This window comes from Coregonus lavaretus (genome assembly GCF_964263955.1).
Source record: "Coregonus lavaretus genome assembly, contig: HAP1_SCAFFOLD_47, whole genome shotgun sequence".
Taxonomy (NCBI): domain Eukaryota; kingdom Metazoa; phylum Chordata; class Actinopteri; order Salmoniformes; family Salmonidae; genus Coregonus; species Coregonus lavaretus.
The window spans coordinates 3,115,486-3,176,433 of record NW_028161510.1 but is presented as its reverse complement, the minus strand read 5'-3'; the positions used below and the strand labels follow the sequence as shown (position 1 = coordinate 3,176,433).

General features: G+C 42.3%; 3 protein-coding genes across 3 annotated transcripts in view; all 3 read right to left on the bottom strand.

Moving 5' to 3' along the window:
• Window positions 1-699: 699 nt before the first annotated feature.
• On the bottom strand, window positions 700-4,468 carry LOC311120567 (uncharacterized protein). The gene is made up of 2 exons (XM_084195157.1): window positions 3,914-4,468; window positions 700-1,812 (listed from the first exon to the last, which is right to left on the bottom strand). The coding sequence occupies exons 1-2, from the start codon at window positions 4,299-4,301 to the stop codon at window positions 1,187-1,189; spliced, it is 1,014 nt and encodes a 337-aa protein (XP_084051283.1). The 5' UTR covers window positions 4,302-4,468; the 3' UTR covers window positions 700-1,186.
• A 21,079-nt stretch (window positions 4,469-25,547) lies between these two features.
• LOC311120554 (uncharacterized protein) lies at window positions 25,548-35,140 on the bottom strand. Its single transcript, XM_084195141.1, has 2 exons — window positions 34,467-35,140; window positions 25,548-27,560 (listed from the first exon to the last, which is right to left on the bottom strand). Exons 1-2 carry the CDS (start codon window positions 34,906-34,908, stop codon window positions 26,599-26,601), a joined length of 1,404 nt encoding a protein of 467 aa, XP_084051267.1. The 5' UTR covers window positions 34,909-35,140; the 3' UTR covers window positions 25,548-26,598.
• Window positions 35,141-56,425: 21,285 nt separating this feature from the next.
• Window positions 56,426-60,948, bottom strand: part of LOC311120527 (uncharacterized protein) — a gene marked incomplete at its 3' end in the record, with an annotated part of 9,375 nt that continues 4,852 nt past the window's right edge. The window contains exon 2 of the mRNA XM_084195111.1: window positions 56,426-57,051. Within this exon, the coding sequence (XP_084051237.1) occupies window positions 56,426-57,051 (626 nt within the window). The remainder of the gene's footprint in view (window positions 57,052-60,948) is intronic.

The following is a 60,948-nucleotide window of genomic DNA, read 5'->3' as shown; positions in this document are numbered from 1 at the left end:
ACCAGCAAAATAAAGTTCTGAACCGGTTCAAACCCAAATAAGGTACCGGTACATATCGTTCCTTTCTTAACCTGTGAAAGCTACTCTTTAAAAAAAACATTTAGCTAATTAAATGACTTCACCAATCAGTGCGGATAGAGCAGCTTGCTATGGAGCGGGCAAGCTAGTTGTTTACATGCTTGATGGACAGACAACAAGTGTAAGGGCGCGAGACGCGACTGAAATGTCTCTTCCCATCTTCTGAAATCAAGCTTGTAAGTCAGTACTGTAGCCTTGCCTTCGATGGGGGGGGGGGGGGGGGGGGGCAGTTCGCAAAGATTTTCAGCTCGTAGGCGGACACTGGAAGATGTTTCTGAGTGAGAGCTTTGCATAGGCGCTTCGTTGGCATTTCTGTGAGACTGTAAGAAAATGCCTGGAACTTAAAAGTAACTGCCCAGTGTTTCTAGATTTCTATTAATTGTGACCTATAATTACTTACAATATGAGTGAAATTGGTTTTCCTTCCAAAAAATGGTCATTTAGGTATGTTAAAAAGCAGCTTTTCTGTGTTGGAATGGTGTGGGCGTATACCGGTCATGAAAAATATTAACGAGAGTAGACCGCTGATTGGCCAGCGCATCCTCCTCTATACCGCTGATTGGCCAGCTCATCCTCCTCTAGACCGCTGATTGGCCAGCTCATCCTCCTCTAGACCGCTGATTGGCCAGCTCATCCTCCTCTATGAGGAAATAGGAAGCATTTTTGAAACAGTCTGTTTTAGATACAAGTTTGAGATTGGGTTTTATTAAGTGTTTTTTCTCCAATTGATGCTTTGGCCACATACGAGTATAGGATGAGTCAATAACATTATTTGGGTATGAGTTAACAGAATATTAACATTTTAAAATGAGATTTTCACTAGGCAATTACTTTTAAAATAACATAATTAACCAGTTCCCAAGCTTTTAAAATAAAGGTTCTGTTCCAGACCAGTAGAGATCACTTTCGTTACTGGTTCTGTTTCTGTTCCTCAAATGTTTTGTTATTTTCCGGTTTTAGGTCCGGTTCCACACTGGGCGCACTGGAAAGAGTGTGTGTGTTCTCTCATGCCTTTTCAGGTTCCCTAACTGGGTAAAACTCTTTACACACTGGGAACATTAGAAAGGTTTCTCTCCTGTGTGTATTATTTTATGTTCTTTCAGGTTCCCTAACCGTGTAAAACTATTTCCACACTAGGAGCATTGGAAGGTTTCTCTCCTCTTTGTGTTCTCTCATGCCTTTTCAGGTTCCCTAACAGTGCAAAACCCTTTCCACAATGCGAGCATTGGAAAGGCTTCTCTCCCGTGTGTGTTCTCTCATGCCTTTTCAGGGTCCCTAACTGGGTAAAACTCTTTCCACACTGGGAGCATTGGAAAGGCTTCTCTCCTGTGTGTATTATTTTATGTTCTTTCAGGTTCCCTAACCGTGTAAAACTATTTCCACACTGGGAGCATTGGAAGGGGTTCTCTCCTGTGTGTGTTCTCTCATGCCTTTTCAGGTTCCCTAACAGTGTAAAACCCTTTCCGCAATGCGAGCATTGGAAAGGTTTCTCTCCCATGTGTGTTCTCTCATGCCTTTTCAGGGTCCCTAACTGGGTAAAACTATTTCCACACTGGGAGCATTGGAAAGGCTTCTCTCCTGTGTGTGTTCTCTCATGCTTTTTCAGGTTCCATAACAGGGTGAAACTCTTATTACACTGGGAGCAGGAGTGTGGTCTCGCTGGTTTGGGCGTCTCTGGGTCTCGTTCCCCTGAAGGACCTTTTCCACTGTTAGAGTGAGAGTCTGGTCTCTCTCCTGCCAAAGACAAACAGAGTATTTAGTTAAACAGAGAGACCTAAATGAAATCTCCATATGATAAAACAGTCTTCCTATGAGGTTTAATCCAGACTTGCTGGAACCAACTGCAAAATACACAGGGCAATTCAAATATTGATAGGGAAACTAGTTGCTGAGGAAGTGGCTGTTGTTCTGGATGGTGATAGATTGTGCTGGTATTGTAGTCTGTTTTTGAATTGATTTGGTCTTGTCAATGTTATGTGCAGGGCTCCCTTGTGTGGTCTCAATGGTGACTTCCTGTTTCAATAAAAGTACAACAACAATAAGGATCCCTCATTAGAAAACTGTTCCTTTGGATTCTGGATGCTGATTGGTTGATAGCCGTTAGTTATTCACAATAGTCAACGGGTAATGCATATGTTAACCGTCCCAACACTCCTTCCATCTTCTTTGTAAGTCTTGGTTCCAGCGGTTGTCAGTCGGATCCCTGCAAGGTTTTGTATATATGACCTATTATAGGAATATCCTTGTCTGACTCAAATAGGATTACCTCAAGACTTTTCCGATGTCCAAAAGATTTAAAATCGACATTTTCCTGATATGAAACCTTTAAGTTGCATGTATTAAAAAAATATCTACATTGGTCAGTTCAAAGTTGCTTTTTAATTCTGTCATGGTCCTCTGTAGCTCAGCTGGTAGAGCACGGCGCTTGTAACGCCAAGGTAGTGGGTTCGATCCCCGGGACCACCCATACACAAAAATGTATGCACGCATGACTGTAAGTCGCTTTGGATAAAAGCGTCTGCTAAATGGCATATTATTATTATTATTAAATGCATTTCCTGTTACCAAGTCATTTACGGTTTTCTATGCCTTTAGTTTTCCATGTGTGGACCAATTTATCAGTGAATTCTGAAAAGCTCTCCAAGGATTGTTCCATAAGGTTGTGTTTCTTTAGAGTCATATTGGTTCTTGTAGAATACGTTTCATTGTCTTCCATATTGTTATAGTGTTCTTAACTATGAAGTTGCTAATGTTCTTAGCTTTATGAATATATACAAGCAGTTTAGTTTATTAGCAGAAATAGAAAGACAGTTTGTAACAGTAAAAAAAAAACTACAACAGTATGTGCAGGAGGGGGAAAAAAAGCCCCGAAGGGCTGGTCTAGTTTACAGTGGGGAAAAAAGCCCTGAAGGGCTGGTCTAGTTTATTTATTTCAATTGACTGATTTCCTTATTTACATTTACATTTTAGTCATTTAGCAGACGCTCTTATCCAGAGCGACTTACAGGAGCATTTAGGGTTAAGTGCCTTGCTTAAGGGCACATCGACAGATTTTTTCACCTTATATTAACTGTAACTCAGTAAAATTGTTGAATTTATCTTTTCGTTCAGTGTATTATTTATTCTCCTGACTCAGATTTTTTTTTTTAAACCTGTTTTTGCTTTGTCATTATGGGGGTATTGTCATTATGGGGGTATTGTCATTATGGGGGTACTGTCATTATGGGGTATTGTGTGTAGATTGATGAGGGGGAGAAAAAAAAAACGATTTAATCCATTTTAGAATAAGGCTGTAACGTCACAAAATGTGGAACAAGTGAAGGGGTCTGAATACTTTCCGAATGCACTGGTCACTTTAATAATGGAACACTGGTCACTTTAATAATGGAACACTGGTCACTTTAATAATGGAACACTGGTCACTTTAGTCATGTTTACATACTGTTTTACTCATTTCATTTCATATGTATATACTGTATTCTACTGTATTCTAGTCAATGCCACTCCGACAATGCTCGTCCTAATATTTATATATTTCTTAACTCCATTATTTTACTTTTTAGATGCATGTGTATTGTTGTGAATTGTTAGATACTACTATATCTATACTATACTAATACTCTGCACTGTTGGAGCTAGGAACACATGCATTTCACTACACCCGCAATAGCATCTGCTAAATATATGTATGCGACCAATAAAATGTTATTTGATTTGAGCATGCAGGTCTCTGCAGATGTAGTAATTGCATGCAGGTCAGAAACATATTCAAGTGTAGAATATTCACAATAGTTCAACAACAGAGTTTGTGCCCGTTTTTTAAGATAGTGCTTACTGTGTGTACTGTTGTTAATCAGATCTCCAGGCTTCTCTTCTCCTTCTTTCAATGTGACCGTAACCTTCCCCTCCTCCACTCCAAAAACTCCATCCTCTTCTTTCACTGTAACATCCTCCTCCTCTTTCACTCTGAACGCGTCTTCCTCTTCTTTCACTGTAACATCTTCCTCCTCTTTCACTCTGAACGCGTCTTCCTCTTCTTTCACTGTAACGTCTTTCTCTTCTTCTTTCACGGTAACAGCCTCACCCTCTACTTGTTTTTGTATTGTAATATCCTCCTCTTCCTCCTCCTCTTTCACTAGAGCTTCTTTCTCCGTCCAGCAGACCTCCTCTTCTTTAGTAGGAGGAGAGTAGCTTAGTGACCTCATGGTCGGGGATGTTAGCATTAACGACTAGACTTGAGCTACTTAACCAGCCAGCTAACTGACTAACGTCAATATGAAATTAAATGGGTTAACTGGTTGTTTCCACAGAAGTGTGTTTAAAACATAGTCGCAAATAAACAACGAAATTGTCTAAAGAGCTTGAACGTTTCGACTATGTTGGCTAGCAAGCTACCGAGGAGGCTGCAGTTGTTGAAGAAGTGTTCCGTCCACTAGATTATACGTCACATTAGCAGCGTCGCCTGAAAGACGCACATCGCCATCTGCTGACTGGAGTGGGTGAACGAAGTTTGGAGAAAAGCATAAATTCAGTGAGAATTTAAAAACAAACTTAACATCTATTACACATCTGTATTTCTGATTAATTCAGTCAAATAAACAGTTATTTTCAAAACAAGCACCGACAGTTATTGACACCCTTGATAAAGATGAGCAAAAAATACTAAAAAAAATCATTAAAATACTGAACTTTATTGTATGTTTTAAAAAAAGGGAATATTTTATACATTAAGAGAAATATATAAAATAGAGCTCTTTGGCTTCTGGTTTAGAGTCGGAATGAGAATGCATGAGCAGAAAAGAACCCCATACCTACTGTACAATATGGTGCTGGATCTTTGATGTTATGGGGCTGTTTTGATTCCAATGGTCCTGGGGCCCTTGTAAAGGTCAACGGCATTTTATCCAGTACCAGGATATTTTTTTTGGGCCAAAACCTGGTTGCCTCTGCCAGTGGTTCTTCCAGCAAGACAATCATTTTTTTGCAATGGCCATCTCAGTGTCTGGACTTGGACCCCCATTGAAAACATGTGGTTTGAATTGAAGAGGGCAGTCCATCAGCGCAGACGAAGGATATCAAGGATCTGGAAAGATTCTGTATGGAGGAATGGTCTAAGATCCCTCCCAATGTGTTCTCCAATCTCATAAAACATTTTGACCTCTACCTTTTTGAGAATTACTTGTGGAACAACATTTCTTTCTCTGAACAATTGTGTTAGTATAAAATCATATAATTTCACTTTTTTTGTTGTTGTTGCAGAGAATATAGCTCATTATTTGAATTATTTATTTTATACAGTCATTTTTGCTAATCTTTATCAAGGGTGTCAATCATTTCAGAGCCCACTACAGCTCTATACTGCTCTGGATTTTTTTTTGTTATTCTGTATATATACCCATGTGACCTACAGTGAGGGGAAACAAGTATTTGATCCCCTGCTGATTTTGTACGTTTGCCCACTGACAAAGACATGATCAGTCTATCATTTAATGGTAGGTTTATTTGAACAGAGAGACAGAATAATAACAAAAAAATCCAGAAAAATGCATGTCAAAAATGTTATAAATTGATTTGCATTTTAATGAGGGAAATAAGTATTTGACCTCTCTGCTAAACATGACTTAGTACTTGGTGGCAAAACCCTTGTTGGCAATCACAGAAGTCAGACATTTCTTGTAGTTGGCCACCAGGTTTGCACACATCTCAGGAGGGATTTTGTCCCACTCCTCTTTGCAGATCATCTCCAAGTCATTAAAGTTTCGAGGCTGACGTTTGGCAACTCGAACCTTCAGCTCCCTCCACAGATTTTCTATGGGATTAAGGTCTGGAGACTGGCTAGGCCACTCCAGGACCTTAATGTGCTTCTTCTTGAGCCACTCCTTTGTTGCCTTGGCCGTGTGTTTTGGGTCATTGTCATGCTGGAATACCCATCCACGACCCATTTTCAATGCCCTGGCTGAGGGAAGGAGGTTCTCACCCAAGATTTGATGGTACATGGCCCCGTCCATCGTCCCTTTGATGCGGTGAAGTTGTCCTGTCCCCTTAGCAGAAAAACACCCCCAAAGCATAATGTTTCCACCTCCATGTTTGACGGTGGGAATGTTGTTCTTGGTGTCATAGGCAGCATTCTTCCTCCTTCAAACACGGCGAGTTGAGTTGATGCGAAATACCTTGATTTTGGTCTCATCTGACCACAACACTTTCACCCAGTTCTCCTCTGAATCATTCAGATGTTCATTGGCAAACTTCAGACGGGCCTGTATATGTGCTTTCTTGAGCAGGGGGACCTTGCGGGCGCTGCAGGATTTCAGTCCTTCACGGCGTAGTGTGTTACCAATTGTTTTCTTGGTGACTATGGTCCCAGCTGCCTTGAGATCATTGACAAGATCCTCCCATGTAGTTCTGGGCTGATTCCTCACCGTTCTCATGATCATTGCAACTCCACGAGGTGAGATCTTGCATGGAGCCCCAGGCTGAGGGAGATTGACAGTTATTTTGTGTTTCTTCCATTTGCGAATAATCGCACCAACTGTTGTCACCTTCTCACAAAGCTGCTTGGCAATGGTCTTGTAGCCCATTCCAGCCTTGTGTAGGTCTACAATCTTGTCCCTGACATCCTTGGAGAGCACTTTTGTCTTGGCCATGGTGGAGAGTTTGGAATCTGATTGATTGATTGCTTCTGTAGACAGGTGTCTTTTATACAGGTAACAAACTGAGATTAGGATCACTCCCTTTAAGATTGTGCTCCTAATCTCAGCTCGTTACCTGTATAAAAGACACCTGGGAGCCAGAAATCTTTCTGATTGAGAGGGGGTCAAATACTTATTTCCCTCATTAAAATGCAAATCAATTTATAACATTTTTGACATGTGTTTTCTGGATTTTGTTGTTGTTATTATGTCTCTCACTGTTCAAATAAACCTACAATTAAAATTATAGACTGATCATTTCTTTGTCAGTGGGCAAACGTACAAAATCAGCAGGGGATCAAATACTTTTTTCCCTCACTGTATATAATAAACAGACTAGCTCTATACTGCTCCTACAAGGTGTAACAAAGTACGTTCATCTCTAGGTGACAGAACTCGTCTCCTTTCTGAGCGGTATGACAGCTGCGTGGTATCATGGTGTTTATACTTGCGTACTATTGTTTGCAGGGGCGGCCTGTTCAATAGGGCGATATGGGCGACGCACTGCCAAACGGGAAAAGGAAGGAATTTTTTTTCTAATCAATTATATCACGGCAACAGTAGTTATCAGTGTTGTAATCTATACGTCTGATCTGCCACAGTGCCACACTGCCACTAAATGTCGAATCAGGCTAAAGTCGTGCTTCAAATGGCTCCCCCCCCTTTTGGGGCGATTTCAGTCAGGTTGAAAATCGCCCAGAAGTCTGTCATAGACTCCCATGTAAAATCTATTTTTTTCAAATATCAGACCTTTCAATACAATCTCTATGGGTGTCTGAGGGCTTGCACTTCATACGTAACGTAACCATGAACGTAACTAAGAAAAGAGCGGATTGTGTCTTTGAAATAAGTTCCTTTTTGTCCGCGAACAAATGAAGATAAATTGGCAACGAAACAATTAGGACCTCCCAGACCAAATTTAATAATTCAACAGGTTTCTACTAAAGGCGGAAAGTCCTACACCCGAGGATTTTCCAAAAATTGGTACCAACGAAAAAATAACATTGCCACTCAACTGGATGAGGGATACAGGCTAGCTGTCCGCCGCCACAACGATGAGGTTAGTGTTGATAATCACAAGTTTACTGGAGAACTGAGACCAAGTAGAGACTTTGGACAGGGTGGATATGGTATAATAAAGGCAGTTTATTCAGAGGTAAAGATATCTGGAATCGCGTGCACGGACCCGTTCGTCAAACTCTTAGGGAGCTATACATTAAGCCCCATTACTTACCATATCAGATAAGAGAAATTGCTGCAGCTACATATATTTTACATCCTGGCCCTACATAGTTCACTATTTGCATCACTTACCAAAATATTACATGTGGTCATATATGCTTGGAAAGTGGAGATGCCATAGAACGTCAAAAAAGTAAACATTGCTGGAGACACATTGCCGTTTTGGAGAAGACATCGCGTTTGCTAGCGAAGAGATTTGTTGTGGCAAATGAACTTGGGCTGGGAATTGCCAGGGACCTCACGATAAGATATATGCAAATTTGCGAGTCTCATGATTCTATACGTATTGCGATTCGATACTGTGATTTTATTGCGCACCATATGTCTGTTGCAGAGGGATCAGAAAGCCATGAGAACGAGTTTTGATCAGTCATGGAAATAAAAGTGCTGAAAACAAATTGGCTCCCAATGTGAAAAGATTGAGAACAAGCTATGAAGGAACAATAATGGTGTTTTGGTGCAGGTACAGCCAACTAGCGCTAAAATATTGCGATATTGTCAATACAGTATATCGTAAAGTATCACTATGTAACTCGATTTCTTTCACCCCAATCCCTCAAATTAACGGTAAATAACTGAATTGTTTGCCCCACATTTAGCTAAGATGATTAGCTAGCCAGCTAAAATGTTTTATTTAGTTAGCAGTCGCATCTACAATAGTTTACTGTCAATAACATGTCTCCAAAAATGACGTGGTGTCTCCAATTGTGTTGACATTTTACAATTGCGATGCGCATCTATGAGTATCCACTTTCTGTAGCTCAGCTGGTAGAGCACTGCGCTTGTAACGCCAAGGTAGTGGGTTCGATCCCCGGGACCACCCATACACAAAAATGTATGCACGCATGACTGTAAGTCGCTTTGGATAAAAGCGTCTGCTAAATGGCATATTATTATTATTATTATTATTATTATTATTATTATCTGAAGAGAGCCCCGAAACATTGTGTGCAGACATTTTATGCAATAAATGAAGTAGGTTGAATCTAGTAGTTCTGATCTTCTGATTGGTCCTGATGAGTTGGGCGAGGTCCCCTCCAGGCTACTGTCACTGTTGCATTGGCTCTGAGTCGGGTTCTCTGTCTTCAAATGTTCAGCCTAAGAGAGGGGATTTTTGTGTGTGTGTGTGTGTGTGTGTGTTTAACAGTGATGATGTGTGTGTGTGTGTGTGTGTGTGTGTGTGTGTGTGTGTTTAACAGTGATGATGTGTGTGTGTGTGTGTTTGTGTGTGTGTGTGTGTCCTCAGAGCAAGAACTCGTGAGTTGGAAGAACTGAGAGGCCTATGGCGTGGGTGTTGTCCTTGGCCACCTGCTGACAAGGCTGACAAGATAGGACCCTTTTGTCCATTGTTATTGGATAGGAACAGAACTTATAACCAGCTCCTGACCTAAATAGATCTTAGCACAACATTTTACTCAACATATCATATTCCATATTCACTATAACAAATATATTTACTACGACATTAGCAAGAACCGCCACATCCTCAGCCGGCTAATCCAGTGTGTGAAGTTTTGCGGAGTGTTTGAGTTAGCTTTGCGAGGCAAAGATGAAACTGAGGGCTCCACCAACCCTGGTAAGCCAACACTTTTGAGATCAGTCAATAAATGCTTCTGGTATTGACTTATATGCTGCCCCTGTCTTCATGTTGTTGCTGGACATATCTTTTTTAAAATGTGTGTAGGTCACCTAAATCATCAGAAAAATTGCCCCCCCTGAGAATTTTTTCAGGAGCCGCCACTGATTGTTTGTACAGATGAACGTGGTACCTTCAGGCATTTGGAAATTGCTCCCAAGGATGAACCAGACTTGTGGAGGTCTACAATTATTTTTCTGAGGTCTTGGCTGATTTCTTTTGATTTTCCTATGATGTCAAGCAAAGACGCACTGAGTTTGAAGGTAGGCCTTGAAATACATCCACAGGTACACCTCCAATTGACTCAAAGGATGTCAATTAGCCTATTAGAAGCTTCTAAAGCCATGATATCATTTTCTGGAATTTTCCAAGCTGTTTAAAGGCACAGTCAACTTAGTGTATGTCAACTTCTGACCCACTGGAATTGTGATACAGTGAATTATAAATGAAATAATCTGTCTGTAAACAATTGTTGGACAAATTACTTGTGTCATGCAGAAAGTAGATGTCCTAACCGACTTGCCAAACTATAGTTTGTTCCCAAGAAATTTGTGGAGTGGTTGAAAAACAAGTTTTAATGACTCCAACCTAAGTGTATGTAAACTTCCGACTTCAACTGTACATTATCAATCATTTCACACATGTTATCCAGATACTGACTGTTAGCACTTGGTGGTCTATAGCAGCTTACCACCATAATGGGCTTTAGGTGAGGCAGATGAACCTGTAGCCACATTACTTCAACAGTATTTAACATGAGATCCTGGTGTGTGGTTCTGAATATAAACGGCAACACCTCCACCTTTGGCATTTCTGTCTTTTCTGTAGATGTTATAACCTTGTATTGCTACCACTGTATCATCAAAAGTATTATCTAAGTGAGTTTCAGAGATTGTCAGAATATGAATGCCATCTGTTTCAGCGCAAATTATTGACTTCATGGACCTTGTTTCTTAAGCTACATATGTTAACGTGGGCTATTTTTTAAACACTTTTCTGGGATGCTTGATTGTTTTCATTGCTTTACTGGGAAGCTTAGCAGAAGTAGACATGCCCGTGTTATTTATGTTAGTGAGCTGCACACAGTGGACTTCCTACTAGGGCACACCGCCTCTGTGCTAACAGTATTACTCTGGTTCATAGGCACATGATTACTGCATATATATATAGCTGTAGGCTCAGCAGAGGCGTTCAGGGCAGTTGGAGGGACATATAGTAGGTTATTTACATTGTGTCTTCTAAAGCCTGTGGGATAATGTACATTTGCTGAAGCATTATGATGATTTAGCGACACAAGGGTAGGGATTAACTGAACTGGGGTCATTGATAAGTAATTGTCTCAACGCAGCCTTATAATGCTGTGAAAGGATCAGGCTGTTGATTGTGGCCTGTGGAATGTTGTCCCACTGCTCTTCAATGGCTGTGCGAAGTGCTGGATATTGGCGGGAACTGGGATACGCTGTCATACACATCTATCCAGAGCATCCCAAACATGCTCAACGAGTAACTTGTCTGGTGAGTATGCAGGCCGTGGAAGAACTGGGACATTTTTCAGCTTCCAGGAATTGTGTACAGATCCTTGCGACATGGGGGCCGTGCCATTATCATGCTGAAACATGAGGTGATGGCGGCAGATGAATGGCACGACAATGGGCCTCAGGATCTCGTCACGGTGTTCAAATTGCTATCGATAAAATGCAATTGTCTTCGTAGCTTATGCCTGCCCATAACATAACCCCAACGACACCATGGGGAACTCTGTTGACAACGTTGACATCAACAGACTGCTCGCCCACACAACGCCATACACGTGGTCTGCGGTGTGAGGCCAGTTAGACGTACTGCAAAATTCTCTAAAATGACGTTGGAGGTGGCTTATGGTAGAGAAATTAACATTCCATTTTCTGACAACAGCTCTGGTGGGTATTCCTGCAGTCAGCATGCCAATTGCACGCTCCCTCAAAACTTAAGTCATCTGTGGCATTGTGTTGTGTGACAAAACAGCACATTTTATAGTGGCCTTTTATTGTCCCCAGCACAAGGTACACCTGTGTAATGATCATGCTGTTTAATCAGCTTCTTGGTATGCCATACCTGTTAAGTGGATGGATTACCTTGGCAAAGGAGAAATGCTCACTAACAGGGATGTAAACAAATTTGCGCACAAAATCTGAGAGAAATAAGCTTTTTTGTGCATATGGAAAATTTCTGGGATCTTTTATTTCAGCTCATGAAACGTTTATATTTTTGTTCAGTATAATATGACTAAATGTGTTTCTTTTTCTAGATCTGAACCTAATGCAGCTTGATCGGATGACAGAAGTCACATTTAAGTGCCGGGTGTAACTGAGGCCGTAGATGCTCCATATCCATTACTTTGAGGGTTGTATATAATATGACTAAATGTGTTTCTTTCTGTGTTGGAGGGGCAGTCAAGAAATGGAACGGTAAGGCCACAGAACATGACATATGCAGAGCTGTGGGAGACCACCTCAAGCATGCCCCTGGTAGAGCCGGGGGTGGTGTTTACCACGGCCACAGAACATGACATATGCAGAGCTGTGGGAGACCACCTCAAGCATGCCCCTGGTAGAGCCGGGGGTGGTGTTTACCAAGGCCTCAGAACATGACATATGCAGAGCTGTGGGAGATCACCTCAAGCATGCCCCTGGTAGAGCCGGGGGTGGTGTTTACCACGGCCACAGAACATGACATATGCAGAGCTGTGGGAGACCACCTCAAGCATGCCCCTGGTAGAGCCGGGGGTGGTGTTTACCACGGCCACAGAACATGACATATGCAGAGCTGTGGGAGACCACCTCAAGCATGCCCCTGGTAGAGCCGGGGGTGGTGTTTACCACGGCCACAGAACATGACATATGCAGAGCTGTGGGAGACCACCTCAAGCATGCCCCTGGTAGAGCCGGGGGTGGTGTTTACCAAGGCCTCAGAACATGACATATGCAGAGCTGTGGGAGATCACCTCAAGCATGCCCCTGGTAGAGCCGGGGGTGGTGTTTACCACGGCCACAGAACATGACATATGCAGAGCTGTGGGAGACCACCTCAAGCATGCCCCTGGTAGAGCCGGGGGTGGTGTTTACCACGGCCACAGAACATGACATATGCAGAGCTGTGGGAGACCACCTCAAGCATGCCCCTGGTAGAGCCGGGGGTGGTGTTTACCACGGCCACAGAACATGACATATGCAGAGCTGTGGGAGACCACCTCAAGCATGCCCCTGGTAGAGCCGGGGGTGGTGTTTACCAGGCCACAGAACATGACATATGCAGAGCTGTGGGAGACCACCTCAAGCATGCCCCTGGTAGAGTGTTTACCACGCCAGCAGGCTTGAAAAGATTGATCTGTTTGATCCATTTGTTTGTTTCAGTTTTCAGTAGTTGAATCCTTTGACGTATTGTTGACGTATTGTTGATTTGAACATTTTTCATTTTCAACAAAAATGTACTTGATTGGTTGAAAAGAGATACCAAACTTACATACCATGCACAATTTTGACACAGTGGAAGATATACTGAATTTATGCTGTTTTTTCATACTAAGATGGACCAAGATATGTGTTGCTTTTGCACTTATTTGTTCATTGGTTTTGCAAGTCTGATTGGTCAGTCATTGGGTTAATTTGTTTTGCAATATGTTCAAATCAAATCAAGCTTTATTTATATAGCACATTTCAGACATGGATGCAATGCAGCTTCAAAGGAAAAAACTAATAATACATAATACTAACTAATACAAATAAAGAACAATAAAATTACTACACATTACATTTACATTTACATTACACATCAATCAAATGAGCATTCTATGGAAATTAGCTGGTATTGATTAAAATAGTAAGAATATGATGTAATATTGATGTAATATAGATTACTAAATGTTACATGAATTGTAAATATGATGAAATATCAAAACAGATTGGAAACCCCTTTGTTAATATGTATTGGCAATAATTCACTTAATGGTGAGGCATGGAATAATTAAAAATGTCTCTTTTGTCAGGCTGGATGTTTGAAATATGAGTCGGTGATTTGAGTCGTGCTTCTTCAGTAGTGGAATAAAGACAATTAGCACTTGAATGTTGTCAAGAAATACTGTGTGTAAATACTGGAATAACGTATGATTGTTAATGAATAAAAAAATAATAGACCAATTATTGATACTGGCTTCAAGTGTATAGGATGCAAGTATGTTGAAATTAAGTTGTTTAAAAAAAATACGTATTTTCAACTTTCACCCAAAACCGAACGTAGATTGGACAAAACAAAATTTACATTGGACGTCGGCATAGTCATCTTTTCAGTGACATTTTGCTAGGTGGGATACAATGTCAAAACACAGTTTTAACGTGTCCAAATCAATAACCACTATGCAGAAACTGTTTGTGATCAATTAAAAACATAAAATGTACTATCGACACAAACATGTTCCACAATAGTAATCAAATTGCTTGAATTTTTTTTACGAGCACCTTATTAACTGCACAAGCACCAAAAACACTGTTGTTTTGACAAGTGGCAATAAATCACTGATATCAATTAGGGGGGAAATCAGGTTGTATGTGATGTTGAAACTAACACAACTAAAAAAACACAATAAAATGGAAGATATCTTTTACCTCACTGGTTAGAGGACAACCTGCAGAAGACAGTCAGCTACATTTTGGGTCCCCAAAACGAAGAGAAACGCAACACTTATTTGTCATCACTCATATCGATATCATGTTGAAATCAATTGCAGGAGAGGGGGGAGATGAGGTTGCACGTCCTGTTAAAACTAACAGCTCAATAACCACACGGAATCTGGGAATAATATGTACATCACTGGTCAGAGGACAATTAGTAGAAAACAGCTAGCTACATTTTGAAGTGTTGCATTTTGACTCATTTACATTTACGTCATTTAGCAGACGCTCTTATCCAGAGCGACTTACAGTTAGTACATACATTATTCTTTTTTTATTTTCATACTGGCCCCCCCTGGGAATCGAACCCACAACCCTGGCGTTGCAAACACCATGCTCTACCAACTGAGCTACCTCCCTGCCGGCCATTCCCTCCCCTACCCTGGACGACGCTGGGCCAATTGTGCGCCGCCCCATTGGTCTCCCGGTTGCGGCCGGCTACAGCAGAGCCTGGATTCGAACCAGGATCTCTAGTGGCACAGCTAGCACTGCGATGCAGTGCCTTAGACCACTGCGCCACTCGGGAGACATGTGGGTCGTCAACGAGGTAAGTGTAACGCAACACTTTATTTCTCAATCACTTTTTGTTGATCACATCAATAGTACTCTTTCAATTCAGAGCCTGGATTTTCCCCGATGAGGCTAATATCCATATCACGCTGAAATCAATAGAACAGGGGGAAAACGTTTAGGGTTCTACATTGTGAATAATTAAAATACTCCTTCTACAATGTTAAAACATTATACATTGTGACATTATTTCATTGATATCAAGAAACAACTCCTTCATGTATGAATTTTCTGATGTTTAATCAGTGATCTTTTACCAGAGTATCTCTTGTCACATTGACTACAGCTATAAGGTTTCGCTCCTGTGTGTGTTCTCAGGTGTATAGTCAGCTGGCTAGATGTAACAAAACTATTCCCACATTGATTACAGCTATAAGGTTTCTCTCCTGTGTGTGTTCTCTGGTGTATAGTCAGCTGGCTAGATGTAGTAAAACTCTTCACACATTGATCACAGCTATAAGATTTATCTCCTGTGTGTGTTCTCTGGTGTGATTTTAAATGTCTTGATGAAACAAAACTCTTTCCACAGTCAGAGCAGTGGTAAGGTTTCTCTCCGGTATGCATTCTCTGATGTATTTTAAGATCTGCTGAAAACATGAATCTCTTCCCACAGTCAGAGCAGCAATGAGGTTTCTCTCCAGTGTGTATTCTCACGTGTGCTATCAGGTTGCCTGAGTGAGAAAAACTCTTCTCACATTGATCACAGCTATAAGGCTTCTCTCCTGTGTGCGTTCTCTTGTGTGTAGTCAGCTGGCTAGGTGAAGTAAAACTATTCCCACATTGATCACAGCTATAAACTTTCTCTGCAGTGTGTATTCTCTGGTGTACTTTTAGTGAATCTGATCTTGAGTAACTCTTCCCACAGTCAGGGCAGCAGTGAGATGTCTCTCCTGTGTGAATTCTCTGGTGTACTTTTAGTGAATCTGATCTTGAGTAACTTTTCCCACAGTCAGAGCAGCGGTGAGATTTCTTCCCTGTGGGTTTCCGCTGGTGTTTCTTGAGGGGTTCTGATCTGGAGGGACTCTTCTCTGACTCGTCAGCTTCATGATGTTGTTGAGGCTCCCCAGAGGATCCACAATAGTCACGTCTCTCTCCTGTGTGAACAACAAAGTCAGACAGATGGTTAAAGGCCCACAACAGCAGAAATCCACTGTTTCTTTTAGCTAAAAGGTGATGCCCATGATCTTGTACAATAATTTATTTATGACAGTCAGTGATCAACAACAGTCATATTTAATCTTATTTTTTTCACATTAGTAGTAAAATTGATGATTCTAGGCTAGAAATAAGTTATTAAAGTTGAAGGAACCTTAGGCAATGCACCAGACCACTTTTGGTCACCAATTATAGGCCCCTTTCTGTGTTTGCTAAAATTGCCGCACGAGGGCGATGCACACGCAATTTGGCTGCAGAAACTCCTCCATGCTAATAACCGCTAGTTATGGATGTAGTATATCTGAACTCCTCCCTGCTAATACAGAAACCGCTAGTTATGGATGTAGTATATCTGAACTCCTCCCTGCTAATACAGAAACTGCTAGTTATGGATGTAGTACATCTGAACTCCTCCCTGCTAATAACCTCTAGTTATGGATGTGGTATATCTGAACTCCTCCATGCTAATAACCTCTAGTTATGGATGTAGTATATCTGAACTCCTCCCTGCTAATAACCTCTAGTTATGGATGTAGTATATCTGAACTCCTCCATGCTAATAACCTCTATTTATGGATGTAGTATATCTGAACTCCTCCATGCTAATAACCTCTAGTTATGGATGTAGTACATCTGAACTCCTCCATGCTAATAACCTCTAGTTAGGGATGTAGTATATCTGAACTCCTCCATGCTAATAACCTCTAGTTATGGATGTATGGATGGAGAATTAGTCCTCTGTGTCACGTCATATTTATACCCCAGGGAAACAGGAAGTCATGAATTACATATTAAAAGTTCATAGATACCCTGACCAACTTTAGCAACTACAGAAAAATATATTTTTAAAAAAATCAATTAAACATTTCAGCTGAATTGTTAGGGGTGCCAATAATTGTGGGACACATGATTTCAAGTTATTCTTTTTCTAAATGTGTGATTTTTTTTTACCACCAAAGTAATGTACTTAAATAAAAGGTTGGATTTTTCTCTTTTTTTGCATTTGGGTTCTATGTTGTTAAAAAAAAAATGAGAATTTTTGGAAGTCCTCGACCACATCTTAAACAGGGGTGCAAATAATAGTGGAGGGCACTGTATATAACCTGGTAAATATATATATATTTAATATATATAACCTGGTAAATATATATATTTAATATGTAAAATATATATAACCTGGTAAATATACAGTGGGGAAAAAAAGTATTTAGTCAGCCACCAATTGTGCAAGTTCTCCCACTTAAAAAGATGAGAGAGCCCGGTAATTTTCATCATAGGTACAAGTCAACTAGGACAGACAAAATGAGGAAAAAAAATCCAGAAAATCACATTGTAGGATTTTTTATGAATTTATTTGCAAATTATGGTGAAAAATAAGTATTTGGTCAATAACAAAAGTGTCTCAATAGTTTGTTATATACCCTTTGTTGGCAATGACACAGGTCAAATGTTTTCTGTAAGTCTTCACAAGGTTGTCACACACTGTTGCTGGTATTTTGGCCCATTCCTCCATGCAGATCTCCTCTAGAGCAGTGCTGTTTTGGGGCTGTCGCTGGGCAACACAGACTTTCAACTCCCTCCAAAGATTTTCTATGGGGTTGAGATCTGGAGACTGGCTAGGCCACTCCAGGACCTTGAAATGATTCGTACGAAGCCACTCCTTCGTTGCCCGGGCGGTGTGTTTGGGATCATTGTCATGCTGAAAGAACCAGCCACGTTTCATCTTCAATGCCCTTGCTGACGGAAGGAGGTTTTCACTCAAAATCTCACGATACATGGCCCCATTCATTCTTTCCTTTACACGGATCAGTCGTCCTGGTCCCTTTGCAGAAAAACAGCCCCAAAGCATGATGTTTCCACCCCCATGCTTCACAGTAGGTATGGTGTTCTTTGGATGCAACTCAGCATTCTTTGTCCTCCAAACACGACGAGTTGAGTTTTTACCAAAAAGTTCTATTTTGGTTTCATATGACATTCTCCCAATCCTCTTCTGGATCATCCAAATGCACTCTAGCAAACTTCAGACGGGCCTGGACATGTACTGGCTTAAGCAGGGGGACACGTCTTGCACTGCAGGATTTGAGGCCCTGGCAGCGTAGTGTGTTACTGATGGTAGGCTTTGTTACTTTGGTCCCAGCTCTCTGCAGGTCATTCACTAGGTCCCCCCGTGTGGTTCTGGGATTTTTGCTCACCGTTCTTGTGATCATTTTGACCCCACGGGGTGAGATCTTGCTTGGAGCCCCAGATCGAGGGAGATTATCAGTGGTCTTGTATGTCTTCGATTTCCTAATAATTGCTCCCACTGTTGATTTCTTCAAACAAAGCTGCTTACCTATTGCAGATTCAGTCTTCCCAGCCTGGTGCAGGTCTACAATTTTGTTTCTGGTGTCCTTTGACAGCTCTTTGGTCTTCGCCATAGTGGAGTTTGGAGTGTGACTGTTTGAGGTTGTGAACAGGTGTCTTTTATACTGATAACAAGTTCAAACAGGTGCCATTAATACAGGTAACAAGTGGAGGACAGAGGAGCCTCTTAAAGAAGAAGTTACAGGTCTGTGAGAGCCAGAAATCTTGCTTGTTTGTAGGTGACCAAATACTTATTTTCCACCATAATTTGCAAATAAATTCATAAAAAATCCTACAATGTGATTTTCTGGATTTTTTTTCTCAATTTGTCTGTCATAGTTGACGTGTACCTATGATGAAAATTACAGGCCTCTCTCATCTTTTTAAGTGGGAGAACTTGCACAATTGGTGGCTGACTAAATACTTTTTTTCCCCACTGTATATATTTAATATGCAAAATATATATAACCTGGTAAATATATATATTTAATATATAAAATATATATAACCTGGTAAATATATACAGTGGGGAGAATAAGTATTTGATACACTGCCGATTTTGCAGGTTTTCCTACTTACAAAGCATGTAGAGGTCTGTAATTTTGATCATAGGTACACTTCAACTGTGAGAGAAGGAATCTAAAACAAAAATCCAGAAAATCACATTGTATGATTTTTAAGTAATTAATTAGCATTTTATTGCATGACATAAGTATTTGATCACCTACCAACCAGTAAGAATTCCGGCTCTCACAGACCTGTTAGTTTTTCTTTAAGAAGCCCTCCTGTTCTCCACTCATTACCTGTATTAACTGCACCTGTTTGAACTCGTTACCTGTATAAAAGACACCTGTCCACACACTCAATCAAACAGACTCCAACCTCTCCACAATGACCAAGACCAGAGAGCTGTGTAAGGACATCAGGGATAAAATTGTAGACCTGCACAAGGCTTGGATGGGCTACAGGACAATAGGCAAGCAGCTTGGTGAGAAGGCAACAACTGTTGGCGCAATTATTAGAAAATGGAGGAAGTTCAAGATGACGGTCAATTACCCTCGGTCTGGGGCTCCATGCAAGATCTCACCTCGTGGGGCATCAATGATCATGAGGAAGGTGAGGGATCAGCCCAGAACTACACGGCAGGACCTGATCAATGACCTGAAGAGAGCTGGGACCACAGTCTCAAAGAAAACCATTAGTAACACACTACGCCGTCATGGATTAAAATCCTGCAGCGCATGCAAGGTCCCCCTGCTCAAGCCAGGCCCATCTGAAGTTTGCCAATGACCATCTGGATGATCCAGAGGAGGAATGGGAGAAGGTCATGTGGTCTGATGAGACAAAAATAGAGCTTTTTGGTCTGAACTCCACTCGCCGTGTTTGGAGGAAGAAGAAGGACGAGTACAACCCCAAGAACACCATCCCAACCGTGAAGCATGGAGGTGGAAACATCATTCTTTGGGGATGCTTTTCTGCAAAGGGGACAGGACGACTGCACCGTATTGAGGGGAGGATGGATGGGGCCATGTATCGCGAGATCTTGGCCAACAACCTCCTTCCCTCAGTAAGAGCATTGAAGATGGGTCGTGGCTGGGTCTTCCAGCATGACAACGACCCAAAACACACAGCCAGGGCAACTAAGGAGTGGCTCCGTAAGAAGCATCTCAAGATCCTGGAGTGGCCTAGCTTTGGAGGGAGCTGAAAGTCTGTATTGCCTGGTAAATATATATATATATATATTTAATACATATAACCTGGTAAATATATATATATATATTTAATATGTAAAATATATATACAGTGGGGAAAAAAAGTATTTAGTCAGCCACCAATTGTGCAAGTTCTCCCACTTAAAAAGATGAGAGAGGCCTGTAATTTTCATCATAGGTACACGGCAACTACGACAGACAAATTGAGGGAAAAAAATCCAGAAAATCACAATGTAGGATTTTTAATGAATTTATTAGAAAATTATGGTGGAAAATAAGTATTTGGTCACCTACAAACAAGCAAGATTTCTGGCTCTCACAGACCTGTAACTTCTTCTTTAAGAGGCTCCTCTGTCCTCCACTCGTTACCTGTATTATTGACACCTGTTTGAACTTGTTATCAGTATAAAAGACACCTGTCCACAACCTCAAACAGTCACACTCCAAACTCCACTATGGCCAAGACCAAAGAGCTGTCAAAGGACACCAGAAACCATATTGTAGACCTGCACCAGGCTGGGAAGACTGAATCTGCAATAAGTAAGCAACTTGGTTTGAAGAAATCAACTGTGGGAGCAATTATTAGGAAATGGAAGACATACAAGACCACTGATAATCTCCCTCGATCTGGGGCTCCACGCAAGATCTCACCCCGTGGGGTCAAAATGATCACAAGAACGGTGAGCAAAAATCCCAGAACCACATGGGGGGACCTAGTAAATGACCTGCAGAGAGCTGGGACCAAAGTAACAAAGCCTACCATCAGTAACACACTATGCCGCCAGGGACTCAAATCCTGCAGTGCCAGACGTGTCCCCCTGCTTAAGCCAGTACATGTCCAGGCCCGTCTGACACAAAATATAACTTTTTGGTAAAAACTCAACTCGTCGTGTTTGGAGGACAAAGAATGCTGAGTTGCATCCAAAGAACACCATACCTACTGTGAAGCATGGGGGTGGAAACATCATGCTTTGGGGCTGTTTTTCTGCAAAGGGACCAGGACGACTGATCCGTGTAAAGGAAAGAATTAATGGGGCCATGTATCGTGAGATTTTGAGTGAAAACCTCCTTCCACCAGCAAGGGCATTGAAGATGAAACGTGGCTGGGTCTTTCAGCATGACAATGATCCCAAACACACCGCCCGGGCAACGAAGGAGTGGCTTCGTAAGAAGCATTTCAAGGTCCTGGAGTGGCCTAGCCAGTCTCCAGATCTCAACCCCATAGAAAATCTTTGGAGGGAGTTGAAAGTCTGTGTTGCCCAGCGACAGCCCCAAAACATCACTGCTCTAGAGGAGATCTGCATGGAGGAATGGGCCAAAATACAGTGTGTGAAAACCTTGTGAAGACTTACAGAAAACGTTTGACCTGTGTCATTGCCAACAAAGGGTATATAACAAAGTATTGAGAAACTTTTGTTATTGACCAAATACTTATTTTCCACCATAATTTGCAGATAAATTCATAAAAAATCCTACAATGTGATTTTCTGGATTTTATTTTCTCATTTTGTCTGTCATAGTTGACGTGTACCTAGGATGAAAATTACAGGCCTCTCTCATCTTTTTAAGTGGGAGAACTTGCACAATTGGTGGCTGACTAAATAATATTTTTCCCCACTGTAGTAGTGATGTATTAACTAGGCTCTGTGTCCCTGTCAGAAGACATGGTATAGTAGTGATGTATTAACTAAGCTCTGTGTCCCTGTCAGAAGACATGGTATAGTAGTGATGTATTAACTAGGCTCTGTGTCCCTGTCAGAAGACATGGTACAGTAGTGATGTATTAACTAGGCTCTGTGTCCCTGTCAGAAGACATGGTATAGTAGTGATGTATTAACTAGGCTCTGTGTCCCTGTCAAAAGACATGGTATAGTAGTAGTGATGTATTAACTAGGCTCTGTGTCCCTGTCAAAAGACATGGTATAGTAGTGATGTATTAACTAGGCTCTGTCTCCCTGTCAGAAGACATGGTATATTAGTGATGTTTTATTAACTAGGCTCTGTGTCCCTGTCAGAAGACATGGTATAGTAGTGATGTATTAACTAGGCTCTGTGTCCCTGTCAGAAGACATGGTATAGTAGTGATGTATTAACTAGGCTCTGTGTCCCTGTCAGAAGACATGGTATAGTAGTGGTGTTTTATTAACTAGGCTCTGTGTCCCTGTCAGAAGACATGGTATAGTAGTAGTGATGTATTAACTAGGCTCTGTGTCCCTGTCAGAAGACATGGTATAGTAGTGATGTATTAACTAGGCTATGTGTCCCTGTCAGAAGACATGGTATAGTAGTGATGTATTAACTAGGCTCTGTGTCCCTGTCAGAAGACATGGTATAGTAGTAGTGATGTATTAACTAGGCTCTGTGTCCCTGTCAGAAGACATGGTATAGTAGTGATGTATTAACTAGGCTCTGTGTCCCTGTCAGAAGACATGGTATAGTAGTGATGTATTAACTAGGCTCTGTGTCCCTGTCAGAAGACATGGTACAGTAGTGATGTATTAACTAGGCTCTGTGTCCCTGTCAGAAGACATGGTACAGTAGTGATGTATTAACTAGGCTCTGTGTCCCTGTCAGAAGACATGGTATAGTAGTAGTGATGTATTAACTAGGCTCTGTGTCCCTGTCAGAAGACATGGTACAGTAGTGATGTATTAACTAGGCTCTGTGTCCCTGTCAGAAGACATGGTATAGTAGTAGTGATGTATTAACTAGGCTCTGTGTCCCTGTCAGAAGACATGGTATAGTAGTGATGTATTAACTAGGCTCTGTGTCCCTGTCAGAAGACATGGTATAGTAGTGATGTATTAACTAGGCTCTGTGTCCCTGTCAGAAGACATGGTATAGTAGTGGTGTTTTATTAACTAGGCTCTGTGTCCCTGTCAGAAGACATGGTATAGTAGTGATGTATTAACTAGGCTCTGTGTCCCTGTCAGAAGACATGGTATAGTAGTAGTGATGTATTAACTAGGCTCTGTGTCCCTGTCAGAAGACATGGTATAATAGTGATGTATTAACTAAGCTCTGTGTCCCTGTCAGAAGACATGGTATAGTAGTAGTGATGTATTAACTAGGCTCTGTGTCCCTGTCAGAAGACATGGTATAATAGTGATGTATTAACTAGGCTCTGTGTCCCTGTCAGAAGACATGGTACAGTAGTGATGTATTAACTAGGCTCTGTGTCCCTGTCAGAAGACATGGTACAGTAGTGATGTATTAACTAGGCTCTGTGTCCCTGTCAGAAGACATGGTATAGTAGTAGTGATGTATTAACTAGGCTCTGTGTCCCTGTCAAAAGACATGGTATAGTAGTGATGTATTAACTAGGCTCTGTGTCCCTGTCAGAAGACATGGTATAATAGTGATGTATTAACTAGGCTCTGTGTCCCTGTCAGAAGACATGGTACAGTAGTGATGTATTAACTAGGCTCTGTGTCCCTGTCAGAAGACATGGTACAGTAGTGATGTATTAACTAGGCTCTGTGTCCCTGTCAGAAGACATGGTATAGTAGTGGTGTTTTATTAACTAGGCTCTGTGTCCCATGGTACAAACATTATTTTTCACAGACAACAGCACAAAAGGCAAGAAGGTAGAGACAACAATACATCACGCGAAGCAGCCACAACAGTCAGTAAGAGTGTCCATGATTGAGTCTTTGAATGAAGAGATGGAGATAAAACTGTCCAGTTTGAGTGTTTTTTTGCAGCTCGTTCCAGTCGCTAGCTGCAGCGAACTGAAAAGAGGAGCGACCCAGGGATGTGTGTGCTTTGGGGACCTTTAACAGAATGTGACTGGCAGATCGGGTGTTGTATGTGGAGGATGAGGGCTGCAGTAGGTATCTCAGATAGGGGGGAGGAGTGAGGGCTAAGAGGGTTTTGTAAATAAGCATCAATCACTGGGTCAAACAGACATGTCAGCTGACCAGGAGACGAGCCACACCACCTCACCACCTCCAAGACTGTCTGGATGGTTAGATACAGGCAGGGTTGGGGAGCCACACCACCTCACCACCTCCAAGACTGTCTGGATGGTTAGATACAGGCAGGGTTGGGGAGCCACACCACCTCACCACCTCCAAGACTGTCTGGATGGTTAGATACAGGCAGGGTTGGGGAGCCACACCACCTCACCACCTCCAAGACTGTCTGGATGGTTAGATACAGGCAGGGTTGGGGAGCCACACCACCTCACCACCTCCAAGACTGTCTGGATGGTTAGATACAGGCAGGGTTGGGGAGGCTACGACATGTAATACGTTACACCGTTTTATTTCCGACTAAGAAACGTTTTGGAACAGAATCGGCATATGAATATGCCCCAGTGGAATATAAACTATTGCAACAGCTTGTCACGGAATCAGCGTTCGTCGTCCCCGGAGTACTAGCTGCCACCGATCTATGTTTCGGTGTTTGACTTGTTTTCAGCTGCCCAATTCCAGCCCAAAAGTCTGAGTTCCTCCAATCTCCCATGGGCAGCTGTTGCAATAGTTTATTTTTCCCTGCAATCAACATTTGAGTTATTTAAGATTAGAGTTAGCATTTGGGTTAGCAGTGTGGTTAAAGTTAAATCTGATTTTATGACTGTGGTACTAACCTGTGCCTCTTGTAATCTAAAAGTAATCTGTAATCAGATTGATCCATTCATCCTTCCATCCCTCCTCAGCCTTCCTCTCCTCTGAAGACCCAGTGAGTGTGGAGCTCAGTCAGAGAGCTGTTGAGGGACTGGTTAGGAAGAACACTTCTACAGCCAGAGAGGTGTTGAGGGACTGGTTAGGAAGAACACTTCTACAGCCAGAGAGGTGTTGAGAGACTGGTTAGGAAGAACACTTCTACAGCCAGAGAGGTGTTGAGGGACTGGTTAGGAAGAACACTTCTACAGCCAGAGAGGTGTTGAGGGACTGGTTAGGAAGAACACTTATACAGCCAGAGAGGTGTTGAGGGACTGGTTAGGAAGAACACTTCTACAGCCAGAGAGGTGTTGAGGGACTGGTTAGGAAGAACACTTCTACAACCAGAGAGGTGTTGAGGGACTGGTTAGGAAGAACACCTCTACAGCCAGAGAGGTGTTGAGGGACTGGTTAGGAAGAACACTTCTACAGCCAGAGAGCTGTTGAGGGACTGGTTAGGAAGAACACTTCTACAGCCAGAGAGCTGTTGAGGGACCGGTTAGGAAGAGAGAGCAATGGTAAGGTTTCTCTCCTGCGGGTCTTATCTGGGTCAGAGCAGTGGTAAGGTTTCTCTCCTGTGGGTCTTATCTGGTGTCCTGTGTGATTTTACGTATAAACCCTCTAATTCGGTTCTCTCTCTCTCTCTGTCTGTCTCTCTCTCTCTCTCTCTTTGACTTATTGTTGATTTCAACATTTTTCATTTTCAACAAAAAATGTACCGGACTGTTTGAAAAGAGATAATAAACGTACATACCGTGCACAATTTTTATTTGTTCATTGGTTTTGCAAGAGTCTATTGATTGGTCCGTTCATTGGATTAATTTGTTTTACAATATGTTCAAATCAAATCAAGCTTTATTTATAAAGCACATTTCAGACATGGATGCAACACAATGTGCTTCACAGAAGAAGAAAAACTAATAAAAACTATGAAAATAAACACTGAAATATTTACTAGACAACAAACAGAAGAGGATAAAAAAACTAAAGAATATCAATAAAAGCTGAAAGACTAAAGAGCATCTAAGGAAATAACATTGGTTAAAATAGTAAGAATATGATGTAATATCCAGCCCAAAATATAAGCTAGTTTTACTACACTGTTTATAAACAATATAATTGTACAGAAATGGTAAGTTAGTTGCATAAATAATTATGATGACTAAATGTTACATTACATTTAAGTATTATGAAATATGAAATATCAAAATCGAATGTACACCCCTTTGTTAATATGTATTGGCAATAATTCACTTAATGGTGAGGCATTGAATAATTAAAAATGTATATTTTGTCAGGCTGGATGTTTGAAATATGAGTAGGTGATTTGAGTCATGCTTCTTCAGTAGTGGAATAAAGACAAGTAGCACTTGAATGTTGTAAAGAAATACTGGAGTGATGTAAGATTGTTAATAAAACTGATTATAGACCAATTTATTATACTGGGTCCATGTTTATAGACTGCAAGTACGTTGACATTAAGTTGTTGTCAAGTCGTTGAAACCACAACAATTTGTAAAAAACAGCTAGCTACATTTTGAAGTGTTGCATTTGATTCAAGTGTAACGCAACAAATTGTTTTGTTATTCACATTTTGTTGATCACATAAATAGTACATTTTCAATTCAGAGCCTGGATTTTTCCCCTGATGAGGCTAATATCCATATCACGCTGAAATCAACAGAACAGGGCAAACGTTTAGGGTTCTACATTGTGACATTATTAATTAAAATACTCCTACTAAAAATGTTAAAAACATTCTACATTGTGACATTATTTCATTGATATCATGAAACAACTCCTTCATGTATGTATTTTCTGATGTTTAATCAGAGATCTTTTACCAGAGTATCTCTTCCCACATTGATCACAGCTACAAGGCTTCTCTCCTGTGTGTGTTCTCTGGTGTATAGTCAGCTGGCTAGAAGTAACAAAACTCCTCCCACATTGATCACAGCTGTAAGGTTTCTCTCCTGTGTGTATTCTCTGGTGTGATTGTAATGTATAAAATTTTGAAAAGGTCTTCCCACAGTCAGAGCAGCTATAAGGTTTCTCTCCAGTGTGAATTCTCTGGTGTGATTGCAATGTAGATGATTTTGAAAAGGTCTTCCCACAGTCAGAGCAGCTATAAGGTTTCTCTCCAGTGTGAATTCTCTGGTGTGTTTTCAGGCTGCTTGTATCATTAAAACTCTTCCCACACTGATTACAGTCATAAGGTTTTTCTCCAGTGTGAATTCTCTGATGTCTTTTCAGGCTACTTGTATCATTAAAACTCTTCCCACACTGATCACAGCTATAAGGTTTCTCTCCAGTGTGAATTCTCTGGTGTATTTTTAGTGAATCTGATCTTGAGTAACTCTTGCCACAGTCAAAGCAGTGGTGAGGTTTCTCTCCTGTGTGTGTTCTCTGGTGTATAGTCAGATCGCTAGATTTAGAAAAACTCTTCCCACATTGATCACAGCTATAAGGTTTCTCTCCTGTATGGATTCTCATATGTTTTTTAAGTTCTGCTGAAGAGGTGAATCTCTTCCCACAGTTAGAGCAGCAGTGAGAATTCTCTCCTGTGTGTATTCTTAGGTGTAGTTGTAGTGAATCTGATCTTGAATAACTCTTCCCACAGTCAGAGCAGCAGTGAGATTTCTTCCCTGTGGGTCTCCGCTCTGGTTTCTTGAGGTGTTCTGATGTGGAGAGACTCTTCTCTGCCTCGTCAGCTTCATGATGTTGTTGAGGCTCCCCAGAGGATCCACAATAGTCACGTCTCTCTCCTGTGTGAACAACAAAGTCAGACAGATGGTTAAAGGCCCACAACAGCAGAAATCCACTTTTTATTTAAGCTAAAAAGGTAATGCCCATTATGTTGTACAACAATTTACGTCTGTAATGAATGTTTTAATACTTTTAAAAACGTATTTGACACTTGTCTTACTATGACAGTCAGTGATAAACAACAGTGATATTTAGTATTATTTTTTAACAGCAGAGTTGATGATTCTGGGCTATAAATAAGTTATTACAGTTGCTGAAACCCTAAGCAGTGGCCAGATGACTTTTGGTCACCAGTATACGACCCTTTCTCTTTGCTGGATATTGGTTGTGAACTGGAACACTATGTCGTATACGATCCAGAGCATCCCAAACATGCTCAATGGGTGACATGTCTGGTGAGTATGCAGGCCATGGAAGAACTGGGACAAATAATTGTTTTAATGTTGTAGGCGGTTTATGGTAGAGAAATTAACATTACATTCTCTGGCAACAGCTCTGGTGGACATTCCTGTAGTCAGCATGCCAATTGCACGCTCCCTCAAAACTTGAGACAATCTGTGGCATTGTGTTGTGTGACAAAACTGCACATTTTAGAGTGGCCATTTATTGTCCCAAGTACAAAGTGCACCTGTGTAATGATCATGGTGTTTAATCAGCTTCTTGATATGCCACAACTGTCAGGTGGATGGATTATCTTGGCAAAGGAGAAATGCTCACTAACAGGGATGTAAACAAATTTGGGCACAACATTTTAGAGAAATAAGGTTTATGTGCATATGGAACATTTCTTAGATATTTTATTTCAGCTCCTGAAACATGGGACCAACACTTTACATGTTGTGTTTATATTTTAGTTCAGTATATTTGTCCAGCCTTTGCTGATCTGCCAGCAGATGTGCATAATATGTTGCGATCCTAATCAAAAAGTTTATATTTTTGTTCATGCAATTTGGCTGCAGAAACTCCTTCATGCTAATAACCTCTACTTATGGATGTAGTACATGTGCATGGAGCAACAATGGTGAGGGAAGATTTTAGTTTTTCACAACATATTCTCAGGGAAAACTCAGGGGAGTTCTCAGAGGCTGCCAGCAAAAATAGCCTCCATTTACAGGTTGGTTTATGACTGCATTTCCCACTACTTTTGGATTATAATTGTAAGGCTCATTTGAATGTCCTGCTTAATATAATGTTTGTGCCATCGTCTCAAATCAACTGCTTTATACCTTAAAAAACATTTAAACTTCAACCGTTAAAATGCTCTTTGGCTAGCTTTGCTACCAGCTTGTCAATGAGCGTTAGCATTCAAGCTAACAAGAGCTGCATCCAAAATAGGTATTTTGCAACTATCACAACCAAATATCTTATCAAGCAATAATCAAAACAACAATTGTAAGCCTATGAGAACCCCAAAAGTGTTTTTGTTTAGAAGTAAAAACCTGGTAAATCTAGACTGTTGAATTACATTTAACATTTTAGTCATTTAGCAGACACTCTTATCCAGTGCGACTTACAGTTAATGAGTACATACATTTTTTCATACTGGTCCCCCGTGGGAATCAAACCCACAACCCTGGCGTTGCAAGTGCCATGCTCTACCAACTGAGCTACACAGGACTATGAGATGGTGTACATCAGTTGTTTCCCCCCACGGTGGCCGTTGTACTTGTTTAAGACGTGACTCTGAGTCATCAGGTTGCCATGCGCTGCATGGGGTGTTTTAGTTTCACTCTGGGTTGAGTAGACAAACAGAGAGGGGACAGAGTCTCTCCTATTTCAGTGGCTGATAATACAGGGGGCGATCCAGGATTGGTCCATCCATTTTAGTTCTAAACTAATGAAATATACTGAAAAAGAAAAGAAAAAGTCCTGGTGTTTTCTGGGTACTATTTAATGAAGCTGCCAGTTGAGGACCTGTGAGGCGCCTGTTTCTCAAACTAGACACTAATGTATTTGTCCTCTTGCTCAGTTGTGCACCGGGGCCTCCCACTCCTCTTTCTATTCTGGTTAGAGCCAGTTTGCGCTGTTCTGTGAAGGGAGTAGTACACAGCGTTGTACGAGATCTTCAGTTTCTTGGCAATTTCTCGCATGGAATAGCCTTCATTTCTCAGAACAAGAATAGACTGACGAGTTTCAGAAGAAAGTTCTTCGTTTCTGGCCATTTTGAGCCTGTAATCGAACCCACAATTGCTGATGCTCCAGATACTCAACTAGTCTCAAGAAGGCCAGTTTTATTGCTTCTTTAATCAGCACAACAGTTTTCAGCTGTGCTAACATATTTGCAAAAGTGTTTTCTAATGATCAATTAGCCTTTTAAAATGATAAACTTGGATTAGCAAATACAACGTGCCATTGGAACACAGGACTGTGTCATGCCCTGGCCGTGAGAGGCCTGTTGTCTTTAGTTGGTTTGGTCAGGGCGTGAGTTTCTATGTTATATATTCTATGTTTACGTTCTAGTTTGTCTATTTCTATGTTTCAGTTCTAGGTTGTGTGTCTATGTTTGGCCGGGTGTGATTCCCAATCAGAGGCAGCTGTCGCTCGTTGTCTCTGATTGGGGATCATCCTTAAGTAGCCTGGTTGCCTACCTTAGTTGTGGGATCTTGTTCCTGTTAGTCTGGTATGTGTATAGCCTTTTGGACTTCACGTTACGTTGTTTCTTGTTTTGTTGAACGTTTATTTAGTTAATAAACATGTACGCTTTTCACGCTGCACCTTGGTCCGACCCGTCTCTCAACGATCGTGACAGAAGATCTCACCACAAAAGGACCAAGCAGCGTGCCCAGAAGGAGCAAACGCCTGGTACTCAACGGGAGGCTACGTTAGTAGATGTCCTCCTCGGTTGGGGGAGAATCACCGAGGAGGAGGCCGTCCGTTACGGTAAGGCAATGAAGGAGGAAGCCCGGGTAGGAGAGGATCAACGGCGACATCAACGAAGCCGGCCGAAGAGGAAGCCCAAGAAGCAGCCCCAAGAAAATGTTGAGGGGGGGCTCACGGGGTGGACGACGAGGCAGCAGAGGCCGGGAAAGTGCTGACTAGTGAGGAGGAGGCCGCTATTCTAGAGGTCCTCCAAGACCTGCGGATCGAGAGAGCGGAGCCCAGACCACTGCACACGGTGAAGTTCCAGTTGGAGTCGCTATGACCATGGGAACAGGAATGGGAACAGTTTTACACTGAGGAGTCGGAGGATGATGACGACGATGAGTTTCTGTTCCCTAACTCGTGGGGGATCCGCCGGAGGAGTCCTCACAGGAGGAGGATTGGATGCGAAGAGAGAGGGACTGGAACAGTCGTACATATTCAACGCCAGTTCCCAGCCCGGTATGTCCTGTGCCTGCTTCTCGCACCAAACCAGTAGTGCGTGTTCCCAGTCTGGCACGGCCCGTTCCAGGACAGGAACACGCACCTAAAATGGAGTCAGCAGGTACAACCGGTCCGTCCGGATCTTGGGAGGAACGTATCCAACGGCGGGCGAGCAGGATCCAGGCACTCGGCAACCAGTGGTGCGTGTCGCCAGCCCGGTACGCTCCGTACCTGCTCCCCACACCAAACCAGTGGTGCGCGTATCCAGTCCGGCCCGGATCGTTCCTGCTCCTCGCACCAGACCTGTGGTGCTTGTCCCCAGTCCGGCCCGGCCCGTTCCTGCTCCTCGCACCAGACCTGTGGTGCGTGTCCCCAGTCCGGCCCGGCCTGTTCCACCGGTGCCTGCAACGGTCAGCGGCTCCACTCCGGAGTCAGAGCAGTCCGCTCCACCAGGGTCCAGACAGGGCTTGGTGCATCGTGGGGGGATTGCCGATCCAGGCCCAGATGTCAGCCCCTCTCCAGGTTCGGGGTCTCCCACACCAGGGTCCAGACAGGGCTTGGTGCATCGTGGGAGGAAGGAGAGGGGAAGCATCGCGCCGAGGTCCAGACCAGACCAGGGGCGCAATGGGGAGGCAGAGAGGTGGAGGGCGTCACGCCCGGAGCCGGATACGCTTCCGAGGCTGAAAGCCCACCCGGACCCTCCCCTAATGAGTCAGTGAGAGGCCTGTTGTCTTTAGTTGGTTTGGTCAGGGCGTGAGTTTCTATGTTATATATTCTATGTTTACGTTCTAGTTAGTCTAGTTCTATGTTTCAGTTCTAGGTTGTGTGTCTATGTTTGGCCGGGTGTGATTCCCAATCAGAGGCAGCTGTCGCTCGTTGTCTCTGATTGGGGATCATCCTTAAGTAGCCTGGTTGCCTACCTTAGCTGTGGGATCTTGTTCCTGTTAGTCTGGTATGTGTATAGCCCTTTGGACTTCACGTTACGTTGTTTCTTGTTTTGTTGAACTTTTATTTAGTTAATAAACATGTACGCTTTTCATGCTGCACCTTGGTCCGACCCGTCTCTCAACGATCGTGACAGACTGATGGTTGCTGATAATGGGCCTCTGTACGCCTATGTAGATATTCCATTTTTTAAAAATCAGCCGTTTCCAGCTACAATAGCCATTTCCAACATTAACAATGTCTACACTGTATTTCTGATCAATTTGATGTTATTTTAATGGAAAAAAAAAAAGGCTTTTCTTTCGAAAACAAGGACATTTCTAAGTGACCCCAAACTTTTGAACGGTGGTGTATATATACATATCTAGCTGGTTTTTCTATTCATCAGCGGGAAACAGAACGGCAGAGTATATATACACATCTAGCTGGTTTTTCTATTCATCGGCGGGAAACAGAACGGCAGAGTATATATACACATCTAGCTGGTTTTTCTATTCATCGGCGGGAAACAGAACGGCAGAGTATATATACACATCTAGCTGGTTTTTCTATTCATCGGCGGGAAACAGAACGGCAGAGTATATATACACACCTAGCTGGTTTTTCTATTCATCGGCGGGAAACAGAACGGCAGAGTATATATACACATCTAGCTGGTTTTTCTATTCATCGGCGGGAAACAGAACGGCAGAGTATATATACACATCTAGCTGGTTTTTCTATTCATCGGCGGGAAACAGAACGGCAGAGTATATATACACATCTAGCTGGTTTTTCTATTCATCGGCGGGAAACAGAACGGCAGAGTATATACACACATCTAGCTGGTTTTTCTATTCAGAGTCCGATAAGATCAGGGGGGACTAGAGGGGATCTAGATCACTTTTACTAAAACACACAAACTCATTCTGGCACTAAAGATCTATTGGCGAATCACTGGAGAATAAACCGGACGAGGTCCGTTTGAGACTATTCTATCAACGGGACATTAAGAACTTTAATATACTATGCTTCTGGGAGTCATGGCTGAACAGGGACAAGGATAATATACATCTAGCTGGTTTTTCTATGCTTCGGCAGTCCGGTAAGATTGGGGGGGGGGGGGCACTAAAACCGCCCTCAACCAGCTGTATAAGGCCATAAGCAAACAAACAAATGCTCATCCAGAGGCGGCGCTACTAGCGGTGATTTTAACGCAGGAAAACTGGAATCAATTTGAAGTCATTTCTCCCTGTGCAACTAGAGGGGAATAAAACTCTAGATCACCTTTACTCCACACACAGAGACACATACAAAGCTCTCCCTCACCCTCCATTTGGCAAATCTGACCATACCTCTTTCCTCCTGACTCCTGCTTACAAGTAAAAACTCAAACAGGAAAGTACCAGGTCAATACGGAAGAGGTCGGATAAAGTGGATGCTAAGCTACCGGACTGTTTCTCTAGCAACAGACTGGAATATGTTCCGGGATTCATCTGATGACATTGAGGATGCTAAGCTACAGGACTGTTTCTCTAGCAACAGACTGGAATATGTTCAGGGATTCATCTGATGACATTGAGGATGCTAAGCTACAGGACTGTTTCTCTAGCAACAGACTGGAATATGTTCAGGGATTCATCCGATGGCATTGAGGAGTTTACCTCATCAGTCAACGGCTTCATTAATAAGTGCATCGACGACATCCTCGCCACAGTGACCGTACGTACATATGTATATATTTCCAACTGTTCGACCCAAAATAATCTTGGTCTAACAACAGCCTATCGACCAAACAATCGACAGCCATTGATTCTTGAAGAATCGAACTTATAAATGCCTCATATGTTTCAACTGTCTTACCCCATCAGAAACCAAAACATGAGCTCATACAAACACTGTTTAGTCTCAATCTGGTTAAAACTGTGATTTTGACCTTATGGATGGCCAGTCCTTGTATTCATAGTGTAGTGAATTCCAGGGGTAGCCCTGAGCTGGACTCAAACCTGGGTCCATAGACTGTCAAGCCAACACCTTATAACTGTTATACCAAGACGTCTGAACTTCTTGATGAGGTCGCTAGGTTTTGGGTTAAGGTTGCTACAATAGCTTTCTCTATGAATTTGAGAGTGGTTACATTTATCCAGCCCCCATCCCTCAGCTGTTTACCAAACCAAGTCTAAGGGCAGCCATTTTGTTTATGTTTAAATCCAAGGCTGTCCCTTTAAAAAAGCCACACATCAATCAATCCACCAATCTGCAGTTCAAACAATAACAAAGCTGTCATTCTGCCACTGTTTTGGTAATAAGATGATGGATGGGACTGGAGAAATGTAACTACTCTCAAATAAATAGACAGACAGACCTATGGATGCAAGGAATGACCATCCATGACATCAATATTATAGTTTTAACCATGTTGAGGCGATACAGTGTTGGTTTACATTTACATTGTTTCTAAACATTGGAGTAGAAAAAGCTTATTTTGGGATCTGATGGGGTACGACAGTTGAACTAAGCTCATGAGGCATGTGTTATATTCTTCAAGAATCAATGGCTATATATAAATAATTTAAAAGTCCAAATATGGATGTAGCAACTACAGATTTCACCTTTAACACCACACATCAGTTCAACAACTGCAGAGTTTGTGTCTCTGTTTTTAAGAAAGTACTTACTAGTGTTAATCAGGGCCCGGTTTCTCAAAAGCGTCTTTCTGCTAAGTTCATCATTAGAACCATTGGATGCCTTAAGATGCCTTTGGGAAACCGGAACCAGATATCCAGTTTCCTCCTCTTCTTCCTCCTCCTTTTTCGATGTGACAGTCATCTCCTCCTCCTCTTCTTTCACTCCAAAAACTGCATCCTCCTCCTCTTTCACTCTGAACGCGTCTTCCTCTTCTTTCACTGTAACATCCTCCTCCTCTTTCACTCTGAACGCGTCTTCCTCTTCTTTCACTGTAACGTCTTTCTCTTCTTCTTTCACGGTAACAGCTTCACCCTCTACTTGTTTTTGTATTGTAACATCCTCCTCTTCCTCCTCCTCTTTCACTAGAGCTTCTTTCTCCGTCCAGCAGACCTCCTCTTCTTTAGCAGGAGCAGAGTAGCTTAGTGAGCTCATGGTCGGGTTTGTTAGCTAGCTAGGCTAGTGCTAACTTAACCAGCCAGCTAGCTGACCAATAACAACAACACCGTAAATATGAAATTAAATGGGATAACTAACTAGACGACAGAAGTGGGTTTAAAACACAGTGGCTAATATACACGAAAGCGTCTAAAGAGCTTTATTGGTTCGGCTATTTTGTCTAGCAAGCTCCCGAGGTGTCTGACTAACTGTTGCTGCTGTTGAAAGAAGCGTTCCGTCCACTAGATTATACGTCACACTAGCAGCATAGCCTTAAAGTTCCACATCGCCATCTGCTGACTGGAGTGGGTAACGAAGTTGAGTAAAATGTGGATTTTATTTTCAGACAAAAAGTTAAAGGGTAGGAAGCATGAGTTTTTACTCACCAATGTAACAACACAGTCTGGTTAAAGACTTAGTATATTAGTTGTAGTCACGATCTGGTTACCTATTAAGTACAAACAGTTATGTTTTTGCGTTATTACATATTTATTTACTTATTTCCGGATATCTTCTAAACTTCCCATAATGCATTATTTTGCAACGTCATATTTATCTACTCTGTGCTGCCGAATTCGTATGCTAGCTCGGTACCTACCTCTCATGCTCTTCTCAGACTGGGTGGCCAAATATTTTTTATAACTAACCCAAGATAGACCAGAGCCTGTCGTTTCCAATATGAGCAAATTAATCATAGTGGGCAGAACAAGCAAGGAGGTGGGCAGAGCCAAGCAGGAGCAAGAGAGGTCCTATTGGCCCGTTCTAGCATTTATTTGCATATTTTCGTTAGGGAATGGCTACTGTGTGAAGTGCACATGTGCAATAACAAAAAAAATAGTATAGTTAATCAATAGTTTTTACATGAGTGGAAACGCCAACAGGATGCTTCACATTTATAAATACATCCATTATTTATTTTACACAGGTCTAAAGAAGCATGATATGAAGAAAATGTAGTCTATTTCAGAAGAACAGAATAGCAGACTCTGAGTTGTCCTTACATTAGGTCCTGATCAAATCAAATCAAATGTTATTGGTCACATACACATATTTAGCAGATGCTATTGCGGGTGTAGCAAAATGCTTGTGTTCCTAGCTCCAACAGTGCAGTAGTATCTAACAATTCACAACAATACACACTAATCTAAAAGTAAAAGAATGGAATTAAGAAATATATAAATATTAGGAGGAGCATTGTCGGAGTGGCATTGACTAAAATACAGTAGAATAGAATGTAGTATATACATATGAAAATGAGTAAAGCAGTATGTAAACATTATTAAAGTGACGACTAGTGTTCCATTATTAAAGTGACCAATGATTCCATATCTATGTACATAGGGCAGAAGCTTCTAATGTTTTTCATTCTCTCGGTCCCAGCTCTGATGCACCTGTACTGACCTCGCCTTCTGGATGATAGCGGGGTGAACAGGCAGTGGATCGGGTGGTTGATGTCCTTGATGATCTTTTTGGCCTTCCTGTGACATCGTGTGTTGTAGGTGTCTTGGAGGGCGGGTAGTTTGCCCCCGGTGATGCGTTGGGCAGACTGCACCACCCTCTGGAGAGCCCTGTGGTTGCGGGCGGTGCAGTTGCTGTACCAGGCGGTGATAACAGCGCAACAGGATGCTCTCAATTGTGCATCTGTAAAAGTTTGAGAGGGTCTTAGGGGCCAAGCCAAATTTCTTCAGCCTCCTGAGGTTAAAGAGGTGCTGTTGCGCCTTCTTCACCACACTGTCTGTGTGGGTGGACCATTTCAGATTGTCAGTGATATATACGCCGAGGAACTTGAAGCTTTTCACCTTCTCCACTGCGGTCCCCTCAATGTGGATAGGGGGAAGTCCACGAACAGCTCCTTCGTTTTGTTGACGTTGAGGGAGAGGTTATTTTCCTGGCGCCACTCCGCCAGGTGCATCAAAGCTGGGACCGAGAGAATGAAAAACAGCTTCTATCTCAAGGCTATCAGACTGTTAAATAGCCATCACTAGCACACTAGAGGCTGCTGCTGCCTATTGAAATCACTGGCCACTTTAAGAAATGGAACACTAGTCACTTTAATAATGTTTACATATCTTGCATTACTCATCTCATATGCATATACAGATTTATATTCTATAATATTCTACTGTATCTTATGCCATGCCGCTCTAACATTGCTTGTCCATATATGTATATATTCTTAAATTCCTTTCTTTACTAGATTTGTGTGTATTGGGTATATGTTGTGGAATTGTTAGATATTACTTGTTAGATATTACTGCACTGTCGGAGCTAGAAGCACAAGCATTTCGCTACACCCGCAATAACATCTGCTAAACACCTGTATGTGACAAATAAAATGTGATTTGATTTGAATATATCGGTAAACACTCCAGGCAGCTGCTCTGAGGACCCGGTTAGGGAGGCCGTCTGGGCCGGCAGCCTTGCGAGGGTTAACACGCTTCAACGTCTTACTCACGTCAGCCATGGAGAACGAGAACCCACAGTCCCTGGGAGCGGGCCGCGTCAGCATACTCTGAGATGTCCTTATGTTCGGTCCTGATCTGGCTATGCCAAATGGCTGTGGGCTACACTAGTTCATTTAGCAGACAGGATTAGCTTAGAATTCCGTGGCATTATTTTATAGTATGAAGAAAACAATTGAACAAAGCTGAATAAAATAGAAAGGATATTTTCTCCAAACGATTTGAGGGAGTGCGCACATGCGGCTATTCTGTGTTGAGGGGTGAACAAAAAAATAGGTATTCCTATATGCTTAATTTAGAGTTATTAATGTAACTTTAGTTGTTCTGCAAACATTGGGCTATATGTTTAGATTTTTAATACATTGTAAGGCTGCATGATGCAACTCTAATCATGATTGGAAAAAGTTTGCTTGAAATGCATGTACACACTTCATCAGTCTCTCATTCACATTTTGAAAAGCATTTGATAATGCCTCGAATTTCACAGTGGCATCCCCTTTGTGTGGCTGTAATGCACCCTAAAAAAATCCATGCCTTTTGCAGCCAGTGGCTGTTGTGCCCTTGGTCTGGAGTGCTGCATTGTGGGTATCTGTGTATAGCCATTGATTGGTAGAATACACTATATTTAGATACCTAAATAGATCTGAGACACCTTTGCTATTTGTCTCCGTACTCAATAAATGGTGAAACACTATTTGTGATGGTGTTCTTTGTTCAAATGTACAGTGCATACAGAAAGTATTCAGACCCCTTCCCTTTTTCCACATTTTGTTACGTTACAGCCTTATTATAAAATTGATTAAATATGTTTTTTTTCCTCATCAATCTACACACAATACCCCATAATGACAAAGCAAAAACAGTTTTATAGAAATGTTTGCACATTTATTTAAAAAACAAAAACAGAAATACCTTATTTGCATACAGTGTTGCTTGAAAGCATGTGAACCTCTTGTGCAATTACAGATTTGAAAGCATGTGAACCTCTTGTGCAAAAATAAGTGAACCCCAAGATGCATTGGTTAAATCAAGTAGGTAAGTATAATCAAGTGGGTAAATAATTAGCTACCAAATGAACCAATCAAAGGAGAGATTGTTAGGAAAGAGTTTGGGTGGGACTTTGATAAATAGAGATAAGAAACCTGGTGATGATTGTGGACTACAGGAAAAAGAAAAGAGGACTGAGCACGCCCCCATTCTCATCGACGGGGCTGTAGTGGAACAGGTTGAGAGCTTCAAGTTCCTTGTTGTCCACATCACCAACAAACTATCATGGTCCAAACACACCAAGACAGTCGTGAAGAGGGCACGACAAAGCCTATTCCCCCTCAGGAGACTGAAAAGATTTGGCATGGGTCCTCAGATCCTCAAAAAGTTCTACAGATGCACCATCAAGAGCATCCTGACTGGTTGCATCACCGCCTGGTATGGCAACTGCTCGGCCTCCGACCGCAAGGCACTACAGAGGGTAGTGCGTACGGCCCAGTACATCACTTGGGCCAAGCTTCCTGCCATCCAGGACCCTAAATTATCAAAGAGTCCAGCCACCATAGTCATAGACTTTTCTCTCTGCTACCGCACGGCAAGTGGTACCGGAGCGCCAAGTCTAGGTCCAAAATGCTTCTTAACAGCTTTTAGCCCCAAGCCATAAGACTCCTGAACAGCTAATCATGGCTACCAGGACTATTCTCATTTAATCAAGACAACGAACCAAAGCATTCAAGCAAATCTACCAAAGAATGGCTCAGGAGAAAGAAGATTTGTGTTTTGGTTTGGCAAAAATAATGACCAGTCCTGTTCACATACTTTCAAGCAGCACTGTAAGTATTCAGACCCTTTGCTATTAGACTCGAAATTCAGCTCAGGTGCATCCTGTTTCCATTGATCATCATTGAGATGTTTCTACAACTTGATTGGAGTCCACCTGTGGTAAATTCAATTGTTTAGACATGATTTGGAAAGGCACACACCTGTCTATATAAGGTCCCACAGTTGACAGTGCATGTCAGAGCAAAAACCAAGCCGTGAGATTAAAGGAATTGTCTGTAGAGCTCCGAGACAGGATTGTGTCGAGGCACAGATCTGGGGAAGGGTTCCAACACATTTCTGCAGTATTGAAGGTCCCCAAGAACGCAGTGGCCTCCATCATTGTTAAATGGAAAAAGTTTGGAACCACCAAGACTTTTCCTAGAACTGGCCGCCCGTCAAACCGAGCAATCGGGAGAGAAGGACCTTGGTCAGGGAGGTGACCAAGAAAACGATCGTCACCCTGACAGAACTCCAGAGTTCTTCTGTGGAGATGGGAGAACCTTCCAGAAGGACAACCATCTCTGCAGCACTCCACCAATCAGTGCTTTATGGTAGAGTGGCCAGACGGCAGCCCCTCCTCAGTAAAAGGCACATGACAGCCCGCCTGGAATTTGCCAAAAGGCACCTAAAGGACAAGATTCTCTGGTCTGATGAAACCAAGTTTGAACTCTTTTGCCTTAACGCCAAGCATCACGTCTGGAGGAAACCTGGCACCTTCCCTACGGTGAAGTATGGTGGTGGCAGCATCATGCTGTGTGGATGATTTTCAGCGACAGGGATTGGGAGACTAGTCAGGATCGAGGAAAAGATGAACGGAGCAAAGTACAGAGAGATCCTTGATGAAAACCTGCTTCAGAGCGTTCATGACCTCAGACTGGGGCGAAGGTTCGCCTTTCAACAGGGCAACGACCCTATGAACACAGCCAAGACAACGCAGGAGCGGCTTCGGGACAAGTCTCTGAATGTCCTTGAGTGGCCCAGCCAGAGCCCGGACTTGAACCCAATCAAACATCTCTGGAGAGACCTGAAAATAGCTGTGCAGCAACGCTCCCCATCCAACCTGACAGAGCTTGAGAGGATCAGCAGAGAAGAATGAGAGAAACTCCCCAAATACAGGTGTGCCAAGCCTGTAGCATCATACCCAAGAAGACTTGAATCCATTTTAGAACAAGGCTGTAAAGTAACAGAATGTGGAAAACTGAAGGGGTCTGAATACTTTCCAAAAGCACTGTATGCCAATGTTTACTACTGTGTGTCCAGGTGCTGTGGTCGCTGTGCCAGGCCTGGGTCAACCATCAGAGATACAGGAAACTAGTCTCAGGTAACACCCCCAACACTACAACACAGTGTTATGTCAGACCATCAGAGATACAGGAAACTAGTCTCAGGTAACACCCCCAACACTACAACACAGTGTTATGTCAGACCATCAGAGATACAGGAAACTAGTCTCAGGTAACACCCCCAACGCTACAACACAGTGTTATGTCAGACCATCAGAGAAACTAGTCTCAGGTAACATCCCCAACACTACAACACAGTGTTATGTCAGACCATCAGAGCCTTTTGTTATGGGAGGTGTCCATGTAGTCCCACCTTGTTGAAGTCCGTTTTCCTCTGTTTGGTGCCTAATGATCACGACAGGTCCTTCCCGCTGTCAGGGCTACTGCAGTGCATGCTGGGAGGGATGCAGAGCCACCTGGACAGCAGCGTATTTCGTATAAGTTGCATGGGGGGGGGTGGGGGGGGGTCTCAATGTACAATGTTAAAACATTGTGACATTATTTAATTGATATCATGAAACAACTCCTTCATGTATGTACTTTCTGATGTTTAATCAGAGTTCTTTTACCAGCGTATCTCTTGCCACATTGATCACAGCTATAAGGTTTCTCTCTAGTGTGTGTTCTCAAATGTACCATCAGGTTGCTTGATTGACCAAAACTCTTCCCACATTGATCACAGCTATAAGGTTTCTCTCCAGTGTGCGTTCTCAAATGTACCATCAGGTTGCTTGATTGACTAAAACTCTTCCCACATTGATCACAGCTATAAGGCTTCTCTCCTGTGTGTGTTCTCTGGTGTGATTCTAAATATTTGGATGAAACAAAACTCTTCCCACAGTCAGAGCAGTGATAAGGTTTCTCTCCTGTGTGTGTTCTCATATGTCTTTTAAGGTCTGCTGAAGAGTTGAATATCTTCCCACAGTCAGAGCAGCAATGAGATTTCTTCCCTGTGGGTTTCCGCTGGTGTTTCTCGAGGTGTTCTGATCTGGAGGGACTCTTCTCTGACTCCTCAGCTTCATGATGTTGTTGAGGCTCCCTAGAGGATCCCCGATAGTCACGTCTGTCTCCTGTGTGAACAACAAAGTCAGACAGATGGTTAAAGACCCACAACAGCAGAAATCCACGGTTTATTTTAGCTAAAAGGTGATGCCCATGATGTTGTACAACAATGTATATCTGTAATGAATGTTTTAATGCTTTAAACTTTTTGGACTATTGTCTTAATAACAACTGAGCAACAACAGATATATTTAGTCTTGTTTTTTTCACAGTAGTGGAAGATTCTGGGATATAAATAAGTTATTAAAGTTGCTGAATCCCTAAGCAGTGTGCCAGACGACACTTAGTCACCAATATAGGACCCTTTCGAGGGCGACACGTACGCAATTTGGTTGCAGAAACACCTCCCTGCTAATGCGGAAACCGCTAGTATATCTGCGTGGGCAAAAATGTATTCACAATGTATTCTGAATATTACCACACATTGTCAGCGCAAGATCGGGAGCTACTCAAGGAAACTCACATTAAGCTCCATTTACAGGTTGCTTATGAGTGCATGTCACACTACTTTTGGATTATAATTGATAAGGCTCATTTGAATGTCCTGTTTAATATAATGTCTGAGTAAAATGCTCTTTGGCTAGCTTTGCTACCAGCCTGTCAATGAGCGTTAGCATTCAAGCTAACAAGAGCTGCATCCAAAAATAGGTATTTTGCAACTATCACAACTAAATATTATCTTAGATAAATAAAGCTGTAAAGAAGGAAAGCTGACTGAAATAGACAACCCCAAAAACGTAAAAAAAATTACGTTAAAAATAAAGTTCAAATGCCTCTCCTGTGAAGTAGTGAGGTGTGACACATACACCCAGCTTTCTGTAACTGATTACATATTATAAATCTAGGATGGTGAATGGTCCCAGATGATGAACAGCAGTTTATTTAGAAGTAATAACCTGGTAAATCTAGGATGTTGAATGGTCCCAGATGATGAACAGCAGTTTATTTAGAAGTAATAACCTGGTAAATCTAGGATGTTGAATGGTCCCAGATGGTGAACAGCAGTTTATTTAGAAGTTATAACCTGGTAAATCTAGGATGTTGAATGGTCCCAGATGGTGAACAGCAGTTTATTTAGAAGTAATAACCTGGTAAATCTAGGATGTTGAATGGTCCCAGATGGTGAACAGCAGTTTATTTAGAAGTAATAACCTGGTAATTCTAGGATGTTGAATGGTCCCAGATGGTGAACAGCAGTTTATTTAGAAGTAATAACCTGGTAAATCTAGGATGTTGAATGGTGTTAGGACCCATAACTTCACCTCACAAAAACAACACAGACCTACTGTAGGACCCATAACTTCACCTAACAACAACATAGACCTACTGTTGGACCCATAACTTCACCTAACAACATAGACCTACTGTAGGACCCATAACTTCACATAACAACAACATAGACCTACTGTAGGACCCATAACGTCACATAACAACAACATAGACCTACTGTAGGACCCATAACTTCACATAACAACAACATAGACCTACTGTAGGACCCATAACTTCACCTAACATTAACATAGACCTACTGTAGGACCCATAACTTCACCTAACAACATAGACCTACTGTAGGACCCATAACTTCACCTAACAACAACACAGACCTACTGTAGGACCCATAACTTCACCTAACAACATAGACCTACTGTAGGACCCATAACTTCACCTAACAACATAGACCTACTGTAGGACCCATAACTTCACCTAACAATAACATAGACCTACTGTAGGACCCATAACTTCACCTAACAACATAGACCTACTGTAGGACCCATAACTTCACCTAACAACAACACAGACCTACTGTTGGACCCATAACTTCACCTAACAACATAGACCTACTGTAGGACCCATAACTTCACCTAACAACATAGACCTACTGTAGGACCCATAACTTCACCTAACAACATAGACCTACTGTAGGACCCATAACTTCACCTAACAATAACACAGACCTACTGTAGGACCCATAACTTCACCTAACAATAACATAGACCTACTGTAGGACCCATAACTTCACCTAACAACATAGACCTACTGTAGGACCCATAACTTCACTTAACAGCATAGACCTACTGTAGGACCCATAACTTCACCTAACAACATAGACCTACTGTAGGACCCATAACTTCACCTAACAACAACAGATCTACTGTAGGACCCATAACTTCACCGGATATCTCGGGTCCGTTCAATGTATAGTTGAAGTCGGAAGTTTACATACACTTAGGTTGGAGTCATTAAAACTCGTTTTTCAACCACTCCACAAATTTCTTGTTAACAAACTATAGTTTTGGCAAGTTGGTTAGGACATCTACTTTGTGCATGACAAGTAATTTTTCCAACAATTGTTTACAGACAGATTATTTCACTTATAATTCACTGTATCACAATTCCAGTGGGTCAGAAGCAGAGCATATGAGCGGAGTGGAGCGGTGAGAATCTCAGCACCTCGCTCATGGAGCTGTTCACGCCTCCGCTCCCCCCGCTCAAAGCCACATCAGGCCAGTCCGCTCATTATCGCTCAGCGCTCACGGAGCTGTTCACCCCTCCGCTCCCCCCGCTCGCTCCAAAAAAGGAACAAAATCTGCATGTATTTCACTTTTAGCTTAAACCACAGCCTTACTTTATCTCCCCGAATTTGTTGCATGCAGACTCATCTCGGATTATCCATTCTGTCTTGAAATGGGGATCTAACACTGACGCTAAAATGAGATGTTTATCAGTATAGTATATTCCATAGCGAATTGACACGTTGTTTGCCAATGTTTCTGCAGCGATGCCCATTGGAAGTGCAGCGTGAGTGTAATCGGTGAGCAGGGATTTGATTTCTGTGACAGCAGGGAGGATCATCCCCAGGTTCCCCAGCTCCATCTGCATTTTGTCTGTGAGGTCTGCTAGTGGTGTCAGCACCGAACTTGATTCAGGGTGATGTTAGCAACATTAGACATGAGTTTGTTTTGCCATAATGGGTCTTTTTGGAACAACCGGATGAACGACTGAATCATCCGCAACTGGCTGCTCCATCGAATGGCGCAGGCATTTGTGGGGCGGACACCTAATTGGTCGGTTTCCTCTGTGCTCTTGCGTACACTTTTCACCAGGTGCCCGACTTTCACTAACAGCCTATTAATGTTGTCGTGCTCGTTAACTGCGTTTTTGATCGCCAGCTGAAGCATGTGAATCTCAGATGTAAATTTGACAAAGTAAAGTACTGATTTATCATAGTTTCTTGGGGGGGGTGTAGCCCGGTTGAGCTGCGCTGGTGAAGTGTTGCATCCCTTCGCGTTCTCCTTTACTCAGCGGTTCATAGTCCATGAAAATCATTTTAAATAATGCTACATCCAGCTCTCTTTTTCTCTCCCTTGTTATGGTTGGGTCTTTGTGTGCAGTGAATAAACTTCTGAATTCCTCAACCCTTTTCTCTTGTTGCTGCTGCTGCTCCTCTCGCTCTATAAAATACAAATTCATGGACGACACAAATTAAATTAAACAGATGGATTCTGGGTCAGGCATGAGCATGCTTCAGACTCGTGGTGTGAGCGAGCGAAATTGGAGCGGGACATAGGGCGACGCTCCGTCCTTTTAAAAATGCCGCTCTGCGCTCTGTTCAGAATCCGTCCGCTCCCACTCCACTCCGCTCATATGCTCTGGTCAGAAGTTTACATACACTATGTTGACTGTGCCTTTAAACAGCTTGGAAAATTCCAGAAAATGATGTCATGGCTTTAGAAGCTTCTGATAGGCTAATTGACATCATTTGAGTCAATCGGAGGTGTACCTGTGGATGTATTTCAAAGCCTACCTTCAAACTCAGTGCCTCTTTGCTTGACATCATAGGAAAATCAAAAGAAATCAGCCAAAACCTCAGAAAAAAACTTCTAGACCTCCACAAGTCTGGTTCATCCTTGGGAGCAATTTCCAAACGCCTGAAGGTACCACGTTCATCTGTACAAACAATAGTACGCAAGTATAAACACCATGGGACCACGCAGCCGTCACACCGCTCAAAAAGGAGACGCGTTCTGTGAAAAGTGCAAATCAATCCCAGAACAGCAGCAAAGGACCTTGTGAAGATGATTGAGGAAACAGGTACAGAAGTATCTATATCCACAGTAAAACGAGTCCTATATCGACATAACCTGAAAGGCCGCTCAGCAAGGAAGAAGCCACTGCTCCAAAACTGCCATTAAAAAGCCAGACTACGGTTTGCAACTGCACATGGGGACAAAGATCGTACTTTTTGGAGAAATGTCCTCTGGTCTGATGAAACAGAAATAGAACTGTTTGGCCATAATGACCATCGTTATGTTTGGAGGATAAAGGGGGTTGCTTGCAAGCCGAAGAACACTATCCCAACCGCGAAGTACGGGGGTAGCAGCATCATGCTGTGGGGGTGCTTTGCTGCAGGAGGGACTGGTGCACTTCACAAAATAGATTGCATCATGAGGAAGGAAAATTACGTGGATATATTGAAGCAACATCTCAAGACATCAGTCAGGAAGTTAAAGCTTGGTCGCAAATGGTTTCCAAATGGACAATGACCCCAAGCATACTTCCATAGTTGTAGCAAAATGTCTTAAGGACAACAAAGTCAAGGTATTGGAGTGGCCATCACAAAGCCCTGACCTCAATCCTATAGAACATTTGTGGGCAGAACTGAAAAAGCGTGTGCGAGCAAGGAGGCCTACAAACCTGACTCAGTTACACCAGCTCTGTCAGGAGGAATGGGCCAAATTTCACCCAACTTATTGTGGGAAGCTTGAGGAAGGCTACCCGAAACGTTTGACCCAAGTTAAACAATTTAAAGTCAATGCTACCAAATACTAATTGAGTGTATGTAAACTTCTGACCCACTGGAAATATAATGAAATAAATAAAAGCTTAAATAAATCACTATTATTATGACATTTCACATTCTTAAAATAAAGTGGTGATCCTAACTGACCTAAGACAGGGAACTTTTACTAGGATTAAATGTCAGAGATGGCCAGTATATGAATGTTATCCGAAGTTAGCAAGTTATTGATTTCATTAACCTTATTTCTAAGGCTACATATATTAATACAGTGTCTTGTTCTTACAAATTATTTTAATAATAGTCCTGTACAAGGTATTTCCTTAGCTGGTAAAGAAATTATTATAAGCCAGCTGGCTGACGATACTACACTTTTTCTGAAAAGACGCTAGTCAGATTCCCGTATCGATCAATGTGATAGAATCCTTTTCCAAAAGCATCATTGTCTATGTCTTAACATTAATAAACGTGGCAACTCATGGCTGTCAAAGATTGTGTGACACCCTACATATTATGGTATTCCAGTGAAAGAAGAACTTACATATTTTTAGGCGTAACTAAGGATCAGAAGTCTAGAGGCTTTACTACATTTTAACCCTCTTATTAAAAACCCCCAGAAGAAGCTAAATCAACGGCCAGAGGCAGAGTCCTAATAACCAAGGCTGAGGGTATCTCTTGACTAACCGAGTGGCGCAGGCACTAAGGCATTGCATCGCAGTGCTAGCTGTGCCACTAGAGATCCTGCTTCAAATCCAGGCTCTGTCGTAGCCGGCCGCGACCGGGAGACCCATGGGGCAGCGCACAATTGGCCCAGCGTCGTCCAGGGTAGGGAATGGCCGGCAGGGATGTAGCTCAGTTGGTAGAGCGTGGGTTCGATTCCCACTGGGGGGCCAGTATGAAAAATATAAATAATGTATGCACTCACTAACTGTAAGTCGCTCTGGATAAGAGCGTCTGCTAAATGACTAAAATGTAAATGTAAAATGTATCTTAAAATCTTGATGGTAAATTAAGCAAAGAGATAGACCAGATGCTTTTCAACTTTCTGTGGAGAAACCGTACCCATTATATTAGGAAAACTGTTGTAATTAACATTTAGGAGTATGGTGGGCTGAATTTCCTGGACTTTACTACCTTAAATAATACTTTTAAGATCAATTGGATAAAACAATTCCCAAGAAGTGGAACTTTATTCCTCATCATGTCTTCTCTACATTTGGTGGCCTTAACTTCATGTTGATTTGTGATTATAATATTGACAAAGTTCCAGTGAAACTCTCTGCTTTTCATCGGCAGGTTTTCTTGTCATGATCTGTAATTTATCAGCATCATTTTTCTCCACACAGATATTATATATGGAATAATCGGGACATATTGTATAAAAATATTTATTTGTTTTTAGAATATTGGTTCCGAAATAATATCCTATTGGTGAGCAAACTTGTACATGCAGAGGGTATTTTACTTAATTATAAGGAAATTCTTATCCCTTTACAAGATCCCTGTAACACCTAAAGATTTTGCAATTGTTTTAGATGCCATTCCCTCAGGTGCTGCTTTATTATTCAGGAACGTGTCAAGACCTGAACCTCAGGACATACCTACAATTAACCCTGTTGACTCATCAGTAGGAAATATTTGTTTTTCCTTTAGTCCATTCAACAACAATGGAGCTATACAAGTGTTGTTTCAACAGGATGTTGTATCTACAGTGGCTTGCGAAAGTATTCACCCCCCTTGGCATTTTTTCTATTTTGTTGCCTTACAACCTGGAATTAAAATGGATTTTGGGGGGGTCTGTATCATTTCATTTACACCACATGCCTACCACTTTGAAGATGCTAAATATTTTTTTATTGTGAAACAAACAAGAAATAAGACAAAAAAACAGAAAACTTGAGTGTGCATAACTACTCAATTTTAGTCTCATCTGACCAGAGTACCTTCTTCCATATGTTTGGGGAGTCTCCCACATGCTTTTTGGTCCATGAGTTTTAGTGGGCGGCCCTCTCTTGGCAGGTTTGTTGTGGTGCCATATTCTTTCCATTTTTTAATAATGGATTTAATGGTGCTCCGTGGGATGTTCAAAGTTTCTGATATTTTTTTAAAACCCAACCCTGATCTGTACTTCTCCACAACGTTGTCGCTGACCTGTTTGGAGAGCTCCTTGTTCTTCATGGTGCCACTTGCTTGATGGTGCCCCTTGCTTAGTGGTGTTGCAGACTATGGGGCCTTTCAGAACAGGTGTATATATTATGAGATCATGTGACACTTAGATTGCACACATGTGGACTTTAACTAATTATGTGACTTCTGAAGGTAATTGGTTGCACCAGATCTTATTTAGGGGCTTCATAGCAAAGGGGGTGAATAACTTTTCCGTTATTAATTTTATAGAATTTCTTGAAACAAGTTATTTTTTTCATTTCACTTCACCAATTTTGACTATTTTGTGTATGTCCATTAATCAATCTGGTTAAAACGATCATTTTGACCTTATGGACGGCCAGTCCTTGTATTCATAGTGTAGTGAATTCCAGGGGTAGCCCTGAGCTGGACTCAAACCTGGGTCCAGAGACTGTCAAGCCAACACCTTATAACTGTTATACTGGTGCTTGCCTATGGAGCAGTGAGGGGAACGGCACCTCTGTACCTTCAGGCTCTGATCAGTCCCTACACCCAAACGAGGGCATTGCGTTCATCCACCTCTGGCCTGCTGGCTCCCCTTCCTCTGCGGAAGCATAGCTCCCGCTCAGCCCAGTCAAAACTGTTCGCTGCTCTGGCACCCCAATGGTGGAACAAGCTCCCTCACGACGCCAGGACAGCGGAGTCACTCACCACCTTCCGGAGACATTTGAAACCCCACCTCTTTAAGGAATACCTGGGATAGGATAAAGTGTTCCTTCTAACCCCCCCCCCCCCAAATTGTAAAGTGGTTATCCCACTGGCTATAGGGTGAACGCACCAATTTGCGAGTCGCTCTGGCTAAGAGCGTCTGCTAAATGACGTTAATGTGCCCTTGAGCAAGGCACTTAACCCTAATTGCTCCTGTAAGTCGCTCTGGATAAGAGCGTCTGCTAAATGACTAAAATGTAAATGTAAATGTATACCAAGACGTCTGAACTTCTTGATGAGGTCGCTAGGTTTTGGGTTAAGGTTGCTACAATAGCTTTCTCTATGAATTTGAGAGTGGTTACATTTCTCCAGCCCCCATCCCTCAGCTGTTTACCAAACCAAGTCTAAGGGCAGCCATTTTGTTTATGTTTAAATCCAAGGTTGTCCCTTTAAAAAAGCCACATCAATCAATCAACCAATCTGCAGTTCAAACAATAACAAAGCTGTCATTCCGCCACTGTTTTGGTAATAAGATGATGGATGGGACTGGAGAAATGTAACTACTCTCAAATTCATAGACAGACCTATGGATGCAAGGACTGACCATCCATGACATCACCATTATAGTTTTAACCATGTTGAGGCGATACAGTGTTGGTTTACATTTACACTGTTTCTAAACATTGGAGCAAAAAAAAGCTTATTTTGGGATCTGATGGGGTACGACAGTTGAACTAAGCTCATGAGGCATGTGATATATTCTTCAAGAATATAAATCATTTAAAAGTCCAAATATGGATGTAGCAACTGCAGATTTCCCCTTAACACCACACATCAGTTCAACAACTGCAGAGTTTGTGCCTCTGTTTTTAAGACAGTACTTACTAGTGTTAATCAGGGTCCGGTTTCCCAAAACCATCTTACTGCTAAGTTCATCATTAGAACCATTGGATGCCTTAAGATGCCTTTGGGAAACCGGAAGCAGATATCCAGTTCCCTCCTCTTCTTCCTCCTCCTTTTTCGATGTGACAGTCATCTCCCCCTCTTCTTTCACTCCAAAAACTGCATCCTCCTCTTCTTTCACTGTAACAGCCTCACCCTCTACTTGTTTTTGTATTGTAACATCCTCCTCTTCCTTCTCCTCTTTCACGACAATTTTCAGCCACAGACCTCCTCTTCTTTAGCAGGAGGAGAGTAGCTTAGTGAGCTCATGGTCGGGGATGTTAGCTAGCTAGGCTAATGCTAACTTAACCAGCCAGCTAGCTGACCAATAACAACAACACCGTAAATATGAAATTAAATGGGATAACTAACTAGACGACAGAAGTGGGTTTAAAACACAGTGGCTAATATACACGAAAGCGTCTAAAGAGCTTTATTGGTTCGGCTATTTTGGCTAGCAAGCTACCGAGGTGTCTGACTAACTGTTGCTGCTGTTGAAAGAAGCGTCCCGTCCACTAGATTATACGTCACACTAGCAGCATAGCCTTAAAGTGCCACATCGCCATCTGCTGACTGGAGTGGGTAACGAAGTTGAGTAAAATGTAGATTTTATTTTCAGACAAAAAGTTAAAGGGTAAGAAGCATGAGTTCTTTTTACCCACCAATGTAACAACACAGTGTGGTTAAATACTTAGTAAATTAGTTGTAGTCACGATCTGGTTACCTATTAAGTACAAACAGTTATGTTTTTGCGTTATTACATATTCATTAACTTATTTCCGGATATCTTCTAAACTACCCACAATGCAATATTTATCTACTCTGTGCTACAGAGTTCGTATGCTAGCTCGGTAGCTAGCTCAAGCTGGCTAACGTTAGCCACACCTCATGCTCTTCACAGACTGTGTGGCCAAATATTTCTTATAACTAACCCAAGATAGACCAGAGCCTGTCGTTTCCAATGGGAGAAAATTAATCCTAGTGGGCAGAACAAGCAAGGAAGTGTGCAGAGCCAAGCAGGAGCAAGAGAGGTCCTATTGGCGCGTTCTAGCATTTATTTGCATATTTTCGTTAGGGAATGGCTACTGTGTGAAGTGCACATGTGCAATAACAAAAAAAAATAGTAGAGTTAATCAATAGTTTTTACATGAGTGGAAACGCCAACAGGATGCTTCACATTTATAAATAAATCCATTATTTATTTTACACAGGTCTAAAGAAGCATGATATGAAGAAAATGTAGTCTATTTCAGAAGAACAGAATAGCAGACTCTGAGTTGTCCTTACATTAGTGATCAAATCAAATCAAATGTTATTGGTCACATACACATATTTAGCAGATGCTATTGCGGGTGTAGCAAAATGCTTGTGTTCCTAGCTCCAACAGTGCAGTAGTATCTAACATTTCACAACAATACACACTAATCTAAAAGTAAAAGAATGGAATTAAGAAATATATAAATATTAGGAGGAGCATTGTCGGAGTGGCATTGACTAAAATACAGTAGAATAGAATGCAGTATATACATATGAAAATGAGTAAAGCAGTATGTAAACATTATTAAAGTGACGACTAGTGTTCCATTATTAAAGTGACCAGTGATTCCATGTCTATGTACATAGGGCAGAAGCCTCTAATGTTTTTCATTCTCTCGGTCCCAGCTCTGATGCACCTGTACTGACCTCGCCTTCTGGATGATAGCGGGGTGAACAGGCAGTGGCTCGGGTGGTTGATGTCCTTGATGATCTTTTTGGCCTTCCTGTGACATCGTGTGCTGTAGGTGTCTTGGAGGGCGGGTAGTTTGCCCCCGGTGATGCGTTGGGCAGACTGCACCACCCTCTGGAGAGCCCTGTGGTTGCGGGCGGTGCAGTTGCTGTACCAGGCGGTGATAACAGCCCAACAGGATGCTCTCAATTGTGCATCTGTAAAAGTTTGTGAGGGTCTTAGGGGCCAAGCCAAATTTCTTCAGCCTCCTGAGGTTAAAGAGGTGCTGTTGCGCCTTCTTCACCACACTGTCTGTGTGGGTGGACCATTTCAGATTGTCAGTGATATATACGCCGAGGAACTTGAAGCTTTTCACCTTCTCCACTGCGGTCCCCTCAATGTGGATAGGGGGGTGCTCCCTCTGCTTTTTCCTGAAGTCCACGAACAGCTCCTTCGTTTTGTTGACGTTGAGGGAGAGGTTATTTTCCTGGCGCCACTCCGCCAGGTGCATCAAAGCTGGGACCGAGAGAATGAAAAACAGCTTCTATCTCAAGGCTATCAGACTGTTAAATAGCCATCACTAGCACACTAGAGGCTGCTGCTGCCTATTGAAATCACTGGCCACTTTAAGAAATGGAACACTAGTCACTTTAATAATGTTTACATATCTTGCATTACTCATCTCATATGTATATACAGATTTCTATTCTATAATATTCTACTGTATCTTATGCCATGCCGCTCTAACGTTGCTTGTCCATATATGTATATATTCTTAAATTCCTTTCTTTACTAGATTTGTGTGTATTGGGTATATGTTGTGGAATTGTTAGATATTACTTGTTAGATATTACTGCACTGTCGGAGCTAGAAGCACAAGTATTTCGCTACACCCGCAATAACATCTGCTAAACACCTGTATGTGACAAATAAAATGTGATTTGATTTGAATATATCGGTAAACACTCCAGGCAGCTGCTCTGAGGACCCGGTTAGGGAGGCCGTCTGGGCCGGCAGCCTTGCGAGGGTTAACACGCTTCAACGTCTTACTCACGTCAGCCATGGAGAACGAGAGCCCACAGTCCCTGGGAGCGGGCCGCGTCAGCATACTCTGAGATGTCCTTATGTTCGGTCCTGATCTGGCTATGCCAAATGGCTGTGGGCTACACTAGTTCATTTAGCAGACAGGATTAGCTTAGAATTCCGTGGCATTATTTTATAGTATGAAGAAAACAATTGAACAAAGCTGAATAAAATAGAAAGGATATTTTCTCCAAACGATTTGAGGGAGTGCGCACATGCGGCTATTCTGTGTTGAGCGGTGAACAAAAAATTAGGTATTCCTATATGCTTAATTTAGAGTTATTAATGTAACTTTAGTTGTTCTGCAAACATTGGGCTATATGTTTAGATTTTTAATACATTGTAAGGCTGCATGATGCAACTCTAATCATGATTGGAAAAAGTTTGCTTGAAAGGCATGTACACACTTCATCAGTCTCTCATTCACATTTTGAAAAGCATTTGATAATGCCTCGAATTTCACAGTGGCATCCCCTTTGTGTGGCTGTAATGCACCCTAAAAAAATCCATGCCTTTTGCAGCCAGTGGCTGTTGTGCCCTTGGTCTGGAGTGCTGCATTGTGGGTATCTGTGTATAGCCATTGATTGGTAGAATACACTATATTTAGATACCTAAATAGATCTGAGACACCTTTGCTATTTGTCTCCGTACTCAATAAATGGTGAAACACTATTTGTGATGGTGTTCTTTGTTCAAATGTACAGTGCATACAGAAAGTATTCAGACCCCTTCCCTTTTTCCACATTTTGTTACGTTACAGCCTTATTATAAAATTGATTAAATATGTTTTTTTTTTCCTCATCAATCTACACACAATACCCCATAATGACAAAGCAAAAACAGTTTTATAGAAATGTTTGCACATTTATTTAAAAAACAAAAACAGAAATACCTTATTTGCATACAGTGTTGCTTGAAAGCATGTGAACCTCTTGTGCAATTACAGATTTGAAAGCATGTGAACCTCTTGTGCAAAAATAAGTGAACCCCAAGATGCATTGGTTAAATCAAGTAGGTAAGTATAATCAAGTGGGTAAATAATTAACTACCAAATGAACCAATCAAAGGAGAGATTGTTAGGAAAGAGTTTGGGTGGGACTCTGATAAATAGAGATAAGAAACCTGGTGATGATTGTGGACTACAGGAAAAAGAAAAGAGGACTGAGCACGCCCCCATTCTCATCGACGGGGCTGTAGTGGAACAGGTTGAGAGCTTCAAGTTCCTTGTTGTCCACATCACCAACAAACTATCATGGTCCAAACACACCAAGACAGTCATGAAGAGGGCACGACAAAGCCTATTCCCCCTCAGGAGACTGAAAAGATTTGGCATGGGTCCTCAGATCCTCAAAAAGTTCTACAGATGCACCATCAAGAGCATCCTGACTGGTTGCATCACCGCCTGGTATGGCAACTGCTCGGCCTCCGACCGCAAGGCACTACAGAGTGTAGTGCGTACGGCCCAGTACATCACTTGGGCCAAGCTTCCTGCCATCCAGGACCCTAAATTATCAAAGAGTCCAGCCACCATAGTCATAGACTTTTCTCTCTGCTACCGCACGGCAAGTGGTACCGGAGCACCAAGTCTAGGTCCAAAATGCTTCTTAACAGCTTTTAGCCCCAAGCCATAAGACTCCTGAACAGCTAATCATGGCTACCAGGACTATTCTCATTTAATCAAGACAACGAACCAAAGCATTCAAGCAAATCTACCAAAGAATGGCTCAGGAGAAAGAAGATTTGTGTTTTGGTTTGGCAAAAATAATGACCAGTCCTGTTCACATACTTTCAAGCAGCACTGTAAGTATTCAGACCCTTTGCTATTAGACTCGAAATTCAGCTCAGGTGCATCCTGTTTCCATTGATCATCCTTGAGATGTTTCTACAACTTGATTGGAGTCCACCTGTGGTAAATTCAATTGTTTAGACATGATTTGGAAAGGCACACACCTGTCTATATAAGGTCCCACAGTTGACAGTGCATGTCAGAGCAAAAACCAAGCCGTGGGATTAAAGGAATTGTCTGTAGAGCTCCGAGACAGGATTGTGTCGAGGCACAGATCTGGGGAAGGGTTCCAACACATTTCTGCAGCATTGAAGGTCCCCAAGAACGCAGTGGCCTCCATCATTGTTAAATGGAAAAAGTTTGGAACCACCAAGACTTTTCCTAGAACTGGCCGCCCGTCAAACCGAGCAATCGGGAGAGAAGGACCTTGGTCAGGGAGGTGACCAAGAAAACGATGGTCACCCTGACAGAACTCCAGAGTTCTTCTGTGGAGATGGGAGAACCTTCCAGAAGGACAACCATCTCTGCAGCACTCCACCAATCAGTGCTTTATGGTAGAGTGGCCAGACGGTAGCCCCTCCTCAGTAAAAGGCACATGACAGCCCGCCTGGAATTTGCCAAAAGGCACTTAAAGGACAAGATTCTCTGGTCTGATGAAACCAAGTTTGAACTCTTTTGCCTTAACGCCAAGCATCACGTCTGGAGGAAACCTGGCACCTTCCCTACGGTGAAGTATGGTGGTGGCAGCATCATGCTGTGTGGATGATTTTCAGCGACAGGGATTGGGAGACTAGTCAGGATCGAGGAAAAGATGAACGGAGCAAAGTACAGAGAGATCCTTGATGAAAACCTGCTTCAGAGCGTTCATGACCTCAGACTGGGGCGAAGGTTCGCCTTTCAACAGGGCAACGACCCTATGAACACAGCCAAGACAACGCAGGAGCGGCTTCGGGACAAGTCTCTGAATGTCCTTGAGTGGCCCAGCCAGAGCCCGGACTTGAACCCAATCAAACATCTCTGGAGAGACCTGAAAATAGCTGTGCAGCAACGCTCCCCATCCAACCTGACAGAGCTTGAGAGGATCAGCAGAGAAGAATGAGAGAAACTCCCCAAATACAGGTGTGCCAAGCCTGTAGCATCATACCCAAGAAGACTTGAATCCATTTTAGAACAAGGCTGTAAAGTAACAGAATGTGGAAAACTGAAGGGGTCTGAATACTTTCCAAAAGCACTGTATGCCAATGTTGTTTACTACTGTGTGTCCAGGTGCTGTGGTCGCTGTGCCAGGCCTGGGTCAACCATCAGAGATACAGGAAACTAGTCTCAGGTAACACCCCCAACACTACAACACAGTGTTATGTCAGACCATCAGAGATACAGGAAACTAGTCTCAGCTAACACCCCCAACACTACAACACAGTGTTATGTCAGACCATCAGAGATACAGGAAACTAGTCTCAGGTAACACCCCCAACGCTACAACACAGTGTTATGTCAGACCATCAGAGCCTTTTGTTATGGGAGGTGTCCATGTAGTCCCACCTTGTTGAAGTCCGTTTTCCTCTGTTTGGTGCCTAATGATCACGACAGGTCCTTCCCGCTGTCAGGGCTACTGCAGTGCATGCTGGGAGGGATGCAGAGCCACCTGGACAGCAGCGTATTTCGTATAAGTTGCATGGGGGGGGGGGTCTCAATGTACAATGTTAAAACTTTGTGACATTATTTAATTGATATCATAAAACAACTCCTTCATGTATGTACTTTCTGATGTTTAATCAGAGTTCTTTTACCAGCGTATCTCTTGCCACATTGATCACAGCTATAAGGTTTCTCTCTAGTGTGTGTTCTCAAATGTACCATCAGGTTGCTTGATTGACCAAAACTCTTCCCACATTGATCACAGCTATAAGGTTTCTCTCCAGTGTGCGTTCTCAAATGTACCATCAGGTTGCTTGATTGACTAAAACTCTTCCCACATTGATCACAGCTATAAGGCTTCTCTCCTGTGTGTGTTCTCTGGTGTGATTCTAAATATTTGGATGAAACAAAACTCTTCCCACAGTCAGAGCAGTGATAAGGTTTCTCTCCTGTGTGTGTTCTCTGGTGGATAGTCAGCTGGCTAGATGAAGTAAAATTCTTCCCACATTGATCACAGCTATAAGGTTTCTCTCCTGTGTGTGTTCTCATATGTCTTTTAAGGTCTGCTGAAGAGTTGAATATCTTCCCACAGTCAGAGCAGCAATGAGATTTCTTCCCTGTGGGTTTCCGCTGGTGTTTCTCGAGGTGTTCTGATCTGGAGGGACTCTTCTCTGACTCCTCAGCTTCATGATGTTGTTGAGGCTCCCCTGAGGATCCACGATAGTCACGTCTCTCTCCTGTGTGAACAACAAAGTCAGACAGATGGTTAAAGACCCACAACAGCAGAAATCCACGGTTTATTTTAGCTAAAAGGTGATGCCCATGATGTTGTACAACAATGTATATCTGTAATGAATGTTTTAATGCTTTAAACTTTTTGGACTATTGTCTTAATAACAACTGAGCAACAACAGATATATTTAGTCTTGTTTTTTTCACAGTAGTGGAAGATTCTGGGATATAAATAAGTTATTAAAGTTGCTGAATCCCTAAGCAGTGTGCCAGACGACACTTGGTCACCAATATAGGACCCTTTCGAGGGCGACACGTACGCAATTTGGTTGCAGAAACACCTCCCTGCTAATGCGGAAACCGCTAGTATATCTGCGTGGGCAAAAATGTATTCACAATGTATTCTGAATATTACCACACATTGTCAGCGCAAGATCGGGAGCTACTCAAGGAAACTCACATTAAGCTCCATTTACAGGTTGCTTATGAGTGCATGTCACACTACTTTTGGATTATAATTGATAAGGCTCATTTGAATGTCCTGTTTAATATAATGTCTGAGTAAAATGCTCTTTGGCTAGCTTTGCTACCAGCCTGTCAATGAGCGTTAGCATTCAAGCTAACAAGAGCTGCATCCAAAAATAGGTATTTTGCAACTATCACAACTAAATATTATCTTAGATAAATAAAGCTGTAAAGAAGGAAAGCTGACTAAAATAGACAACCCCAAAAAAGGCATTTTGATTTAAAAAAATTACGTTAAAAAAAAAGTTCAAATGCCTCTCCTTTGAAGTAGTGAGGTGTGACACATACACCCAGCTTTCTGTAACTGATTACATATTATAAATCTAGGATGGTGAATGGTCCCAGATGATGAACAGCAGTTTATTTAGAAGTAATAACCTGGTAAATCTAGGATGTTGAATGGTCCCAGATGATGAACAGCAGTATATTTAGAAGTAATAACCTGGTAAATCTAGGATGTTGAATGGTCCCAGATGGTGAACAGCAGTTTATTTAGAAGTAATAACCTGGTAAATCTAGGATGTTGAATGGTCCCAGATGGTGAACAGCAGTTTATTTAGAAGTAATAACCTGGTAAATCTAGGATGTTGAATGGTCCCAGATGGTGAACAGCAGTTTATTTAGAAGTAATAACCTGGTAATTCTAGGATGTTGAATGGTGTTAGGACCCATAACTTCACCTCACAAAAACAACACAGACCTACTGTAGGACCCATAACTTCACCTAACAACAACATAGACCTACTGTAGGACCCATAACTTCACCTAACAACATAGACCTACTGTAGGACCCATAACTTCACCTAACAATATATACCTACTGTAGGACCCATAACAACACCTAACAACATAGACCTACTGTAGGACCCATAACTTCACCTAACAACATAGACCTACTGTAGGACCCATAACTTCACCTAACAATATATACCTACTGTAGGACCCATAACTTCACCTAACAACATAGACCTACTGTAGGACCCATAACTTCACATAACAACAACATAGACCTACTGTAGGACCCATAACTTCACATACCAACAACATAGACCTACTGTAGGACCCATAACTTCACCTAACATTAACATAGACCTACTGTAGGACCCATAACTTCACCTAACAACATAGACCTACTGTAGGACCCATAACTTCACCTAACAATAACATAGACCTACTGTAGGACCCATAACTTCACCTAACAACATAGACCTACTGTAGGACCCATAACTTCACCTAACAACATAGACCTACTGTAGGACCCATAACTTCACCTAACAACATAGACCTACTGTAGGACCCATAACTTCACCTAACAATAACATAGACCTACTGTAGGACCCATAACTTCACCTAACAACATAGACCTACTGTAGGACCCATAACTTCACCTAACAACAACACAGACCTACTGTAGGACCCATAACTTCACCCAACAACATAGACCTACTGTAGGACCCATAACTTCACCTAACAACATAGACCTACTGTAGGACCCATAACTTCACCTAACAACATAGACCTACTGTAGGACCCATAACTTCACCTAACAATAACACAGACCTACTGTAGGACCCATAACTTCACCTAACAATAACACAGACCTACTGTAGGACCCATAACTTCACCTAACAACATAGACCTACTGTAGGACCCATAACTTCACTTAACAACATAGACCTACTGTAGGACCCATAACTTCACCTAACAACATAGACCTACTGTAGGACCCATAACTTCACCTAACAACATAGACCTACTGTAGGACCCATAACTTCACCTAACAACATAGACCTACTGTAGGACCCATAACTTCACCTAACAACAACATAGATCTACAGTAGGACCCATAACTTCACCGGATATCTCGGGTCCGTTCAATGTATAGTTGAAGTCGGAAGTTTACATACACTTAGGTTGGAGTCATTAAAACTCGTTTTTCAACCACTCCACAAATTTCTTGTTAACAAACTATAGTTTTGGCAAGTCGGTTAGGACATCTACTTTGTGCATGACACAAGTAATTTTTCCAACAATTGTTTACAGACAGATTATTTCACTTATAATTCACTGTATCACAATTCCAGTGGGTCAGAAGCAGAGCATATGAGCGGAGTGGAGCGGTGAGAATCTCAGCACCTCGCTCACGGAGCTGTTCACGCCTCCGCTCCCCCCGCTCAAAGCCACATCAGGCCAGTCCGCTCATTATCGCTCAGCGCTCACGGAGCTGTTCACCCCTCCGCTCCCCCCGCTCGCTCCAAAAAAGGAACAAAATCTGCATGTATTTAACTTTTAGCTTAAACCACAGCCTTACTTTATCTCCCCGAATTTGTTGCATGCAGACTCATCTCGGATTATCCATTCTGTCTTGGAATGGGGATCTAACACTGACGCTAAAATTAGATGTTTATCAGTATAGTATATTCCATAGCGAATTGACACGTTGTTTGCCAATGTTTCTGCAGCGATGCCCATTGGAAGTGCAGCGTGAGTGTAATCGGTGAGCAGGGATTTGATTTCTGTGACAGCAGGGAGGATCATCCCCAGGTTCCCAGCTCCAACTGCATTTTGTCTGTGAGGTCTGCTAGTGGTGTCAGCACCGAACTTGATTCAGGGTGATGTTAGCAACATTAGACATGAGTTTGTTTTGCCATAACGGGTCTTTTTGGAACAACCGGATGAACGACTGAATCATCCACAACTGGCTGCTCCATCGAATGGCGCAGGCATTTGTGGGGCGGACACCTAATTGGTCGGTTTCCTCTGTGCTCTTGCGTACACTTTTCACCAGGTGCCCGACTTTCACTAACAGCCTATTAATGTTGTCGTGCTCGTTAATGGCGTTTTTGAAGCTGAAGCATGTGAATGGGGCATCTCAGATGTAAATTTGACAAAGTAAAGTACTGATTTATCATAGTTTCTTGGGGGGGGTGTAGCCCGGTTGAGCTGCGCTGGTGAAGTGTTGCATCCCTTCGCGTTCTCCTTTACTCAGCGGTTCATAGTCCATGAAAATCATTTTAAAAAATGCTACATCCAGCTCTCTTTTTCTCTCCCTTGTTATGGTTGGGTCTTTGTGTGCAGTGAATAAACTTCTGAATTCCTCAACCCTTTTCTCTTGTTGCTGCTGCTGCTCCTCTCGCTCTATAAAATACAAATTCATGGACGCCACAAATTAAATTAAACAGATGGATTCTGGGTCAGGCTTGAGCATGCTTCAGACTCGTGGTGTGAGCGAGCGAAATTGGAGCGGGACATAGGGCGACGCTCCGTCCTTTTAAAAATGCCGCTCTGCGCTCTGTTCAAAATCCGTCCGCTCCCACTCCACTCCGCTCATATGCTCTGGTCAGAAGTTTACATACACTATGTTGACTGTGCCTTTA

Excerpts from the sequence above, each read along its gene's own strand:
- LOC311120567 (XM_084195157.1), bottom strand. The coding sequence starts at position 4,301 with ATGCTAACATCCCCGACCATGAGGTCACTAAGCTACTCTCCTCCTACT. Across the intron at positions 1,813-3,913 it reads GATTAACAACAGTACACACA|GAGAGAGACCAGACTCTCAC; the intron begins GTAAGCACTATC and ends TGTCTTTGGCAG.
- LOC311120554 (XM_084195141.1), bottom strand. The coding sequence starts at position 34,908 with ATGAGCTCACTAAGCTACTCTGCTCCTGCTAAAGAAGAGGAGGTCTGC. Across the intron at positions 27,561-34,466 it reads CCGGGCCCTGATTAACACTA|GAGAGAGACGTGACTATTGT; the intron begins GTAAGTACTTTC and ends TTGTTCACACAG.